Below are 72,089 nucleotides of genomic sequence, written 5' to 3'. Positions count from 1 at the left end.
GTTTCTTCATGAGTCCTTATTGAAAAGGCGGTCCTAAAATCTATAAGTCCTATATTATAAAAATTTTCAACCTTTTCTTTGGGGATACTCCAATCTGAGTAATTAATGGGTGCATGAATCTCATTACTTGAAACAATATTTTTATCATATTTCTTTTCAGTTTTGGGTCTTAACAGGTTTACCAATTTACTGGCCATGGACAAACAGAGGGATAAGGGTTTTTAAAAGGATCTGTTTTAGTAGAAAGAAGCTGGTCGCAGGGGAACACTATACGTGGAACACCTAAATTCAAGGCTTACCAACCGATTTACATGTTTACCAATCCTGAATTCCAACGCTTCTTTTACTAGGTTCAGATCTAAAATAGTCCTCATCTATTCTGCTTTGAGTTACATGACAAGTAAACATAGAAAACCGGTTAATGTACATTACCGCCATCGAAATGGCTCTGATACCACTTTGAATCATTCCCAGATTAATTATTCCGTTATTTGAATAAGAAATATGAATGAAGAGATATGATGACAAGTAAAGAACGTATGGAAAATCCACCGAGATCATCTTGCAACTGGGCAAGTATATCAAAATGGTTTCCACAGTATTGAAATCCAATGGAAAATCCACCAAGATCATCTTGCAGCTGGGAAAGTATATCAAAATGGTCTTCACTTGGATGGTGTATTGATTAAACATGATAAACTAGGCAATATGAAAGATAGTAAATAAGACAAAGTATGAGTTTTGAAAACTAACTTGGCTTAAAACTTCAAGGGTTACAGAGGGAGGAGGAAGAGAGCAATGGTCTGAAAACTCTAAGACCGGTGTGCCTTTTCCTCTTAGATTTACAAGCTATTTATAGGAAAACTTTCCTAACTATTACAACATTATTATATTGTAGATGATTACACCAAATGCTACGTGCTGATCATATTGAGAAGTGGTGGTCCCCTTGGAGGCAACTTTTGTTCTTTTGTGAATTCTTGGGAATTGTGGCATGACAGCTTTTGATCTTGTGGTAACTTTTGATTTTGAATTTTGAGGCATTGGTTTTGTCCGCTAAGCAGCAAGTATTATATGGATAATTCTAATTCTCCTTTTGCATCCTTCAATAATTTGTTCTCTTTGCCAATCTTCATCATTATCCCAACAACAAAAAGATATGCTTCTGCTCCGTCTAATTTTATGGAAAACTCTGATCCTTCTTCTTTGCTCTCTGATTTCTGCTTCTAATCTTTTTATTTCTATACCATAATCATTATTATATAAGCCGTTTCTTCTCGGCATATCTATGCAGCAAGTATTATGGATAATCTTGATTCTTCTATTTTGCTCTTTGATCGCTGTTTCCCTGAAAATTTAAAATTCATAAGGGTCTTGATTCCTTATAGGGTCTGAGGAGACAGATTCTTCAGATTTTGATCTTGAAGAGACAGACTTTTGCGCCAGATATTCAAAGAATTCTTTCTTGATATTATCTGGAAGATGATCCATATAACTTCCAATTTTCGGTTCTGGACTGCTGGCTGTTCCTGTTTTTTCTTTTCCTTTATCATTTTTTTGATAAACCACTTTTTCACCAGTGTTTAAAAAATGCCTAACGGCCAGTTCAGTTCCAATATGATTTTGGAACCTCGACCACCATTTGACTTTATAGACCCTTGTCAAAGAATAAGGGGTAGGGTCTGGATAAATTTTTTCAAAATTGAAATCCCATGCAAAAATCCAAGGAATCTTGAATTCAGCGTGGAAGATGATGAACTTTTGATAATTTTTTAGAGTTGAAAACTCTGCAAAGACCTTAAAACCTTCTTGAATTTGAAGAGGAAGAATTTGGATAGAAGACCCCATTTTTCTCCACCAATCAACAAACCAGACAGGAGGTTGTTTATCACAGTTGTGGTGGAAAGTTATGAACCAAGAGTGGTTGAAGGGTCTAACTAGAAAAGCTCTAAACCAAGCATTCTTATAATCAATGTAATTATACCCCTGAGCTGGGTGGTTGACTGGGAATATTTTGAATTCATTTTGACCACCAAAAGTGGTGAGAGTATGTACTCTTTTGATAACACATTTTGAGTATTCAATTTCTTTAGATCTATCGTAATTATGAGTTATTTCTACTGAATCAGAATCCACTAGAATAAACTCATAATACTTTTGATCTTTCAAACGATCGTCGGATTCCCAAAATTGGGAAGGATTTGGAAAATGATTTCTGATAAAATCTTTTTGAGAAAGAGTCGCTGGATATTCAGAAAAAGAAGTCATCCCACAATCATCATGCCAATCTTTGGCAATATATTTGTATACCTCAGGAGTGTTTGGGATTTGGATATTAGTGGGTTTTGGCAGGTTTGAAGCAAGAACCGTTTTATAGGGAATTTCTGGTATATTTTGGATTGGAGAGAATCTGTTTGGGATAATTTGATTGGATTTTTGAGGAGTGACAGGAGTTGTGGGTGAAACAAGGGCTTTTGAGGTATGTTTTGCAGCGAAGACTTCATAGTCTTTAGCACTTTGTATTTTCTTCCTTGTAGAGTCCATTACTGTTCCCTTGTAAAAATTCTCTAGTTAGAAAATCAGGTAGAGAATTGTTTTCTCCTTTTATAAATTCAATTTCAAAATCAAAAACAGAAAGAATAGCTTGCCATCTGGCAAATATTTGTTTTGAAACAATATTTTGAACATCTTTCGTAAGAACTTCTTTTGCTGATTTGCAATCTATTCTGAGTAAGAACTTTTTATTGTAAAGGTCATCTTGAAATTTTGCAATGCATAAAACTATGGATAAAATTTCTTTTTTGATAACGGAATAATTTATCTGTGTATTATTCCAGATTCCCGAGTGGTATCTAACTAATTGTTCTTTTGAATTAAATTTTTGTTTTAAAATTCCTCCATAACCTAGATTTGAGGCATCTGTTTCTATGATCATAAAGGCTTTTGGATTGTGGATGCCTAAGCACGGAAGAGTTTTTACTTCTTGTTTTATGGTTTTGATAATATTAGTGTGTTCTTCTGTCCAATTAGGGGGGTCTTTCCTAAGCCTTTGGTAAAGAGGTTTACAGGTCTCCCTAAGATTAGGAAAAAAGTCTGAAATGTAATTCATGCATCCTAAGAATCTCTGTAATTGATTTTTATCTTTGATTTCATCAGGGAATTTATCTGTAAAGGAAATCGACCTACTAATAGGTTTGAAAGTTCCTTTACTAATTTCATGTCCTAAAAATCTAATATTGGTTTGGAATAATTTTAATTTGGGGGTGGATATAGCTAATCCATTTTTTTCTATGGTTTTTAAGAGAGTGTCCAAATGTTTGATATGTTGATCAATATCTTGGGAGAAGATTAAAATATCATCGATATAGACAATACTAAAATGACTAAGATTATTCATGATATCATTCATGATTTTTTGAAATTCTGAAGGGGCATTTTTTAGGCCAAAAGGCATGACATTCCATTCATAATGTCCGAAAGGAACTGTGAAGGCTGTTTTATATCTATCTTTTTCAGAGATTTGGATTTGCCAAAATCCAGACTTAAGGTCAAATTTGGAAAAAATCTTAGCATTAAAGAGTCTTCCTATTAAATCCCTTTTGTTGGGGATAGGGTACCTAATCCACTGTAGAACTTTATTAAGAGGTTTGTAATTTATGACTAGCCTAGGTGTTCCTCTTTCAAGCTCTGCTTGTTTAATTACATAGAAGGCAAAACAACTCCAAGGAGATTTTGAAGGTCTTATAAGTTTTTTATCTAATAATTCTTTAATTTCCTTTTTACAAATTTCTAAGAGTTCTTGGTTCATTTGGATAGGTCTTGATTTTGTCGGGATATTATCTTCATTGAAACCCTTTTCATAAGGTAGTTCAATGACATGGTGCTTTCTATCCCAGAAGGCATTAGGTATTTCATTACAAACTCGTTTGACAAAGTTATTTTCGATTTCTTTAATCTTTGATATGATCTTAGGAGTTCTAAGTTGGTCTTCAATTCTTTGAAAAGGTAATTCTTCTTTTAGAAAATTAATTTGTTTTCGTTTTTGGGTAATATTATTAATTTGTCTAAATATAGAGTTATTCTGAAGATTAAGAATTTCTTGCTTTTTAATGGGAGAGATGAATTTAAAATTTATTTCTCTTCCCTGAACTTTGGTGGTAATACCACTATCACTGACATAGAAAGGATAAATTTGAGTTAGGAAAGGCGTTCCAAGAATCATATTATATGTGATATCTTCAACAATAGTAAAGATATTCTTGAAACAGTAGCCATTATTACAAATATGAGCTTTAGAGAGTTTGTATTTAATTTTTAGTAGGTTATTGTTAGTAGTATAAAGTTTTTCTTTGGATTTGTCACAATACTTAGTAGGGACTATTCCTTCTCTGATAATATTATGGTCAGCTCCTGAATCAACTAGGGCCATAATACTGGTTTTGAAGTCATTAACAGCAAGGGTGATATTAATATGCCATTTTTGATATTCAATTTCTCGCATGACTTTTATAGAATTATTTTCTGGATCAAGATCCTTCCAGTTACCAATTTCTTTATTATTTTCAATAATAGAGAGTCTTGTTTCTATTTCAAAGTCCTTTTCTTTTAATTCATAAAATTCTTTATTGATTTGTTTTTTAAGGCTATTAATTTACTCTGGAGGTCTTTTGTTGTTATTTGTTTAGATATGCTTTGATAGGGATATTTGTCCCAAAGTTTATTCAGACTAAATTGTTCACTGATATTTATCTTTTTGGAAGTAGAAGGTTCTTCAAGAACTAAATCTTTTAATTTATTAAGGTAATTATCTCTTATATCGGTATCTGGGATTTCTTGGATAAGGTCAAAGATGACTTCTTTCTTTTCTTTAGAGATGACTTGGATACAATTTTTGCAAATATCTTTTTCATGTTCAAAACTACTATGATAATCACTTTCGTCAGAGGTATTTAGCATTTTTTCTATTTCTTGATCGGATTCACTTTCTGAGTTAGAAGAGTTATCCCTTTCTCTTAAAAGATTATTGATTTGTTTGCTTATTAGTCTAATGTTCTTCTTCTTTTTCTTCCAACATTGTTCTTCAGTGTGTCCTAATTTTTTACAATACCAACATTTTATATCATTTTTCCCCTTATCATTGGTCGGTTTATAAGTTCTTTTAGGTTTTGTTCTTCTAAATTTATTTTTGTAAGGTTTATATTCAGACTTTTGTGATTCTTTTTTAAACTTTCTATTCTTCCTTTTAATTCTAGAAGAAGGGGCTTCAATCTTTTCAATCCCAAACATTTCACAGAAGCATCCTAATTCACTCTTCTCTTTTTGTTTATCTTTTCTATATTTGTTTTGTATCTTTATTTCCATACATAGGGCTAAGCCTTCTTTCTTGATGAAAGCAAATAATTGCCCGAACGTAATATTTTCAAAAGGAATATTCTCAGAATCTATATCATCTTTGATTTTCTGTATTATTCTTTCACTAAAAAGTTTGGGTAATCCTGCAATGAACCTTTCTTTCCAGAAAGCTTGATTGCAATCATTCCTTTTGAGAACTTGTGTTATGAAGGCATCTTTATACCACCTATAATCAGATAAGGAGGGGCATCTAAGATTGGTCAGGACAATAGAAGAACTATTATATTCCTCTCTTGGGTTTCCTATAAAATACATTGAAATAGTGACTACCAGGAAGTCACAAGCATCGCTTGTTTCTTTTATTTCTCCATCTTGGTCTTCAATACTCACAACATGGTTTAAAATTTGTTCCTTGCTTCCAAGATCTAAGGCATTATCCCACCAATTTTTTAATTGGCCGGTAAAACCATTAACAAGAAGGATACAAGCTTCTTTTTCAGAAATTCCATTGTACCTATAAGCAATTTTTGCCATTCCCATTTCTTGTAAAGTATTAAGGATTTCATATTCAGATTTTCCATCTATGTTCCATTCTGTTATTGCATTTCCATCATAACTAGATTTATGAAATTGTCCTCTTTCTTCATAAAGCATATCTGCAGGTGAAGGTCTATTGTAATAATTTTTATTGCTGTTAAACCTTTTCCCTTTAAATATTCTGTTTATCTTAAAGGGGGAGTTATCAGATTTTTTGAAAACTTCTTCTAAATTTTTAACAGAATCATTCTCCGTGTCAGAAGAAGAAAAACTTGTTTGTTCAGAACTTGATTCATGATTTTCTCTGATGACATTAGTATTAGAGGTACTTGGCTCACTAAGTTTTTCAGAAATTTTTGTTAATAATTTCTCTGTCTTTGGGTTAAAAGTTACACTCTTATTTTTAAAAATATCATTACTCTTAAAAAAAGGTTTAGAAGTATCGTTCAGGATACTCTGTTTGACTGGTAAAGGACTCTTGGTGGAAATAGTATCTAATTGGTTAGCAATAGTGTTAAGAATTTGGTTTGAATAATTATTTTGCTGGATAATCCTCTGTAATTCTTTGTTTTCAGCAGGATCCTTTTCATTAGGCTTTTTAGTTTGTTTAAAAGGGTCTGCAATAATTTCTCTTATAATATGATACTTCCTCTCTATGTGTTTGCTCGCTTTATGAGCCCGTGGTTCTTTCGAGTTTTGCCACAACACCAAATGGTGATGGTCTTGGGAAGATTCGGAACCACACCTAAGTCGAAAAGGAAGTTTTTCAGCCATACAACTTCCTTTGTAGCCTCCGAAGCGGCCACATATTCGGCTTCCATGGTAGAGTCCTCAATGCATTTCTACTTTACACTCTTCCATATTATGACACCACCTCATAAGGTGAACACATATCCAGAAGTAGATTTTCTCGAGTCTTGATCAGCTTGAAAATCTGAATCAGTATATCCCAAAGGACAAAGCTCGGCTGCATTGTAAACTAGAGTATAGTCATTAGTCTTTTCCAGGTACTTGAGTATGTTCTTTACGGCAGTCCAATGTCCTTGGCCAGGATTCGACTGATATCTTGTCACCACGCCAACAACAAAGCAAATATCAGGTCTTATGCAAAGCACCACCTCATAAGGTGAACACATATCCAGAAGTATATTTTCTCGAGTCTTGATCAGCTTGAAAATCAAAATCAGTATATCCCAAAGGACAAAGCTCGGCTGCATTGTAAACTAGAGTATAGTCCTTAGTCTTTTTCAGGTACTTGAGTATGTTCTTTGCGGCAGTCCAATGTCCTTGGCCAGGATTCGACTGATATCTTGCCACCATGCCAACAACAAAGCAAATAGCAGGTCTTATGCAAAGCATAGCATACAAGAAACTACTAACTGCCGAAGCATATGGTATCATTCTCATATCTTCTATCTTAGACGGTGTCTTTGAACACATCTCTTGAGATAGATAAATGCCATGTCTAAAAGGTAAGAACCCTTTCTTGGCATCTCGCACGCTAAAGCGACTAAGTACAGTATCGATGTAAGGTTCTTGAGATAAGCACACCATTCTCTTTTTATGATTACGAAGAACCTTGATACCGAGAATGTGTCCAGTGACTCCCATATCTTTCATCTTTTATTGTTTCCAATTAGAAGAATGCCATCTACATATAAAACTAAGAACACCACATTTCCCTTTTCAACCTTCTTATACACGCAGTTTTCATATGGGCATTTTTCGAATCCAAACTTATGAACAGTTTGACCAAAACACTGGTTCTATGACCTACATGCTTGCTTGAGACCATAAATGGCCTTCTTAAGCTTCCAAACCATGTGTTCATTGCCCTTCACGGCATATCCTTCGGGTTGTTCCATGTAGATGGTCTCCTCAAGACTACCGTTCAAGAACGCAGTCTTAACGTCCATTTATGATTACTCCATTTTCGTATGCTTGATGCTCTGTTTTGCTTCTGTTAAGTTAGATTGTTGGAGAAGATGAAGGTAGAATTAGTTAGGAGTCAGATCTCTACTGGTATTGTTATATTTTTTGCAGCTTTTCTGTCGTCATAACCAATTCGGGAAAATGGTCCCCACTGCATGTTGCGTATTGTCCAGTTGTTTTTGGAAATCTGCTTACCTGGTCTAGTAGTTTGGTTGTTTAATATTTTCTAGTTAAACATCATTTCTGTTACCCATGCATGCGTACATTCTCTTTCTGTTCCCTAGGTCTAATAGATAGGATAGTCACCTTTAATTCCCCCAAGTCTAGTAGTTAAACAAGTCTTAACCCATGAGTTGCGTGGCAGCAGCTTACCCCTCCCAAGTCCTCTGAACACTTGCCCCCGTCCATCTCTGTGGGATCGATCCTTACTACCTTGTACTAGTCAATAGTAAATGGGTTAAGGTTTTGATAGTGATTGAGAGTATCCCAACGACACAGTCAGACAATTTAGAGAGTTCCTAGGCCTAGCGGTTGAGTGAATCCTCTGGACTTGTTTGGTCTGCAATTTGCACACACACACACACACTCAAGATCAGTACTTATCAAATGGCGCCGTTGCCGGGGATGGATGGCGTATTTTATGTTTGTGTTTAGAGTGATTTGGTGTATATAGTTTTTGATCTGTTTTTATTTTCTTCTTTTTCTTTTTCAGTTTATGATCAGAGGCTTGAGGTACGGGTACTGGAACGATACATCAAATTAGAGGGATAACCAAACTAGTTGGCAGGCCAAGGAAACAACAGCCCCTGTTATCACTAGGTCTGGGTTGACCACCGCAAACCCAACACCTTCGAGTTCAGGAAGTGAGGCAGACCCAGTCTTACCTGAGAAGAGAGAGCTAGAATTACCTCCGGAGTTTGAGGAAGAGCAACCAGAAATCATGGCAGAGATAATTGACACTCAACGCCGATCTGAATGGCGAACCATCCCAAGCCATAGTCATTACCCCAGCCCAGCAGGCCATCGATATCAAGACGAACGTGTTGGCCGTGATGCCACACTTCTACGGGCGGAAGATTGAGTGCCCATATGAATTCCTCCACGAGTTCCGCAAACTTTGCAGTATGCAGAAGAGGCCCCCTAATGCGACTGAATAGGATTACAGGTTGCGTGCACTCCCATTTGTGCTGAAGGGTGAGGCAAACACGTTGTTTTTCTTGGACTACTTCTTCCTAGCGAACAAGACGAATGCTCTCAAGAAGGAAATTCTGGCATGCAGACAGGATTATGATGAGTCCTTAAGTCAGTATTGGTCACACTTCAAGGGTCTGCTTGATTCTTTCCCCAACAACCGAATGACCGAAGCAGGAGGCTACACTCCTAAAGAAGAAGCAAAGGCAAGCCTCCTCAACCCTGGAGATTAAAGAAGCCTCCCCGGTTAGTTCTTTTTATGTCTAGGTCTAGGAGTTTGCGTTAGTTCTTTTCATTAAGTCAGTTAAATAATAACCATGCACAAAATTTTCCTTATTTCTTTATTTTGTCTTTCATACTTGAGGGCAAGTATAGTTTAAGTGTGAGTAGTTTGATAAGGCCAATTTCATGCATCGATTATGGGGTTAAATTCTATGATTTCTATGAACTAATACACGTTTTAAGTTTAGGTGCGTAGAGAATCTACCAGGTCAAGGAAACGGAAGGAAAAATCTACCAGGCAGAGGAAACCAAAGAAAATGGAGTGAAGAAGCCAGCTGCAACCTAACCCAGGAGATTGCAGAAGTAGCTGCGAGCGAAATAGTATATTTTTGAAGGACTTTCTAGGAGGGAAAAATTGACAAATTAGTAGAGGAATTACTCTAGAAGTTCGAGCCTCAACCTTAAATAGAGAGACAACATGGAGAGAGGAATCATCGATTATCACTCATCACATTCACTTTTCACTCTTAGCTCATCACTTCACACACACATTTCTCTACGCACTTAAGCAACTATAGGGTAAATTCTGGGAGTTTGTGGTAGCATAGTCCGATGACTGTGGTGTAACACCGTCCCCGTGAAGGGTGAAGAATTTATTGTTTTCTGTCGATTTTTAAGCCGAGACTTCATCGTTTTAGAAGCTCGTCGATTCTATGTTTTCTGTATCTATGTAAGTCTATGTTTTCTGTTTAGCCGATTCTAATGTTTGATGGTTGGTATTTCGCAATTGATGTTTGATTTGGAGTTGAGATCAGGTTGATCGGAGTTGATTTGTCGTTGAATCGGAGCTGAGAAGTATGGGTTTGACGTATTGGAGTTGGTTTTTGGTTGATCTGAATTGAATTGTCAAATGGAGTTGTGGATCTGAGTCGTGATGTTCTGAATTTTGCATGGTTATGGATGTTTGTTTTCTGCTTGTTTTGCTCGGCCTAGTAGTTTAGATCTAGTCATTTCATGTTTGATCGTAATGTTTAAAGTTGGATTTGTGATTAATCTGTTTTCGTATGCTTGATGCTCTGTTTTGCTTCTATTAAGTTAGATTGTTGGAGAATATGAAGGTAGAAGTTAGTTAGATGTCAGATCTCTGCTGGTGTTGTTACCTTTTTTGCAGCTTTTCTGTCGTCATAACCAATTCAGGAAAATGGTCCCCACTGCATGTTGCGTATTGTCCAGCTGTTTTTGAAAATCTGCTTACCTGGTCTAGTAGTTTGGTTGTGGAATATTTTCTAGTTAAACTTCATTTCTCTTACCCATGCATACGTACATTCTCTTTCTATTCCCTAGGTCTAGTAGATAGGATAGTCACCTTTAATTCCCCCAAGTCTAGTAGTTAAACAAGTCTTAACCCATGAGTTGCGTGATAGCAGCCAACCCCTCCCAAGTCCTCTGAACACTTGCTTACCCCGTCCATCTCTGTGGGATCGATCCTTACTACCCTGTACTAGCCAATAGTAAATGGGTTAAGGTTTTGATAGTGGCTGAGAGTTTCCCAACAACACAGTCAGACAGTTTAGAGAGTTCCTAGGCCTAACGGTTGAGTGAATCCTCTGGACCTGTTTGATCTGCAATTTGCACACACACACACTCAACATCAGTACTTATCACAACCTTTCACTTTTTTCAGAACTGACCATGTTACCTTAAAGTGGGCGACGCCCTCAATGGTCTACTAAAACAAAGACTTAAACTTTGTTAAGTTTCTTATACATTTAAATATGCAATAAACATCCATTAAATGTAAAACATAACAACTTTATGGCAAAATAATCTGTTTTATTCCTTGGAAAATAAAATAAGAGTTTTTACAGTATTCAATCACTCGAAAGGTGATTTCTAGTATATAAATTCTAACAAAAAGGATATAGTGGTGCTTTTCCTCAACAAATACTATCCATCGGGTACAATCTTGAAGCTAAAAAGTGAAATCTTCCAATTCGTGCAAGGACATGATGAACCCCTCTATGAAGCCATCGCAAGTACTCCGACCATGGTTTCTCAATAGACCACCAAGAAGGAATTCTTTACAATGGTTCGACTGAATAATTGTTGCTATGTTAGATTCAGGAGCAAATGGAGAATTCCTAAGGAAGAGTGGGCCTGAAGCCATGAAAGTCATTGAAGAGTTTTCCACAACCAGCAGAGGATGGTCGTAAGAGAGACACAACTTAAGGAGAGTGGTTGTCGTCGATGAACAAAAAGAAAGCTCATTTTGTAAGGAGTTGGCTGGAAGGACTTGGAAAGAGGTCAAAAACACGAATAGAATGCGGATCAAGTTATATGGAATGATAACCGAACCGATTAGATCAGTTAGCAAATGTCGTTGCCACTTAATCAATGCAATCTAGCTCTTGCCCTTTCCGCCTTGCCAAAGTTATTTATAACTCCCAATTTTGCACAACTTTAATAGTAAAGCGGCAAGTTCGGGGTCGATCCCACAAAGAAGTTGGTGTATCGAGTGTGTGAGTAGTGAACAGGGGGGTTGGCTGCTGCCACGCTTTAACTTGGGAGTTTTTAACTACTGGTTTTAATCTAGACAGAATTAAACTAGCTAGCTTGATCAATGGAAATTTAACTACTGGATCAAGTGAATTGCAGGTAATAACAGAAAAGTATATGCGCGGATTAAAAGCGAAAATAACTTTGATTAAACTAAAAGGTGAGTACAACGTGAAATTTAAACTAAGCTAACACTTTGAAATCTAAGAAAGCGGTAAAAATTGAGAAAAATCTCAGCGGGAAACTTAAGATAACGCTAACAAAAATGAGTATTCTGCAGCGCTCCCTATCGGTCGCCCTTTAAACTAAACTATCTAACTAAGCTAGAGAGCTAAACTAAACTAAGCTAGAGAGCTGAACTACGCTAAATAACTAAACTAAGCTAAACTAGACGGAAAGTAAAGTCTCGGATGCCTTCTTGTGGTGGCACACCCTCTATTTATAAGCTCGATTCGGCTGCCAGCTGGATAACGATCTTGACAGGGAATATTCGCTCATTCTGAGAGTGAGCGACTCATTGATTGCTACGTGCTGTTCTTCTAGCATGACGACGCTTTTTGGTAACAGATTCGTGACTCAGCTCCGTCCTTGTGTCTCATATTCCAGCACGTGTCCCCTTCTAGAACGCCGTCCTTGATAACAGAATGGTGCGCTATATCCAGCTCATTTCCTCACGTGTTCTTCTTCTAGAAGCCAGCGGTCCCCACCTAACTGCTTGATCACTCCCCCTTGATCAACTCCCCCGATTCTTGGCCTTTTATACCCTTTTGTACTTGCTTGATCAGCTCGGCCTTGCTGCCTTGGTTAAGTGATATTTCTGCACATTTAACACTTATTTTGCGCGATAACCCGATCAAGTAGCATGTATTTCACCCTTAAACCGATGCATGAAATGAGTCTTATCATTGGCAGCCTTGAGAGTTAGGTTGACAAGATGGGAACATCGAAGAAGGAAGAGCCAATCCAACCTACATCCGTTATTGTTCTTCCCTAAAATGACGTTCCTCCTTCTGTTGAGGACGTCAACTATGTCCAAAATGGGAGTGGTCCCAATAGGCCATACAGTAATAATTATCGCCCTAGTCACGGGGGGGGGGGGGGGGGGGTAATTTCAATAAGTATAATAGTAATCGCACACACTCTAACCCCTCTTACTCTAATAATAATTTTCTCTTTTCTCCAACCTCCTGTAGGATTTAATGTGAGCAAAGGGGGAGTAGTGGAGCCACTCAAGAAAGAAGAGAAATATGAGCAAGGGATCTTGAAGATCTTGGAAGTGTTATGAGAAAATAAAAAAGCCAACGAGACCTAAAGTGGGGTCGTTGAAGCAAGGTTGAACAATCTTGAGGGGTTGAACACCATTACCTCCACTGTCTCGATCATCAAAACTCAAATGGACCAAGTCCAAAAGAAGGCAGATGAGGAAATGGCTAAGGCAGCAGCACGGGTTGCTGAAATCAACAAAAAGTAGGTTGCCAGGAAGCCCAAGGACGAAGCCAGCACCTCAGACACGAAAATTGAGGACTGTGCGTATGAATCGCTGGACTCGACGCAGCAGGCGGCTGAGAAAGAGGCAGAAACTACGCCAAAAAATGAGTTTCTGCAGCACAATGTGAGCGTTCTACCTTTTCAGCCTAAGAAAAAGTTTAATCTTGAAGAGCAATTCAAACACTTCTTAAATATGTTTTGTAAAGTTCATACTAACCTTCCCCTTGTCGATACATTGCAGGAAATTCGTAGGTACGCAAAGCTTTTGAGGGAGACAGTGATCAAGAAGCAAAAGCTCAAGAAGACTAAAGCTATCTCTTCACTGCAGTGAAATCATCAAAAGCAAAGGGCCGTAAAACAAAGGTATCCAAGACAATTCATCATACGTTGCTCCATTAGGAATGACAAAGTAGACAAGGCTCTCTGGGACTTGGGAGCTAGTATCAATATTATGCTTTTGGAGTACTACGGAAAGCTAAACATATGGTCCCACAAATCGACAAATGTTTTCTTGAGGATGGCTACAACACTGCAACAAAGGCCGTAGGTATGATTGAGGATGTTTTGGTAAAGGTAGATGACTTTATATTTCCTGTCGATTTCTTTGTTTTGGATATGAAAGTAGACAAGCAAGTACCTCTAATTTTGGGCAGAAATTTTGTAGCCATTTGCTAAGCTCTTATTGATGTAGGTAGAGGCTGAAGGGGTTGGGAGCGGAAGCTTGCGTGAAATCCGATCACATAAATTTGATCTATTTAGCAGATTATTTAGACAAATTCTATTCGCGTAATTATCACATGTATCATGCTCATAACTTGAATTAAAACATGCTTTAGCATATAAAAAATCCCTAAAACATGCTTACTACAGAATTAGCCAATTTACCTCGTGGATTCAATCAAGAATCGATGATGGCTTGCTCCGTCTCCACGTGAAGATCTTCAATACTCGACCTCAGATCTTCTGAATGGTGTCCCGGACTGTACACTGATATTTGTGTGGGCAAATCTCACCAGCGTACTAGGACAGAACTCAGTTCACGGAGGAGGCAAATTTTCGAACTCTCTCTTCCGATCACATAAATTTGATCTATTTAGCAGATTATTTAGACAAATTCTATTCGCGTAATTATCACATGTATCATGCTCATAACTTGAATTAAAACATGCTTTAGCATATAAAAAATCCCTAAAACATGCTTACTACAGAATTAGCCAATTTACCTCGTGGATTCAATCAAGAATCGATGATGGCTTGCTCCGTCTCCACGTGAAGATCTTCAATACTCGACCTCAGATCTTCTGAATGGTGTCCCGGACTGTACACTGATATTTGTGTGGGCAAATCTCACCAGCGTACTAGGACAGAACTCAGTTCACGGAGGAGGCAAATTTTCGAACTCTCTCTTTCTCTGAGGGGGACAAAAATTCTGAGCAATAATTGTTATGTTTTATGTCTCCTTTATTCTCCTATTTATATTAAGTCACATATTGGGCCCAGTCAGGGATCTAAAGAAGAATTTGGACATGACCTCACCCAATTAGCTTTTTACTAATTAAATTGAACCCACAATTTAATATAAGCTTATATTAGAATATTACAAGCAGCCACTACAGAAGTAATATTGCACTACCTTTCCAAATCCGAAATTACAAGTATTCCGGGTTTCCTTTTATTTGTTTAATTCATTTCCCGCTCTTAAGATAGAAACATCCATTAATTAATTAATGTCTGTTATGGACTTAATTAATTAACATATTATATTCTCCAAGAGTGGACTTAGCAAGAAACTCTTATTTATTATTCATAGAGTAATTAAACTCCAACTAGCTAGGTTCCGAATAATAAAACCTTGTTTTGAGCTCCTCTTGTGGATGTTATCAAACGAGACTCTCCTCGCGCACGATTCAACATAATAGCAATCCTAGCACTACTAGATACTAATCACCACTACCCAATATACCTGGATCGTTGGGTGACGAAAAACCCGCACCTTTGGTAAGTCAAAGTAGTAGATACTCAATATCGTATGCTCAATGCTAACGTACATTGATTAAGAAATTAATTTTCAAGACCTCGTCTTTCAGTAGATAGCATAAAGACTCGTCTTGCTGTTAGATCCATTCAGTGCTATACCACACCAACGTCATCATATTTCAATAAGGCTTAGAAATAATCAGACTAACATTGCAACCTTTCACGATAGGTAGTCTAGGTCTATCTGGGTTGTGAAATTCTTATTTTTCTTTGTTCAGAATTGACCGCGTACCTTAAATTGAGCGCAGCCCACAACCGGTCTACTAGATCAAAGACTTAGACTTATGTTATGTTCGCTTATACATTTAAATATGCAATAAACATCCATTAAATGTAAAACATAACAACATTACGACAAAAATAATCTGTTGCATTCATTGGAAAATAATTATTAGAGTTTTTACAGTATTCAATCACTCGAAAGGTGATTTCTAGTATACAAACCCTAACAGAGGCGAGATCACAATAAGTGACACCTGAAGCAAATCAACTTTCTACAGTGAAAGTACAATGCTAAAAAGTGAAGAGGTAAGAAGAGCAAAGAAAGAAGAGAAATGTAGAATGATCATGATGTGTGACAAGTCAAACCTTTCAACCCATCAAAAGGGGAAGATCTTTCTAAACCCTCTATTTTCATAATTACTCATTACTCCTAATCCTCAAGGCACTAAAAAGAGAAAGCCTAAGCATTTGCATACTCCCTTTCAGGAAAGGACGATTAGGAGGCCGAAGCCATTGCATCTCATTGACTCCGAGGTCTATGCCATCAAGACCGCAAATGGAACTTTCAAATGGTGGAAGAAAATATACAACAAGTTAATTCCATTTGTGGTGGGAAAGATAACGATTATCAGTCCACCGACTTAAAAAAGGCTACTTGATGTCGAGCTGACGACTTAAACCAAAAGCGCTTCTTGGGAGGCAACCCAACGTTTTTTTCTCTATGTCTTTTAATTTTTCTTTTATTTCATCAAATTTCGTGCACTGTGCACATATAAAAAATATATATATTTAATTTCTAGCGACCGCTGCACGCAGGGGTCGCTCTCTTTCAGTCTGCAGGTGCATGGTCGGGACCTAGGGCGGGCTGCAGCGGTCGTTGTGTGGGCCGCAGCGACCCGGTGAAGTTGCGCCGTTTCACAAGTACCGCTCAACGGTCGTTTTCCGAGTCGGCAGACGCGATTTCAGTTATAAAAGGTTAGTTTTGCTTTCCTTTTCTCCACCCACTTTCAATTCCTTCCTTGCACACGACCCCCACTCCATAAAATTACCAATTCTCTTCCAAATTCAAACACCCACACTCTCATTTACTCATTCCTGTCATTATTTCAAGTTTTCAACGTCCACTTCTCTTCAACTCAAGGTATGTTCCTCTTTTTGAGCTCTGATGCCTGATGGCATATTGAAGTCAGATTAAAACATCAAATGATTGTGCTGAGATAGATTCAGTTGAATTTTTGAATAATTTAAAAGTTGATACACATAATGTTATTAAGAAACATATACACTCTAATTGATTGTGTAATGATACCCTATTAATATATTTTTGATTAACATGATTGTGTAATGACACCCTATTAATATATTTTTGATTCAACTATACATGTTGTCGGAGTGTAATTATTATGTTTGTTATTGATTTTCTAAAAATAAATCTAATTAATCATGTTTTCAAAATTCTTGAAATACTATATATCTAATACTTCTTCCATCTCATTGAAGATAACCCACTTTTCTTTTTAATTTGTGTTACTGAAAATGATCCATTACTAAAAATGAAAACATCTTTATCTCTATTTTATTCGATCTCCTTTACTATACTCTTTCCATTTAAAACACAAGATACATAAAATCTCGTACTGCCCAAGGAAAGGGTCATCTTCGTTGGGATAGAGGGAGTATCTAATAGTGTGTCACTCCTCCGTCCCAACTAAATTGAGTCTTATTCCTTTTTAGGATGACCTCAACTAAGTTGAATCATTTTCTTTTTTGAATGTCCCATTTTAATTATCACATTTCTTAAAATGGAAAAGCATTATCTCCACTTCATCTTCTCTTTTACTTTATTCTTCTCAGCTCATCTCACAAATAAATATATGTATAAAATTTTATGCCAAATAAAAAATGCTCTACATAGAATGGAACATAGAGACTATATTTGTTTTATAGTGTATATAATGATATTAATTCTTATTTGTGTTTGAATTATTTAGAATTTGTATTCATTAATTCAAAATTAATGTTAGTTTAATTTTAAAGAACAAGGTAGTAGTATATAATATAAATAAATTTGATTTTGCAACTGAAATTTATGTGTGGCAAATACTGCATTCTATCCGTAGCGCACTGCTTCTCCACTGCAAACAACGAAAACCATCCATGGCTCAACTTCCCATATAAAATCGGCTCAATTTCCCCCTAATTCTGCGGCTGAAAATCGGCGCAGTCTATAGCGTCGTTAAGCATCCACTATAGGAAGAAGGGGACGGACGGCTCAGAGGGGGCGAGGACGGGGCGATGGCGGGGGACGGGGCGATAGGCGCGCCGGCCTATAGTTGGGCGGTGCCCGGCGGGCCTATTCCGGGGCAGACGTCCGAATTTTTTTTTTATTATTCAATTTAATTTACCTATAAATACACCTCATTATGAGATACTATTTGGCAGATGAGATATATCCTCGGTGACCCGTATTCGTCAAGACAATTCGCCAACCGGTAGGACCGAAGAAACAATACTTTGCACGGAAACAAGAAGGTGCTAGGAAGAATGTTGAGCGAGCTTTTGGTGTCCTCCAAGCGCGATGGGCCATTATACGGTGTCCGACACGAGTTTGGCACGAAGATGATGTCGCAAATATTATGTTGGCATGTATCATATTGCATAACATGATAATAGAAGATGAATGATTTTCGGCAGAGCGCTGGGCACCGGAAGAGGGCGCAAGTACAAGTAACGGTTTCGCCTCCGCGCCGATCCAGATGGGCGTACCACGGAGCAATGAATATTTGATCCAACGTTTCAGTGATATGCGCAGGAGCACGACACATACCACACTCCAGGCCGATTTGGTTGAAGAAGTTTGGGGAGCTATTGGGGAAGGCCGCCTATAGTGGATGGTCTTATCGCCGCCGTCTCCCGTTGTATGCCATGGCGGAACTCCACCTGGAGGCAGGAGCAATGAGCTCAGCAGAAACAGTAGGAAGCAAAATGGCGGCGCGCTGGGGAACGTCATTGAAGTCGTGAAGAAGGATGTGAAGTTTATGGGAGATGGCTTGAGCAGAGGATTGGAAGTAGTGCATAAGGATGTGAAGTTTATAGGTGATGGTTTGAGCAAAGGATTGGAGTGGGCGAATAAGGCATTTCGGATTCCAGAGGCTTCGAAGACGGTGGAGGATTTTGTGTGGCTGCGAAATGTGGAGGATCCCCAGGCGGCGGCGCTCCGGTTTCCGTCGTGGATGTTGATTTGGTTTTATAACTATTTAGGAGGTGTTTGGCCTGCTTGTTGGTTTGGTTTTAAAGCAATCGCATGGTGTTTAAGATAGGCAAGCGGTTCTCAAGAATTTATAAACTAAAAGTATTTGGATACAAAGAGAAATGGTAGTTAGATAGTGAGAATTTTGAGTTCGAGAGTGTGGGAATTGAAATTTGACTGGTATGTAAAAATAACTAATTATAATACAATTATTTTTGTAAATTAATTGTTAATTTATAAGATATGAAAAATAAGTTGTTGGTATTGGTACTCTGTATCCAAGAAAAGTAGTTAGATCTTCCTGTTTCCCCTATAATAACGTTGAACGACTAATTTAGCTTCTATTGCAGAAACAAATGAATACTTCCCTCCGTCCACGAAAAATAGACTCATTTTGCCATTTTGAGATGCCCAAAGAAAATAGTCCCATTTCTTAAAATAGAAAGTTTCACTTTCATATTTTATCCACTTTTTCTTCTCTCTCCCATACTTACCTACTTTTTTTCCATATCTCTCTTACTTTACTTACTTTACCAATTTCTCATTAAAGCCCGTGCCGTCCACAAATGGGACTATTTTTTGTAGACGAAGGGAGTACTAGATTTTTTTTCTTAATTTTAGATACACATGAAGGAGAAGTGGCAGGCACTACAAAAGATATGTTAAAATTTATACATAGCTCACATGATAGAGATTAGAACTTACAGTATAATTTCTAGACTTTGCATTTTAACGTATCACAGGGACGGACTGGTCCCATTATTTTTCGTGATTCACCTGCATTCTTGTATCATTTAAAAGCTCTTAGGTACTGCTATCCTACTTTAGGTTAGCAAAGGTGTGGAGGCATGACTTATACAACTTCTTGAGACTGGCCTAATGCTTTGCGTTACACATCATCTGGGAAACTTGGGTACTCACCTGTTCATAAATAGGCACATATACGTTAAATAAAATTTCAATCCTAAAAACAAGTTTGATCATGGATTAGTTATATTATGATGTCTACTACTTGAATGCTTCTCTTTACCGATTTACTGGAATAGGTTCCTTGATTTTGGCTTGCTCTGTCGGATGGAGAAGAAGCACCAGTACGCCATGCTTGGTGCCGTAGTTCACATTGTAAATGGTGATTGGGCATCTCTTGTGTATGATTTGACGGAAATGGATGTGATTAGACCTGGGACTAACATAAGGCGTTTTACCATGGTAGCATCCATAATTTTAAAGCATATGGTTCTTATTACCATCTCATCAGATAATCTGACTTGCATATGGTTCTTATTATCATCCATATGGTACATGTTTTATATGAGTTGCTATACATGGACATCAACTTAATATATACCTAAGTGCCTCACTTTCCTTTTTAGTTTATTCCAATGAAGATGACCGTTGCTAAAAGTAGAAAAAGCTTTTATCTCTACTTTATTCTCTCTACTAAATATACAAAATAAAGTTGCATAAAGCACCCATTCCTTGGGACGGAGGGAGTACTACTTTTCATCTTCAACTTGGTGTGTGCACAGTGATAATGTTTTAAACTATTACTAGATTCCCTTGTTTGTTCTGCAGGATTGAAGCTGCATATCCATATGTTTTTCAGAAGCTTCTTGTTGACAATTCTGCTGCTACAAGGAGAATACCATATGGATGATAAGATTTAATTTTACGGTGTTCTATCGCATACAAGCACTTGCAATTCATGTAAGACGTTTGACCTACTTAACATTTTCCTGTTTTGTTAAGTTATTATTTTCTGGCTAAGATGTTTGTATTGGTTGCACGAATGATTCGGAAAATACATAATTCAAACTTTTGCCGTCTAACAGATACCGAGAATTTGGCTACTGAAAGTCTATATTCGGAATGTATTACCAAACCTCTGAAATCTTTTTTCTAATTTCTCTGTTTAAACCTTTCAGGTTGTGTTCAACAGAAGAAGAGAATTTCAATGGCAAAATGTCACGACCGCCCATACACAATCGCGGTGATCGTGACCAAGGGACAACAAAAACGACAACATTTAAGGATAGCACTTTAATGGAAACTTAATTAGCTTTAAAGAAAGAAGAACATTTTAGTTCATTAAAAGTTTAGACAACAAATGTTTAGTTTAAAGAAACTTAATGTTATAAATTCACTATTAATTAGAAATGACTTAAGATACATACGTTTAAAAGAAGCAGCGGAGAAAATAAACTTTAAAACAAACCCAATTAACTTCTAAAGAAAAACATTTAGTTTAATTTACGGAAACACCATTTTCGGATAACAATGTAAATACTCGTTTAAAACCTAACACAACCAAGCATGCTCAAACACAGTACGAAAAATATTAGAGTCTTGAGACATAGTTCAAAATATAGCAGCGGAAATAAGGTTTAAAGAGAGTCAAGGATAACGCCTATGTATGAAGACATAACGCATCCTAGGTTCTTAGGCCAACTCAACATCCTCCACAACATCCCGCTCAACCTGCACATAAAGAAAAAGAATATGCAGGGCTGAGTACTTGTTGTACTCAATGGGCTCATGCCGAAAACAATTTATATTAGTTATGTCATCCATACCAGTGATCTCGAGTTTTATACGTAGTAAAGAAATATCACGAGAACACAAAAACGTTTCATAGACTGGCCAATCAAATAATCTCCCCATTTTCTCAACAATCCATCAATCACAATCATCATTCCATGTGCGACGAAAGTGTGGCCACACTATTCGCCCACGAGACCGGCCGACTAGCAAGGACGGCTCCCGATCCCACCAGTGTACACAGCCTGATAGGGTTTGCGGCCCTACTCAGACCCGAATTCGTTTCACAACACAGCCATATACCCTAACGGAGTAAACTCAGATGAACTAGGCATCAGGCAACAATCTCATAAACCAAAAACAACATGGCATGACATAACAAGTTAAACCACCCTTATAACGCCACATGGTATTTTCGGAAAAATAAGAGGTTTGAAAAGAAAGCCCACCTCGTTCGCTTAACAATTCACAATCCAACTTATGGCAACTCTCGTTCCTCGAGTTCACGAATACATAATCACCCTTGTCAACGACAACACAAGTCAGCCTTCCACAAAATCATATTACTATGCATGTCCTATCGTTTCTCTCTCATCGTTTTTCTCAAATACCCAACCCAACGTTCATCACATAGATGGAAAAACACACCGTAGTATATTTCAACTTATCGCACGTGATTACACCATTAACCATGTTCCTTGGACATACATGCATCATATAATACTTTTAAACTTGAAAATAAGTGTCATTTTATCAAGGCAGATAACTGGCAGAACTGCGCGACCGTGTTGTAAATATCACTAAAAATTCACCCGACCTCATATGAAGCTAAATTTTGGTTACAACACAGAAGACACATTCAAGTTCATCCATACAAATCTTCACACTGAAAACACGTCGTTTAGTCAGTCAAAACAAATATTAAACCCTCTAGTCGGAACATAAAATTTCTGACAGCACTGCGCAGTTCATTTGAAAATTTCACCATAAATTCATCCAATGCCCAAAAAGGCTGAAAATTTTACACAACTCAGAAGACACTTCAAATTATTATATAGTTCAAGAATCACATCAAACGGAGGTCATTTTGTTGGTCAAGCAGAATACGAAACATTCTTGGCGAGAACACAAGTTTCAGGCAGAATTGCGCAATCAACTTCAAAAATTTATTAAAATTTCATTCTTCTACAAAATGGGCTGAAATTTACACGAGACACAGAAAATACCTTGATGTTTACTCAGTAAAAATTTCATATCAAAATTCGATTGTTTGATGGGTCAATTACACATCAGAATCCACTGATCAAACGTCACAGATTTCAGGCTCATGATTTCGAATTTAGGGTTTCTTCTTCAATCAAACAAATACAAATTTTGCATGCTTATAACACACAATCATGCCTAAAAGTTTCTCATAAACATGTTTGCACATAAATTCACGTCATTCACCAAAGATTTAAATCAAATTTCACATGAACTCAATCAACAACACATAATTATCAAAGTTCTTATGAAATAACACCTTCCCATCGATAATTTTTGCGATCTATCAATTCTACACCCTCTATATGCATGTAGGATTCAAGAATAAAGTTTCAATGAAGGAGATGAGAAGAAAATCTTAGTTATACCTTCTTGAATCAAGAAAATGAACGGTAGAAACAAGCGTTGGCACGATTCGTCGGAAACTCTTGAAAAATCCACTCCAATTGATGCAAGAAACAATGGTGGAAGAAGTTTTTGGAGAGAATGTGGAGAGGGAGGAGGGAGGCACGAAAATTGAGGGAGAATGGGGGCTAGGGTTTAGTTTAGGTGTTTTTATAGGATTAGGGTTAGGTTTAAAATTAATTAATTAATTAATTGTGGGGAAAAATACAATTAAATAAATCCCACAATTAAAAGAATAAAATAAGCATGTGGGAAGGGGAGGAAATTTTTGAAAATTCCATGTAGGAATAGCAAGGAATTTATTTGGTATTTACTTGGAGAGAATATATTTACAACTTAGGAAATAAAAGTGAATATTTCATAAACAAGGGAACAAAATAAATTAAATCTCCAAGTATGAAAATAATGGTGGGGTCCGAAAATTTCCATAAGGAATTGCACAAGGAAATTATTTAAATCCTCAATTAAATAGAATAGGATTTAAATTTGGTAATTTCTTTATGGGAAAAGACTCTCATATAATAGGTAACAAATAAATAAATTTCCTCAAGAAAAAAAATATAAGAGCATGGACGTGTGATATAGGTGAGAATTAAAAGGAAATATTCACATTCCCAATTAATTAGACATAGACATTAATTTGAATAAAAAAGGTCTCACCAAAAAGGAAACAAAATAATTCTCATCTACAAAAATAATGAGGGCCGAAAATTTCAAAGAATTGGCTAGAAAAATACATGCATGATCCTATTTAATTCATTCCCAACATTGCAAAATATCAAACACTTTACTCCACATCACCCACGACAATTTTATTCATAAAATTCACTTAATCGCATAGAAACAAAAGTTTCATAATCCAAATTTCAAAACACCATATAAAAAGAGTCACAAATTTTTGGGATGTTACATCCTTCCCCTCTAAACAGAAATTTCGTGTCGAAATTTGATCGTCTCACAAAAACAACTCGGGAAACTTTTCTTTCATTTTATCTTCTAACTCCCACGTGGCTTCCTCGGGACCATGGTGCTTCCACAACACCTTCACGGACGCTATCGTTTTGTTTCGTAACTCTTGCACCTTCCGATCTAGGATTGCTTCGGGCCTTTCCTCGTAGCTCATGTCGGGGGCCAGGATCACTTCCTCTTAATGAATCACATGTTTGGGGTCGTACACGTACTTGCGCAGCTGCGACACATGGAACACGTTGTGCACGTTTCCAAAGCTGGGAGGTAACGCCAATCGATACTCTACAGGACCTACTTCATCGATAATCTCGTACGGTCCTACAAAACGCGGTTTCAGCTTGCCTTTCACTCCAAACCTCACAACTCCTCTCGTCGGGGATACTTTCAAGAACACCTTGTCACCAATGTCGAATTTGATTTCTGTTCGACGCACGTCAGCGTACGACTTCTGCCTATCTTGTGCTTCCTTGATCCTTGCGCGGATTTGGTGCACAATTTCGGTCATCTCCTTTATGGCGTCGGGTCCTAACACCTTCCTCTAGCCAACTGCATCCCAATAAAGTGGGGATTGACACCTCCTGCCATACAAGACTTCGTACGGAGCCATATCGATCGTCGCTTGATAGCTACTGTTGTAGGCGAATTCAACCAACGGTAGAACAGTTTCCTAACTTTCCCCTCGATCTAGGACAACGGCTCGCAACATATCCTCAAGCGTCTGAATCGTCCTCTCCGACTGCCTGTCCGATTGCGGGTGATAAGCAGTGCTGGAGTTTAGTTGTGTGCCCAATTCTCATTGCAAACTCATCCAAAACTTTGATGTGAACTTCGTATCGCGGTCGGACACAATGGTCTTTGGCACTCCATGCAAACGTACAATCTCACTCACGTAGAGTTTAGCTAACTTGTCCGCTCCATAAGTAATCTTAATCGGTAAGAAGTGCGTGCTTTTAGTAAGTCGATCGATAATTACCCATATCGCAGTGTTGCCCTTTTGTGACTTTGGCAAACCCGTCACAAAATCCATAGCTAGATGCTCCCATTTCCATTCGGGAATTTCGAGTGGTTGCAACTTCCCATATGGCCGTAGGCGTAAGGCCTTCACTTGTTGACATGCTAGACATCGCTCCATATACGACGCTACGTCTCCTTTCATTCCATTCCACCAAAAACGTTGCTTCAAGTCTCGATACATCTTCGTACTTCCGGGGTGAGCAGTATAAGGCGTGGCGTATGCTTTACTCAAAATCTCATCTTTTAGCGCCTCGTCGCTCGGCACACACAATCGTCCATCATACGTCAAAGCATTATCCGCCTCCTCACTGTAATTCTCGGCTCTCACCTTCACACGTAATTCTTCCAACTTCTCATCACGTCGTTGGGCTTCTATGAGCTTGGTTCTCAAATCTGGCTCAATAACTAGCGTCGCGATTCTTCCTCCTACTGTCTCGGGCGCTTTCACTATCTCCAATCTCATTCTGTCGAATTCGCGAATCAACGCTTCCTCTTGTGTTAGGAAATAAGCCAAATGCGGTTGGTTCTTCCTACTCAAAGCATCGGCTACTACGTTTGCCTTGCCTGGGTGGTAGTGAATACCACAATCATAATCCTTCACGATCTCTAACCAACATCGTTGTCGCATGTTTAGCTCATTCTGTTCGAAGAAATACTTGAGACTCTTGTGGTCCGTAGGGTGTCTCCAAAATTTCAGTGCATGCACCGCTGCTGCTAACTCCAAATCATGAGTCAGAAAATTCAATTCATTCGGTCTCAACTGTCGGGAAGCATATGCTATTACTTTCCCATCTTGCATTAACACGCATCCTAGTCCCACTTTCGACGCATCCATATAGACGGCGTCCTTGTCGGGTTCTGGTGCCGCTAGGACTGGTGCTGTAGTCAATTTCTCTTTCAACAGTTGGAAACTCGCCTCGCACTCTGGCGTCCAAACCACCTTGATTCCTTTCTTTAGCAGTTGCGTCATCGGTCTCGCAATCTTAGAGAATCCCTCGATGAAGCGTCGATAATATCCTGCCAATCCCAAGAAACTGCGGATTTCACTTGGCGTTTTCAGTGATTTCCAATTTTGCATGGCCTCAACCTTGGCTGGCTCTACTTGAATTCCATTTGCCGTCACAATATGACCAAGAAAGTTCACTCGAGTCAACCAAAACTCGCACTTACTGAACTAAGCTTAAAGCTTCTTCTTTCACAACGTTTCCAACACTTTTGTAGATGCCATCTATGTTCTTCCTCGTTCTTCGAGTATACCAACACGTCGTCGATGAAGACTAACACAAACTTGTCAAGATACTCGTGGAAAACTCGGTTTATCAAGTCCATGAAAATGGCTGGGGAGTTGGTCAGCCCAAATGGCATCACGACGAATTCATAATCGCCATAACGAGTGCGAAAAGCAGTCTTAGGCACATCCTCTCGTCGGACCTTTAGTTGATGATACCCTGATCTCAAATCCATTTTCGAGAATACGCCCGCTCCTCGAAGTTGGTCAAACAAATCATCAATCCTTGGCAGTGGGTACATATTCTTCAAGGTCATCTTGTTGGGCTCACGATAGTCGATGCACATCCTCATCGTCCCATCCTTCTTCTTAACGAACAAAACTGGCGCTCCCCACGGTGACACTCTTGCAACTGAATCTTCAACTCGGCCAACTCCTTAGGGGCCATTCGATATGGTGCCTTCGACACTGGCGCAGATCCGGGTTCTAAGTCGATGGTAAACTCCACTTGTCTGTCGGGCGATGGTCCATGTAAGGTTTCAGGGAACACATCGGGAAAGTCTCATACTACTGCCACGTCTTCCACTTTCAACTCTTTCTTCTCCTCTCCGTTCAAATACACAAGATATGTCGGACGCCTTTTTCTTATCATCGTGGTTGCTTGCATAGCAGAGATTATGGAGGTTCGTCGGTTAATGGAGATTCCATACAAGATGGTCGGCTCGTCACCAGGGGTTTGAAAAGAAATCTGTGTCTCTTTACAGTGAATCATTGCGTGGTTCTCGGTAAGCAAATTCATTCCCAAAATTATGTCAACGTTCTCCAAAGGCATGACGTGTAAAAGTCGAGCTACTACTCCTAACTCTCCTAACAAAAACTTTAGTCAAACAGTCTTAACTTGGATATGAACCGATTTTGAAATATAACAATTGGTTATGATCATCCCCACGGAGCTTGGAAGAACATAAGATAGGTCATGAATATGGGATGGAATCAAATAAATGTCAATTCTCATAGTTGGCTTGTCCGACCAAATTTGAAAAGTCCACACGGATAATGACTTAAACGGTTGAGGAAAAGAAATGATCAGTTGCATGAGGATTGAGAAATGCAGACAGTTGTCACAAAGCGGTACTGATCATGGTTCAAGGAAAATCATAATATGGACTAACAGAATCACATCAATGGGTTCATAAGTTTGTGAAAGGCAATCTAAGTCAAAGGGGCTATTGAAAACAAAAATCAAGTGGATTAAGTTTGTTGAGGCAAGGAACAAAATGTAGGCCTTAACTTCATTTTGTAGAAAGAAAGGTTCTATTATGGAAATGATATATGAACTGAACCAAAAAGAATTTCACTCTGTAAGAAAGAACTTGACACAGACATTGTGACAAAATAAAAGGCTGAACAAAAGTTCGAAGAAAAATATCCCATAGGAAAACATGTCTGTGAAACATGAATATATTGAAGGACGAAACTGCTAGCGGCCTTAGGAATGAAGCTCAATAGCAAAGGCTCACAGAGTCAAAGTATGGTCCGTATAAATAATAGGTCAAAGAAGACTACAATCAATCCAAGTGTCCAAAGTTATGAAGGCAACACCACTTTCCAAGAACTGAGAGTGAGTTATGACTCAATGGGGGAAAAGAAACAATATGCATCACTTGCAAGGGGTGAATGAAACAAGCTGTTAAATAGACAATGGCTCACGGCTATTTGAAAGGTCCTAAAAGGTAACTTCTTATAATCCAAGTAAGAACTGTTGATTAGAATAGTTTGTTCCAGCTATTAAAGTCGCACCTCCTTGTTCATCTTTCGCACGCCGAAACTGGTAACATCGCTCTAAGAACTGTGGATCCCACGCTGAGATTTTCGTGTCATTGCCACTAATAACGATAGTTGAAATCCAAATCTTCATAAAATTCTTTGCCTGTCATAATGACTATCCTCGTAGGACATGGTTATCATCCTCGTGCTCCTTAGCAGGGTATGGAGATCATCTCCATCGTGCTTCCACTTACACAAGATTAAACTATACTAATTTAAATCGCGAGTATGATCGCTTGTCGTTGCATGAAAATATCTCTTAGCATCGGTTCTTCGTGTCTCGCACCTTGACTTATGCGTTTGCCTCAACTCTCATATTCTCGTACGTTCCATTGCTCGGAAAAGCAATAGTTAAGTTTTCAACTTAGAACTACGATTCACACGGTCAACTAGGCTTATATTTTAGGTACTCTAAGTTCACCATACGATTCATCATCTCCTAGATCATCATCTAACGTAATTCATACCTCAAGATAAACACACCACATTTTCACATCCCATAACAAAACACTTTCGAACTTCACAATTATATTCAAAACTTTTGAAACAAGATTTCCTTACACTTTCGCACCTCATAACATACATAACGTCACACTTTCATAGCTCAATTTTCCAAACGAAAAGTTATTATTTTTTTTGTGTCGAAACTCAAATTTTTTTTTAACCATTCGTGAACACAACATTTTCCATTGATCAATAATTTTCCCAAAAGAAAGAACTTACATGTTTTCATTTAAAGTTCAAAGATATATATATATATATTTTCAAAAATTCCAATAACTTTCCACAACATAAACATTTTTCCTCAATCAAACTCCACTAGAACAACTAGTCATTAAATATTGTAAAACATCAACCGCAAAACCCTTTTTCCATTTTTTTTACATGTCAAAACACCATGCAAATCTTTCAAAGCTCACAACATATTTAAATGCATTCCAAACAAAACACTCATGTGAATCTTTCAAAGCTCACAACATATTTAAATGCATTCCAAACAAAACACTCATGCACTTCACATATGTGTTTGAAACAACATTTTTAGATTACTCATTTTTTTTTCTCGAAAATTTCAACATTCTCACAAAAACTCATCAATTTCCATCTTTCATGTAAAACACTCCATCTTCCTATGTTCACATGCTTACGTCATATCATTTCCACACATATAACACATACTTAGGTCATCATATCAATCTCTCTCATGTCTCACATAATCGTACCATGACAATATCTTATTCACACATACAAGACGTGCTTAAATCATCTTGTCAATTCATGCTCATATTCCACATGTTCACACTATCACAATATTGTATTCACATATATAACATGCGCTTAGATTATCATGTCGATTATACTCATATTCCACATAGTCATATCGTCACAATTCATCTTTACGCATAACATTCATTCACATCCGTACACTTGCCCAAAACATCATCATCATGTCATCATCAATTTCATGCATTGATCTCACATGCTTTCAACAACTTAAAACATACCTCACTTTCCTTGGTTGAGCGTGATGCTTTGGATGAGCCTCGTGACACTTCTAGTCAATAGGGTTCACTAATCTAGACTTAAGGTAAAAGAAGACTCTCGGACAAGTGCGAAAGAACGAAGCTCTGATACCACTCTGTCACGACCGCCCATACTAGGGGTACCACAATCGCGACGATCGTGACCAAGGGACAACAAAAACGACAACATTTAAGGATAGCACTTTAATGGAAACTTAATTAGCTTTAAAGAAAGAATAACATTTTAGTTCATTAAAAGTTTAGACAACAAATGTTTAGTTTAAAGAAACTTAATGTTATAAATTCACTATTAATTAGAAATGACTTAAGATACATACGTTTAAAAGAAGCAGCGGAGAAAATAAACTTTAAAACAAACTCAATTAACTTCTAAAGAAAAACATTTAGTTTAATTTACGGAAACACCATTTTCGGATAACAATGTAAATACTCGTTTAAAACCTAACACAACCAAGCATGCTCAAACACAGTACGAAAAATATTAGAGTCTTGAGACATAGTTCAAAATATAGCAACGGAAATAAGGTTTAAAGAGAGTCAAGGATAACGCCTATGTATGAAGACATAACGCATCCTAGGTTCTTAGGCCAACTCAACATCCTCCACAACATCCCGCTCAACCTGCACATAAAGAAAAAGAATATGCAGGGCTGAGTACTTGTTGTACTCAATGGGCTCATGCCGAAAACAGTTTATATTAGTTATGTCATCCATACCAGTGATCTCGAGTTTTATACGTAGTAATGAAATATCACGAGAACACAAAAAAGTTTCATAGACTGGCCAGTCAAATAATCTCCCCATTTTCTCAACAATCCATCAATCACAATCATCATTCCATGTGCGACGAAAGTGTGGCCACACTATTCGCCCACGAGACCGGACGACTAGTAAGGACGACTCCCGATCCCACCAGTGTACACATCCAGATAGGGTTTGCGGCCCTACTCAGACCCGAATTCGTTTCACAACACAGCCATATAGCCTAACGGAGTAAACTCAGACGAACTAGGCATCAGGCAACAATCTCATAAACCAAAAACAACATGGCATGACAAAACAAGTTAAACCACCCTTATAACGCCACATGGTATTTTCGGAAAAATAAGAGGTTTGAAAAGAAAGCCCACCTCGTTCGCTTAACAATTCACAATCTAACTTATGGCAACTCTCGTTCCTCGAGTTCACGAATACACAATCACCCTTGTCAACGACAACACAAGTCAGCCTTCCACACTTCTAGTCAATAGGGTTCGCTTAAAAGTTTAGACAACAAATGTTTAGTTTAAAGAAACTTAATGTTATAAATTCACTATTAATTAGAAATGACTTAAGATACATACGTTTAAAAGAAGCAGCGGAGAAAATAAACTTTAAAACAAACCCAATTAACTTCTAAAGAAAAACATTTAGTTTAATTTACGGAAACACCATTTTCGGATAACAATGTAAATACTCGTTTAAAACCTAACACAACCAAGCATGCTCAAACACAGTACGAAAAATATTAGAGTCTTGAGACATAGTTCAAAATATAGCAGCGGAAATAAGGTTTAAAGAGAGTCAAGGATAACGCCTATGTATGAAGACATAACGCATCCTAGGTTCTTAGGCCAACTCAACATCCTCCACAACATCCCGCTCAACCTGCACATAAAGAAAAAGAATATGCAGGGCTGAGTACTTGTTGTACTCAATGGGCTCATGCCGAAAACAGTTTATATCAGTTATGTCATCCATACCAGTGATCTCGAGTTTTATACGTAGTAAAGAAATATCACGAGAACACAAAAACGTTTCATAGACTGGTCAGTCAAATAATCTCCCCATTTTCTCAACAATCCATCAATCACAATCATCATTCCATGTGCGACGAGAGTGTGGCCACACTATTCGCCCACGAGACCGGACGACTAGCAAGGACGGCTCCCGATCCCACCAGTGTACACAGCCTGATAGGGTTTGCGGCCCTACTCAGACCCTAATTCGTTTCACAACACAACCATATAGCCTAACGGAGTAAACTCAGATGAACTAGGCATCAGGCAACAATCTCATAAACCAAAAACAACATGGCATGACATAACAAGTTAAACCACCCTTATAACGCCACATGGTATTTTCGGAAAAATAAGAGGTTTGAAAAGAAAGCCCACCTCGTTCGCTTAACAATTCACAATCTAACTTATGGCAACTCTCGTTCCTCGAGTTCACGAATACACAATCACCCTTGTCAACGACAACACAAGTCAGCCTTCCACACTTCTAGTCAATAGGGTTTGCTTAAAAGTTTAGACAACAAATGTTTAGTTTAAAGAAACTTAATGTTATAAATTCACTATTAATTAGAAATGACTTAAGATACATACGTTTAAAAGAAGCAGCGGAGAAAATAAACTTTAAAACAAACTCAATTAACTTCTAAAGAAAAACATTTAGTTTAATTTACGGAAACACCATTTTTGGATAACAATGTAAATACTCGTTTAAAACCTAAAACAACCAAGCATGCTCAAACACAGTACGAAAAATATTAGAGTCTTGAGACATAGTTCAAAATATAGCAGCGGAAATAAGGTTTAAAGAGAGTCAAGGATAACGCCTATGTATGAAGACATAACGCATCCTAGGTTCTTAGGCCAACTCAACGTCCTCCACAACATCCCGCTCAACCTGCACATAAAGAAAAAGAATATGCAGGGCTGAGTACTTGTTGTACTCAATGGGCTCATGCCGAAAACAATTTATATTAGTTATGCCATCCATACCAGTGATCTCGAGTTTTATACGTAGTAAAGAAATATCACGAGAACACAAAAACGTTTCATAGACTGGCCAGTCAAATAATCTTCCCATTTTCTCAACAATCCATCAATCACAATCATCATTCCATGTGCGACGAAAGTGTGGCCACACTATTCGCCCACGAGACCGGCCGACTAGCAAGGACGTCTCCCGATCCCACCAGTGTACACAGCCTGATAGGGTTTGCGGCCCTACTCAGACCCGAATTCGTTTCACAATACAGCCATATACCCTAACGGAGTAAACTCAGATGAACTAGGCATCGGGAAACAATCTCATAAACCAAAAACAACATGGCATGACATAACAAGTTAAACCACCCTTATAACGCCACATGGTATTTTCGGAAAAATAAGAGGTTTGAAAAGAAAGCCCACCTCGTTCGCTTAACAATTCACAATCCAACTTATGGCAACTCTCGTTCCTCGAGTTCACGAATACACAATCACCCTTGTCAACGACAACACAAGTCAGCCTTCCACAAAATCATATTACTATGCATGTCCTATCGTTTCTCTCAAATCGTTTTTCTCAAATACCCAACCCAACGTTCATCACATAGATGGAAAAACACACCGTAGTATATTTCAACTTATCGCACGTGATCAAACCATTAACCACGTTCCTTGGACATACATGCATCATATAATACTTTAAAACTTGAAAATAAGTGTAATTTTATCAAGGCAGAAAACTGGCAGAACTGCGCGACCGTGTTGTAAAAATCACTAAATATTCACCCGACCTCATATGAAGCTAAATTTTGGATACAACACAGAAGACACATTCAAGTTCATTCATAAAAATCTTCACACTGAAATCACGTCGTTTAGTCAGTCAAAACAAATATTAAACCCTCTGGTCGGAACATAAAATTTCTGACAGCACTGCGCAGTTCATTTGAAAATTTCACCATAAATTCATCCAATGCCCAAAAAGGCTGAAAATTTTACACAACTCAGAAGACACTTCAAATTATTATATAGTTCAAGAATCACATCAAACGGAGGTCATTTTGTTGGTCAAGCAGAATACGAAACATTCTTGGCGAGAACACAAGTTTCAGGCAGAATTGCGCAGTCAACTTCAAAAATTTATTAAAATTTCATTCTTTGACAAAATGGGCTGAAATTTACACGAGACACAGAAAATACCTTGAAGTTTACTCAGTAAAAATTTCATATCAAAATTCGATCGTTTGATGGGGTCAATTACACATCAGAATCCACTGATCGAACGTCACAGATTTCAGGCTCATGATTTCGAATTTAGGGTTTCTTCTTCAATCAAACAAATACAAATTTTTCATGCTTATAACACACAATCATGCCTAAAAGTTTCTCATAAACATGTTTGCACATAAATTCACGTCATTCACCAAAGATTTAAATCAAATTTCACATGAACTCAATCAACAACACATAATTATCAAAGTTCTTATGAAATCACACCTTCCCATCGATAATTTTTGCGATCTATCAATCCTACACCCTCTATATGCATGTAGGATTCAAGAATAAAGTTTCAATGAAGGAGATGAGAAGAAAATCTTAGTTATACCTTCTTGAATCAAGAAAACGAACGGTAGAAACAAGCGTTGGCACGATTCGTCGGAAACTCTTGAAAAATCCACTCCAATTGATGCAAGAAACAATGGTGGAAGAAGTTTTTGGAGAGAATGTGGAGAGGGAGGAGGGAGGCACGAAAATTGAGGGAGAATGGGGGCTAGGGTTTAGTTTAGGTGTTTTTATAGGATTAGGGTTAGGTTTAAAATTAATTAATTAATTAATTGTGGGGAAAAATACAATTAAATAAATCCCACAATTAAAAGAATAAAATAAGCATGTGGGAAGGGGAGGAAATTTTCAAAAATTCCATGTAGGAATAGCAAGGAATTTATTTGGTATTTACTTGGAGAGAATATATTCACAACTTAGGAAATAAAAGTGAATATTTCATAAACAAGGGAACAAAATAAATTAAATCTCCAAGTATGAAAATAATGGTGGGGGCCGAAAATTTCCATAAGGAATTGCACAAGGAAATTATTTAAATCCTCAATTAAATAGAATAGGATTTAAATTTGGTAATTTCTTTATGGGAAAAGACTCTCATATAATAGGTAACAAATAAATAAATTTCCTCAAGGAAAAAAAATATAAGAGCATGGGCGTGTGATATAGGTGAGAATTAAAAGGAAATATTCACATTCCCAATTAATTAGACATAGACATTAATTTGAATAAAAAAGGGTCTCACCAAAAAGGAAACAAAATAATTTTCCTCTACAAAAATAATGAGGGCCGAAAATTTCAAAGAATTGGCTAGAAAAATACATGCATGATCCTATTTAATTCATTCCCAACATTGCAAAATATCAAACACTTTACTCCACGTCACCCACGACAATTTTATTCACAAAATTCACTTAATCGCATAGAAACAAAAGTTTCATAATCCAAATTTCAAAAAACCATATAAAAAGAGTCACAAATTTTTGGGATGTTACACAAAAGCTTGCTGTTTTCTTGAGAGTTGGAGCAACCAGGTAAATTAATACTGAATTTTCCTGCACGCTAGTATTGGCAAGTGGTCAGAACAAATGTAGGCTGTTTCTCCTTCAGAAGCATTTGTGTTTCCTTAGTTTATTTTCTTTTCAATTTTCTGTTGTTTTTTGGGGTGGACAGATGCTATCTCCGTAGCATTTGATCTATGACTACCATTTCCATTTTGTTTCCAGGAAAGGGCTGAAATCATTGGTGAAACAAAACACGCATACTTCTCTCGTGCAATCTGCAAATGGAATCGCTCCAGAAGCACTGAAAATTCTACCATCCAAAAACGGCCTCGTTTTAAGAAGACTCTTGATGACTGCAGTAAGCGCCTTTACTTCAACCTATTTATGCTGTTGCATATCAACTTTTCACTTTCTATTCATGTAAAGAATGGTGGCTAAGCAACATCTATACGTATGCATGAGAATGCATGGGACCGAAGCATGTGTATGTGGAAGTCCATATGAACTTAAGGTGTGATTCACACCATCAGATCGAGGCTTGGGAGTTCAAATAGCGGTTGAGCTTATAGCCGTTAGATAGTTAGTATGCAACCGATTCTTGTGAAGGTCTTGCTTCACTTATGCTTGTATAAATAGTCGGTTAGCTAGTTTGTTTGTAGTTAGTTCATTCACAAAAGTGTAGAAACGTTTTCTTGATTCATTTTGAATAAGATTTTGCTATTAAAGGCTCATAGTGCGGTCGTCTTGTGTCTGGGAGACAAGGTTTTGAGAGAGGTTCAAAGTGAAACAACAGCGGCTGGAATCTTGGCTAAATTGGATGAGGTATACATGGATAAATCTCTGGCTAACAGGCTCTATATGAAAAGGAGGCTCTACTCCTATAGCTTCTCTGATGATAGATCTATAATGGAGCGGCTAGAGGATTTCTCCAAGGCAGTTGATGATCTTGAATCCATAGATGTCAAGATCAGTGATGAAGACAAAGCTATCCTCGTCCTGAATGCCCTACCTAACTCTTATGATCAGATGCGAGATGCCATCTTGTATGGAAGAGATAAGGTGATCTTTCTGGCAGAAGTGCAGGCTGCACTTATGGCTAAAGAGCTGCAAAAGGGGGCACCGAGAAAGCAGGATTTGCAGCCTGAATCTTTGAACATTAAGAAGTTTGGGAAGAAGAATTTTAAGAAGAAGATGAATGAATCGAAACCAGGGTTTTCTGGGATGAAGGAGACCCGTAGCTGTCACTGGTATAAGAAACCTGGACATCTCAAGCGAGATTGCTTTGCATGGAAGAAGAAGCAAGCGACAGAGGGCATGGCTCACACCAATGTAGTAAGCGAAGAGGCTGATGATGAGCATGTGGTGATGAATGTGATGGAGAAGGATGAAAAGGGGTCTTGGATCATGGACTCAGGCTGCTCGTTTCACATGTGCCCTCATAGAGAATGGTTTCAAGAATTGAGTGAGGCTAATGGATCTGTTCTTTTAGGGAACAATCATACATGTTCAATCATGGGGATAGGTAGCATATTCTTGAAGGTCCACGATGGTTCTGTGAGGAAGCTCACTGATGTGAGATTCATACCTCAAGTCAAGAGAAACCTCATATCTCTGGGAATCCTTGAAAAGAAAGGGTTCTCATTCACCTCAGAGAATGGTGAGATGAAAGTCTGCAAGAACTCAAGAATTATGATGATAGCTCAGAGAGTGGAAAGCCTATATTATCTTCAAGCTACTGTGGTAATGGAGAAACTAATACCATCATCAGAACTGACTTGAGAAGTTGGTATCTCAGGTTAGGCCATCCAGCAGAAGGTAGCATCAAAGCACTGATCAAGAAGGGACTCATTGAAGGGGATGGATCAGAGGATCTTGGTGTATGTGAGGATTGCTTGCTGGGGAAGGCCAAGAAGCTCTCATATCCAACAGGTAAACACACATCATCCTCTCCACTTGACTATATACATTCAGATTTGGGGGGCCTGCCCCAGTTAAAAGTCAAGGTGGAGGTAGGTACTATATGTCTATTATTGATGATTGGTCCAGAAAGGTGTGGGTTTATGTGCTTAAGGATAAGTCTGAGGCATTCAAATTCTTCAAGATCTGGTGTAAAGAGGTGGAAGTTGAGAAATGAACTCTACCTAAGGTATTGAGGACAGATAATGGGTTAGAGTACCTCTCCAAAGAATTTGATGAGTTCTGTCGTGAGAGGGGTATAAAGAGGCACAAAACGGTACCTGCTAATCCTCAACAGAATGGAATGGCCGAGAGGATGAATAGGACTCTAGTTGAAAGAGTCAGATGCATGCTTTCATCATCTGGAGCAAGCAAGAGCTTCTGGGCAGAAGCTGTATGTACTGCAGCCTATCTGATAAACAAGTGCCCAGCTTCTGGGATTCAAGGGGATATTCCAGATGAAAGATGGTATGGAAATAAGATGGACTATTCTTGGCTGAAACCTTTTGGTTGCAAGGCCTTTGCACACCAAAAACACGGGAAGCTTAATCCTAGAGCTATGCAGTGCATTATGCTAGGATATCAAAAAGGTGTCAAGGGGTATAGGTTATGGAGTATTGAGCCAGGAAATCAAAAGGTAATAGTGAGCCGAGATGTTATTTTCATAGAAGATTTGATGCCTTTCTTGAAGCCAACTGCAGACACAGAATCTGAGAAAACCAATGCAATGAGAGGTGATCAGTTTGAGGTGGAGTTAGATTGGACTCAGGCTACTCCTGGTGGTGAGGAGTGTGAGGATATGAGCACTGAGGTCTCAAAGGAGGATCTTGGAGGTGAAGATCTAGTAATTAGTCAGTCTCAAAATGATCAACATAATCTGGATGGCTACCAGCTTGCCAGAGACAGGCAGAGAATAAGTAACATTAGAGTTCCTGCAAGGTTCAGAAATGATTCAGAAATGCTGAATTTTGCTTTGCATATTGCTGAGCAATTGGAGTTGAATGAACCTACTTCTTATACAGAAGCTATAAGGGGGGTAGAGAGCAAGCAGTGGGTGCAAGCTATGAAAGAGGAAATTGATTCTTTGATCAGCAATAAGACATGGATCCTAGTGGATAAGAAGGAATTCAGAAAGGTCATTGGATGCAAGTGGGTTTTCAAGAAGAAATTTGAGAATGTAGGCTCTGATAAGGTAAGATACAAAGCAAGGCTGTGGCTAAGGGCTACAATCAAGAGGAGGGAGTGGATTTCAATGAAGTTTTCTCTCCAGTCGTAAAACATAATTCTATAAGAGTGTTGTTGTCAGTAGCTGCAAAGAAGGATTGGGAGATAGAGCAATTAGATGTAAAGACTGCATTCTTGAATGGGGACTTGGAGGAGACCATATACATGTCACAGCCACAAGGGTTGGAAATCCCAGGGTCAGAAGAAAAGGTGTACATGTTGAAAAAGAGTCTTTATGGCCTGAAGCAGAGTAGCAGGCAGTGGTATCTGAAATTTGGTGAGAGTCTCTCAAGTCTGGGGTTCATTAGATCCTTGTATGACAACTGTGTATTTGTGAAAAGACAGCAAGGGAAGGAACCTGTGTATCTTCTACTTTATGTAGATGATATGTTGATATCTGGTGCTAATCTGCATGAAATCAATAAGGTGAAGGCTAAGCTCAAGAAGAACTTTGAGATGAAGGATCTGGGAGTTGCTAAAAGAATTCTTGGGATGGGTATAACCAGAGATAGAAAGAGCAAGAAAGTGTGGCTGTTTCAGACTGACTATATCAGGAAAGTCTTGGGCAAGTTCATATCAGAAAACATGAAGTATGTTGCTACACCATTGGCTTCACATTTCAAGTTATCAAAGGAGCAGAAGGCCAAAAGTGATGTAGAAAGAGGGGAAATGGAGCTGATCCCTTACTCTAGCATAATTGGGAGTTTGATGTACATGATGATATGTACAAGACCAGACATTGCTCATGCAATAAGCACCATTAGCAGATATATGGTTGGCTATGGAAAACAACACTGGAATGCTTTGAAGTGGACCATGAGGTATCTCAACTCGGCTGATAATCTGGGAATTTTGTTCATGGGAGGAAGTGAGGATGGAAAGGATCCCTTGATGGGGTATTGTGACTCAGATTATGCAGCAAATGTAGATACCAGAAGGTCTCAAACAGGGTACATCTTCACTTTATATGGTTCAGCAATCTGTTGGAGTTCAACCTTGCAAAATGTGGTTGCTCTGTCAACCACAGAGGCCGAGTATATGGCTCTTACCTCAGCCGTGAAAGAGAGTAAATGGTTGATGGGGTTGATATCAGATTTTGGTATAAGGCAAGATGGAGTGCTGATTCATTGTGACAATAATGGTGCAATATGTTTTTCAAGACATCAGATGTTTCATGATAGAAGCAAACATATAGATGTAAGACTTCACTTTATTAGAGATGAAGTTGAAAGTGGAAGAGTGAAGGTTGTGAAGATTGGGACTGATCATAATCCAGCTGATATGCTGACAAAGGCATTGAGTAAAGAGAAGTTTGATTACTGCTGCAGGCTTGTGAACTTAGTGGCAGTAAAGTCTTGAGTCTAGATGTGCTAGCCAAGGTGGAGATTGTAAAGAATGGTGGCTAAGCAACATCTATACGTGTGCATAAGAATGCATGGGACTGAAGCATGTGTATGTGGAAGTCCATATGAGCTTAAGGTGTGATTCACACCATCAGATCGAGGCTTGGGAGTTCAAATAGCGGTTGAGCTTATAGCCGTTAGATAGTTAGTATGCAACCGATTCTTGTGAAGGTCTTGCTTCACTTATGCTTGTATAAATAGTCGGTTAGCTAGTTTGTTTGTAGTTAGTTCATTCACAAAAGTGTAGAAACGTTTTCTTAATTCACTTTGAATAAGATTTTGCTATTTTCTACCGAGATCAGTTCTTCCATTATTCTTCACTTCTTGTCTTCGTCTTCATTCTCGTTCTCCATCTTCAACAATCCCAACAATTCAAAAGTATGCGTACAAGTGTCCCATACATTCGAGAATGACATGTTAGTACACATAATGACATAATCAATATATTGACTTTGTTTTCAAGTCTAGGACAGGTCCACTTTGTGATACTAAAAGTACCATCTTAAAGTCAATTGTCATTTTGCAGATTTTCAGTTGCCAACACAGCTTCCCAAGACCGGAATAGTGGGCCCTTCCTATTTTTGAAAACTGAATCAACTTATCGGATAATGATGTGCGTGCGAGTCATTTATTAAAATCATGAATACTTTGCGGTAGAAAGTGAAATGTGAGTTTTATCTTCCTTAGTTGGAGACCAAAACCATCCGTTGTCCAACAGGATGGAGCCTCACTGATTCGAGCGCTCGTTTCGAAAGAGGCCATTTCGTTCCTCCAAGAGCTTTGTCAGGTCGTTGCAGATGTTATATACAAATGGATATCTGGAGCAATGGAGAAAGGTCTCAATATCCCCAAAGGTAGCTCTCCATTCACGCTGGCTGACAGCAATTCACATGCATCCTCTACAAACGACGAATACAAATCTCTCTTTACAGATCGTCGTCTCAGAGTGATCTTCTCCAAGTCTTATAATTCTGCAAGGAAAGATCCTCTATTGCTGTTAAGATTCTACTATGCTTCATTATCGTTGCTCTTCGTGCCATCGGCTATGGCTTGTCGAAGAGTGTTGGCAGCCCTCATCAGAGCTTACTTGAGTCGCACATCCTATAACTGGAAGCAAATCTCTATGGCCAACTAAGGGTACTGCTCGAAGCTTTTTCTTCAAGATAATCTATGAGGAGCAAAACATCCGTTGAAGGTTACTCTGTAGAGAAAAAAGCTTATAAATAAATAGTACTGTAAAATTTTTGTAAATGGTAATATCGTATACATTGAACACTTTTTTTTAAAGAAATTTTTACCTACAAATGGTATGTAAAAGACCGTGATTATACTTTTTTTGTCCGATTAAAAATGGGACGATTTTCTTTTTAGCTGTCCATTATAAATGAAACATTTCCTAAAATTGAAATATCATAATCTCTATTTTTCATATCTTTTACTTTATTCTCTCTTCATTAACTCACAAATAACACTATATAAAATCTCGAGCCTAAAAGCAAACGTTTCATAATTAATGGGACGAAGGGAGTTTCGAGTTTGCTCGAAAGTTTTGGATCATGAAGGGATCAAGTTTGAGTTTAGTTGAGCGTCAACTTGTTTGACTCAAAAGAACAACCTATATATGTTAGGTAGTTTGATTTTACTCCTTCCGTTGTCACATATTTCTATTTCTATCTGTCACACAAAATTTGTTACATACCATTTTTACTATTTTAGGTAGTGAACCTCAAATTCTATTAATTTATTCTCATTCATATTTTATTATAAAATTAATATTTGAAAGTAGGATACACATTTCACTAAGAGCATCCCCATCCGTGCTCTTGTCAAAGAGCACGGTTGTGGTCCCGGACCCACTTTTATTACTTTTTTACTCCCAGCTCTTAGGCAAGAGCACAACACACACATCCATGCTCTTCCACATGCACATGCTCAATGGTCCGACCATTCTATTATTCAATTTAAATAAAAACATTTCCACAATATTAGAATGCATTAAAAATACCTGGAATACTATTACAAAATACTAAAAAATTAAAAATTACATAATTAAATTCATAAAATTAAAAAACCCACTACTCGTGGGCGAATTTCACCCAAATGTGTTTGATTAGGTCTTCTTGTAGCTCAGTGTGGGTTCGGGTATCGCGCATTGTGTGTCTTGTTTCGATCCTCTCGCCCACCGTCGTATGCACACCTCGGCGTAGGGGAGACCTCGAGGTTGAGCTTCTAGCATCATCCTCGTCGTAAAAGTTGGCCGCCCTCGGTCCTTCATAGCTATAATCATGTTGTGCAAGATAATACACGTGTACATGATGTCGGCGATATTTTTAACGTACCATAGCTGAGACGGGGCCTTCACAATGTTGAATTGGCCTTGAAGGACCCCAAAAGCTCTTTCGACGTATTTCTGAGCAGACTCTTGACGCTGTGCAAAAAGAACCCGTCTCGGGTCTTGCAGATTGCTGAACGTCTTCACGAAAGTCGACCACCTTGGGTAGATACCCTCGGCGAGATAGTAACCCATGTGGTATGCATTTCCGTTTACGGTGAAGTCGATCGCCGGTTGATAAGGCTCGTTTCATGCATCTATTTTGGGTCTAAATTCTGTGTTTTCCATGGTGCTAACGTGTAATTATAATCCAGATGCATGAATATTCTGCCGGACCCAGGAACGTGTTCTATTTACCAGGGCAGATGAAATAGGAGCAAAAAGTGAAGAAAATGAGCAGAATACTCGAGGGCATAAACGTCAAACCACAAAGACCGATTGCCCTAGGGATTGGAGCCGTGCCTATAAATACGAGGAAAAATATCAAAGAAGGAGGTTTTTTTTTGGGGGAGATAGGAAAATCCTTAGTTAGTTTCGGCTCACTCTACATCTTCACTCACTTAGCTCATGCGTTTGGTTTCATATGGGGAATTCTGGGTAGTGGTGTAGTTTCGGTGTCTTTGGAAGTGTAACACCGTCCTGATAAGGGTGAAAAAACAATTTTAATTTTCTGCACGTACTTACTTTCGCCGACTTCCTTGCCGGAAGTTCGGTTACTGTTTCGAGGCTACAATTGCAGTTTGATGCTTAATCTAGTTTCTATTTTTTGTTTCCGCTCTGATTCTGATGCTTTACTGTTTATTTACTGATCTGGATGCTTTTTGCAACTCTTGGATATTTGAAGTTGAGATCAGAGAGATCTGAGTGGATTTGTTGGTTGTTGGTTTGAATCGAAGTTGGAGGTTATGGATATGAGATTTGTTGGTTTGAATCGGAGTTGGAGGTTGTGGATCTGAGTTTTGTCTGTGTGAATCTGATGGATCTAGTGTAGATTTCCTTTTTAATATTTAAATCTAAGTACATACTTTTGGATCTGCATGGAATTTTCTGTTACTATGGATTTACTTGACCTAATAGATTAGATTTGTTAATTTTCTGCTTAATCATCATGTTTAACGTCCGATCTGAAGTTTGCTCTGTTTCTATGCTCTGCTCTGTTCCAGTTCATGTTTGTTTATTGAAGAAGATGAAGATAATCTGTAGTTAGAATCAAATCCGCTTTAGTTTGATAGTTGCAGCTTTCCTGTCAGTAGCTATTTAAGGAAATTTGTTCTGTTACTTTTTCTCATGTTCTGTTGTCTCACTGTTTTAGGAAACTTTACTTTACCTGACCCAGTAGTTTGATAACTGTTCCAAAGTTAATTTCCAGTTTCGAATCATGCATGTGACTATGTTTGAAGCACTTTCAGTTCTCTGGATCCAATAGATAGAATAGATTAGTTTTAATTTCCCAGGTCTAGTAGTAAAACTCAACCCTCCAGAATTCTCTTAATGCATTCCAAACCCTTCCGTCCTCGTGGATTCGATCCCGACTTCCCTATACTAGCCAATAGTATAGAGGGTTGAGGTTTTGAAGCGGGATTGTTGTGACAACGACTGAATTCTGAGAGTTCATGATCTCCTAGACCCTATGCTCTAGTGAATCCTCTGAACCTAAGAGTTTATTTTTACATAGCAGCAGCAATCATCTTCCGCTCTTCACCGGTGCTACACCATTCAAAACATCATTGAAGAGTGGTGTAGAATAGAGCACGTTCAAGTCGTTGTTGGATCCGGCAACACCGAAATATGCATGCCAAATCCATAGGAAGTAGTCGGCGACCGCTTCAAGGATAATCGTTGGGCCGCCGCCTTTGTGGCCGCTTAAGTATTGCCCCCTCCAAGCAGTCGGGCAATTCTTCCACTTCCAATGCAAGCAGTCAATGCTGCCAAACATACAAAAAACCGTCGACTGTTTCATGAAGATTAAGCAACCGTTGACAATCATCGATGGTGGGTGTCCGAAGGAATTCCTCACCGAAAGCAGAACGAACGGCGTCACAAAAATTTTTAAGGCATAGGATTCCAGTTGACTCATCCACATGCAAATACTCGTCGAAGAGGTCAGCCATTTGCCCAGTAGCAAGTTGTAGGATGGCACAAGTGTTAGGGTTTAGTATACTGAAAAGCATGTTTCGAGCAAATTCGCACGAATAGGAATCTTGCTTGTATACGGAAAAACTCTACAATCCACTTTTAACCCGATTCAGTATTATTCGAGCAGTTTGCACGAATAGAATCAGTATATTATTACATTGTGTTTACTTTTGCATTTATAAGATGTTTTATAAATATTTAAATGCATAAGAAGTAAACAAAGCCTAAGTCTTTTGCTTAGTAGACTGGTTGTGGCCGTCGTCCAGTTTAAGGTAACTACAGTAGGTTCTATGCAATGCTTTCCAAAAGAAAAAGAAGAATTTCACAACCTAGATAGGCTTTGGCTACCTAACGTGAAAGGTTGAAATGTCAGTCCGATTATTTCCAAGCCTTATTGAAATAAGATGACGTTGGTGTGGTATAGCACTGAATGGATCTAACAACAAGACGTGTCTTTATGCTATCTACTGAAAGGCGAGGTCTTGATAAATATTTAGTTCTTAATCAATGTACGTTAGCATTAAGCATACGATATTGAGTATCTACTACTTTGACTTACCAAAGGTGCAGGTTTTTCGTCACCCAACGATCCAGGTATATTGGGTAGTGGTGATCATTATCTAGCGGTGCTAGGATTGCTATTATGTTGAATCGCGCACGAGGTGAGTCTCGTTTGATAATGTCCTCAAGAGGAGCTTGAACAAGGTTTTATTATTCGCAAACTGGCCAGTTGGAGTTTTATTACTCTATGAATAATAAATAAGTGTTTCTTGCTAAGTCTACTCTTGGAGTTAATAAGATGTTAATTAATTAAGTCCATAGCATACTTAAATTAATTAATGGGCATTTATTTCTTAAGCGCGGGAAATGAATAATAAACAAAATGGAAACCCGAAAAACTTATAATTTTGGATTTGGATGGGGAGTTCAATATTACGTCTGTAGTGGTTGCTCGTAATATTCCAATATAAGCTTGTATTAAATTGTGGGTTCAATTTAATTAGTAAAAAGCTAATTGGGGGAGCCCATATCCAAAACCTTCCATAGATCCCTGATTGGGCCCAATATGAACTATTATAAATAGGAGAATAAAAGAGACAGAAAAACAATTTTTTAGTGTGAGAATTTTCGTCCCTCTCTCTAATTAGTAGAGGTACGATTTTTTCTACTTCTTTTCTCCTCCGTGAGTTCTTCAGCTCCTCCTCCGTGAGAAAGTTCTGTCTTCTTTATTCGAGTCCTAGTGTTTCGATAAGATCAGCCTACCCTGATGTCGGAATACAGTTCGGGACACCAGTCAGAAGATCTGTGGTCTAGTATTGAAGATCAGCGTGGAGAGGGCGCGAGCAATCGACGATTCTTTGGAGAATCAACGAGGTAAATTGGCTAACTCCGTAGCAAGCATGTTTTAGGGATTTTTTGTGCAAAAGCATGTTTGAAATTCAAGTTATGAGCATGATACATGTGATAATTACGCGAATAGATTTTGTCTGAATAATCTGCTAAATAGATCCGTATTATGTGATCCGTTAGAACGCACGCTTCCGCTACCAACCCCTACAATTCGTATCAGAGCCATTTTTGGCTCTGATTATTTGGATTTAAATTTCACGAAATTCATGTATGCATGCGTTAATTGATTGCGAAGCATGTTCTTGGTGTTTTGTTTAATTTTATGCATGATGAACTCAAGAACTATCGAATCAAGGAACTTGAATTTTTCGATCGTACGAGACGTGCGATCCGTCGGCGTTCGCGCCGAGGCGGATCGCACCACGCGCGATCGAAGTAGGGATGTCGAGACAGTGGGAGCTACGATCACGGGGCGACGCGCAGACGAGTGAGGGCTCGTGCGCGCCGCCGGCCGAGACCGCACCCCCCCAGACTAACTCGCGTCGAGATCGACCCGGAGGCTGGCACGGTGCAGCGGTTCGACCCGAGAACTGGCCGAGACTCCGAGTCGCCGAGAGCCCAAACCCTAGGCGAAAGGACCGAGATGAAGCTCCGAGCCACTGGTCGAGACGTGCGCGCCGACAGGCGCGACGTGTGCCGCATGAGTGGGAGCATCGAGGCTCGGGAGAGCCGAGACTGCGACAAGCTACTGGCCGAGAGGAGCTGCGCCACCGCGCAAGCTCCTGGCCGAGAGCACGCGTCGCCCGACGAGCCAGATAGGCCGAGACGGGTAGCGAGGCGCTGGCCGAGAGCCAGCGCTATCCGTCGAGACGCCTGGCTAGATACGTCGGCACCCGATGGTTGAGACGGCCGAATGCAGGCGCGCCCCTACACGCAGCAGACTGCGACGCCATGTGCGTCGTGATCCAACGACGAACTCGTCGGATTTTCGTCGTTCATCGTTCGTGAGAACCTCGTGCGATGAGATAACGATGAAGGATTATTTTAATGATTATTTAATTATTTTATTAAAAGATATCATTAAAATATTATTATTTAAGGGAAATAAAATCTTTATGGAAGATTTGCTTAGATTTTAGGAATATTTTTGTTATTATCTATATCTATGGAAATAAATAATATTATTTTATTCCTAGATGATATGGATGAGAATAATTTAATAATTTCCTAATATTCATCTAGATTCAAGATAAATATGGAAATAAGATTGGAATATATCTTTTGTGGATTTTATGTATTATATAACATTTGATTTTGTATCAAATCATGGATTAATTAGATTATTTCCTTATTAAATGGATTTATATGAATTTTATTCCTAGATAAATCCTAGTTATATTTGAAAAATAATAATCTAATTTTATCTATATCCTATGGATTTATATGGATTTATTCCGAGACAAATCCCAGTTGGATTTAGATAATGATAATATTATTTTATTCTTATCCTTTGAATTTATATGAATTTATTCATAGATAAATTCTAGAAGGATTTGGATAGTAATAATATAATATTTTATTCTTATCTTACAGATTTATGTGGATTTATTCCTAGATAAATCTTAGATAGATTTGAATAATTATAATATAATGTTATCTTATTCTATGGATTTATATGGATTTACTCCAAGATAAATCCTAGATGAATTATGATAAAGATATATATTAATTTATTTTATCCAATGGATTTTAATAGATTTAATTCTATTAAAGACAAATCCTAGATGGATTAAAATAAACATTAATCCATGTTATCCTTATCTATTGTATTTATATCCTTGATAGATTAGGATAAAGATAATATATATAAGAAAATCCTTATTTAATTGGATTTAGATAAACTTATTTATCTTAGAAATCCTAAGTAATGTATTGAAACGAGGATTTTTTAACACGTGTGCACAGAAATAGATCACTGCAAGCGCTTGGTCAAGACACCACGCTCCTTAAATCCACTAGAGCACAAGGTCTAGGAACTTAAGAGAACATAAAGTGCTTGGTCGTTGGACACACATCGACTCCCCTTCAAAAAAATATAAATCCCTCAACCCGAATACTATGAATTAGTATAGGGAAGTGGGGTCGATCCCACAGAGATGGACTCGCAAAGTAGTGCTCAGAGACTTTGGACAGACAAATGGCTGCTGCCACGCAACAAAAGGGTTGAGAATTTTAAACTAACTCTAGACCTAGGCAGAAAATGTAAATGCTAGACCTAGGACATGTTAAACTTGTAAATTCAGACTTCGACAACAAGAAACATAACCACTTCCTAGACAGTGTAAACAACTACCTAATCTAGCTAAACAGAATATGACTGAAAGTGGGGACCATAATTCCAAAAATGGCAAGTACGGAAAGAACTGCAGATTAACAAACTCTGACGCTAGCTCGCAGCAAAATGCATCCTCTCAACCGAATTAAACTTGCAGATGAACAAAACAGAGCAAAAAGCGAGATTCGACAGAATATAGAGATTTGGTCGTCGTTATCTTGCTGCAACTCGGAAAAACATCAGATCTGCGTACACTAGACGGAATGAAAGTAAAACACGTAAACTAAGCATGAAAATCAGATCGAAACTACTCAGATTCACGTCAGAATACTTGATCCACTCCGGATCCAAGACATCCGAACCCAACAACCAACAAATCCAGCAAATCCAACCAAAATTCTTCCACAATCCAACTCCAATCTCCCGGATCTGACCATTAACCTACAATAACTCAGTAAACAGCTGCGAAACGCATCCAACTCAGACAATTTAAAACTCCAAAATCTCAATAAGCGAAACGATCAAACCAGAAATCAACACAATCGCCATAACGGAAAATCAAACTTGCATTTAAACCAGAAACTATTCGGTGAAAACAGCGAACCGAGCTTCGAACAACGAAGCTCGGCAGAGTAAGTAAAATGCGGAAAGTGGAAAATAAATTGTTTCTTCGCTCCTAACAAGAGCGGTGTTACACCATATCGGAAGCTAAGATGAAACCCGAACGTGCGAACTGAGATCTCCTCAAAACTAGTATCAAGTGTGTGTGTGGGAAAGTGAACTAAGCAACAGGCTGTGGTGAGGTCCCCCCCGAGAAGATCCCTCCAGCTTGCATGCTTCTGCCTTTTATAGATGCGGACATAGCCCTTGAGTCTTCGTAGAAATCCCTATTCTACCCTTCAACTCTGGAGCTTCCTCCGTCGAGCAATTCTCTTCATAATTGTTCACTAAATCGCCAGTTCCTCGACCTTGTGATTTTTTGGTCTTCTTTCCTGGACCTGGCGAATTCCTTCACACACCTGGCTTAAAACGTGCGTTAGTCCTAGTAAAATCACGAATTAAATCCCTAGACCCATGCATGAAATTAGCCTTATCAAACTGCTCACACTTAAACCATGCTTGTCCTCAAGTATGAAAGACAAGAAAAAGAAATAAGGCGAATTTCAATGCACGACCCCCCCCAAGTACTATTCTACAAACAAAACAGACTCCTAGACCTAGACAACTACAACACGAAACACATAAAAATCACAAAAGAAAAGAAAACACATAAGCGCATAAACTGGTATTTTCCTAGCAGCCATCCCCACAAGTTTAAGGTCAATCCAAGCGTTTACAGCCTCAGATTCCTCCCCCTCCCTTCTTCTGTCTAGTCAAGTTGTCAGTTCGTCAAGATAGCCTTCTGACTTCCCAATTGTTAGATTCACTCGATCACTCATTCCTCACCAGGGATGTTAGGATCGGATCGCTCTTAAGTTAAAGTTACTCCACTGATGCATCGGGTTATGAGAGTTTCTCCTTCCTACCGTCTCCTTTTTATTCCTGGGTCTGGTTACTACTGCTTCCTGCCCTTAAATTTTTTTTTTTTTTTTTTTTTTTTTTTTTTTTCTTTCCTGGTCTTCGTCCAGCTTATACCTCCGGTTTTATTATTTTAACTCCTCCCCTGGACTTCGTCCAGCTTATACCTCCGGTTCCTGGACTTCGTCCAGCTTATACCTCCTTTTCCTGGACTTCGTCCAGCTTATACCTCCTTTTCCTGGACTTCGTCCAGCTTATACCTCCTTTATTCTCTACTCCCTAAGCATCAAGTGGTAGCCCATTCTTTTTACAAGTTAGCTCAAAGTGTATAGGCTTATAACTCGCTCTTATAGTAGGGCTGCACAACTGGGTTATCTAAGGCATCCTCTATCGTTCTTACTTCATCCAACTGACTTTGATTTATTAAGAGAAAAGGATTCACAATTTAGCATGTATTTTCTCTTCAATTACTCTCCCTAAGGGGCTTTTTGCTATTTATTTTACCAGTTATGCAAACACGAAACCTAAAAAAAACTTCTACAAACTCCTAGACCTAACAGAATATGTACAAGACACTAACTGCACTAACTGCGTCCCCCCTCCCACTTCATTTATGCTTGTCCCCAAGCAATCCGTATGAAGTGGAAAGCAGGCCAGTTAGTGGCGACATGAAACGAACTCAACAAAACACAAACTTCTCACACTTAGACCAAGCATTGGGCTAAGTGGGAGAAGGAACAACATACAACACAAAACATGTTATGACATATAACCCCTTCTCACACTTAGACCAATGCTTGGTCTAAGTGGAAGGGTTCAACACATATGTACAGAACCTAGCATGCTGGCAGGTAAAACAGAAATAAAACGAAAGAACTGTTAAATAAAAGAAAGAAAAAGTTACTTGGGTTTGAGGGGAAATTCAATTCGGTGTCTGGCCCCCGTGGGAGCCAAACTTTGGTGGCACCGTCGGCTGGGTCACCTTTGCTTTCTTCCTGGCCGGCATCTCCGGCTTCTCTGGTCTGTCATCAGTAGGTCGGGGTATGGCTGTCCTCAGGATCACGGGTCTAGCGGAAGAGGGGGTGATGTGAGGCCTCGGGCCTTGTGATGGCTTCTGCGCGGATACACTTCCTGGACTTAGCGTTGTAATGTTGCCGCTAGACCCAGGAATAGTTTCTGATGCATCCGGGAACTTTTTGTGCAGCCATTTCAGCATGGTCGTCATCAAAGCAACACCCTCCGCCATCCTGTTGGTTTACTCACTTGACGAATCCACCCAATCGGTGATACGTCCCCTCAGGACTGCGGCCTCTTCCCTGCTTTTTCCGAATTCCCTTCGGATCTCAGTCATTTCCTTGCGTACCCCGTCGATTCCTTTCCTTACCTCCTCAACTTCTTTCTGAACTCCCTGAACCATCAGCCTGACTTCGTCCTCAGTGGCTTGATCCTTTACCTCCACACCATCGGGTTCCTGCTTGACTTGTGCCTCTGACTTACCGACCTCATAAAAACACACCTCCTTCCCTCGGGCGATCAGCAACCCCTTGTTGAAAAAAAAGTCGAAATTGAAGACTTCCGGGGCTGAGCACATCTTTACTACACGGCAGGCCTTGCTGATTTTAATTACAATGTTGCGCTGCAAATAGGCCCCGAGAAGATGGCACGTGTACAGATGCCTGGACGGGTTGGAGGTGACTTGATGGCAGGCTTGGGCTAACCAATAACCCAAATGAACTCGTACTCCTGTGGCCATGCACCACGTAAAGTATAGGTCGGCGGTCGTCAGGGCGTTGTTGGCAGTGCCCATCAAGTTGTAGCTAACAAAAGTTTGGGCGAATCGCAGGACCCGATTTTCTATATGGTGTGCCTTCGAAAAACTTGTTTTAAATTGACCCACTCTTGAGTGAGTCAAGAACTCCCACGCACCTTGTGCCTGAAATCCTGGCGTCAACTTCGGCGGACCAACCATTCTGTCGTTCCACAGGCCCTCATCATCTTCTGTTCTCGTTAGCAAGCCCATCCGCAGCGTCCACTCCCGGATACTCATCCTATGTTCTTCATTAAAAAGCCTGAAAGCTATGGAATCCGTATCCAAATCGGCGGTGGATTTGAACCGGAAGGTGGAAAAGAATTCACGGGCCGCGTCGACTGGAACTTCGAAAGTGCTGTGCTTTAGTAACCAATCAAAACCGATTGCATCTATATACCCCCTGAACTCATCGTTAGAGCTAATATGTTTGAGTTCCGCCGGGTGGTACATTTTTCCGGACTTCGCCACCTTTCCCTCAGCACTCTTTTCCTTGTATATGGCCACACGTTTTGGATCGTCAAATCTTCTCATATCGTCTAGCAGCTCTTTTGTAATCCAAATCTCCGTCGGCTCAAAGTTCAGTACATCCTCGTCTTGCTCCTCCTCTGAATCACTGGACCTGGCAGGATTCTCGGGCTCTGTGGCGTATGGTACCTTGGCGGGTGGAGGAAGTGGGGATTCAGTAGATTTCCCCCTCTCCTTCTCGGTCGAGGAGGAAGCAATTTGTTTCCCTTTCCTCTTCTTAGCCCTCGCGCGGCGCCCCTCTTCGTCACTCTCCCTTCCACTCGGCCTGGGGGAGTCTTCCTGCGCAGACACGGCTGTCGCTAGGTCCAGCGTATCCTTTTCCTTTTGTTGGGCAGATACGTCAATGTCATCAAGAATACTCCGACGTGTCCGTCTCCTTGTTTCCCTTAGATTAAGCTGCGAATCGGCCTCCTCAGAGACCTCAGTTAAATCCACTATCATGTTGAGTCCTGCATCGACAGTTTCTTGAGCACCCTCAGAATCGAGTGCTCCACTTTCCTCTGCTAACAATGGGGTTGCCCCCGTGATATAAACAGGGGTTTCTAACCCCGTAAGATTTCCTTCAGGTTGGGCTTCAGTGCCCACAGATTTTTCGGGAGTCCTTCCCGCATCAACATCTTCCTCAGTAAATTGGGCTTCATCGCCCCCAACTACGTCTAGGGTTTCCTTTTCTACATCCTTCTCAGAATTTAGGGCTTCTCCGCCCACTTGAACATCATCATCATCAACAACGGCATCCCTCTCAACAGACGCCTCCAGAACAGGGGTTTCCCCCTCAACCCTACTAACAGTAATAGCGGTGTCCTCAACTACCGCAACAAGAGCATCTACCCCCCCAACAACACTCTCCACCAAATTCACAGCAGAAATATCAAGGTTTACTCCCTCTGAAACACCATCACCTCCAAACTTTAAAACAGGGGTTTCCTTCTGAGAATCAGAACCTAACCTGGGTTCACTTACGGCCAATAACGTCAGTCCCGCGGCCAGATCTGTCTCTACTTCGCGAATCTCCGCAATGGGTGATCCTGGAACGGCGGGCACTGCATCGTCCTCCGGCCTGGTGGCGGTTTCTGGGACTGTGTCCTGGGCAGAGGTGGTTTCTTCTGGAATAATGGTAGCAGCCTCCGGTGCGGTTTCTTGTACAGCAGTGGGTGGTTGTCTCGACAACCTCCGGTTGTGTCACGGTGGTTGTTGGAACGGCTGGCATGGGTTGTCCCATTGCAAACATCGCGAACGCTTGCATCGCTTTATCGGCCCCTCTGAACTTCTGAAATAGTTCATTCATGAACTCCGCCGCACTCTTCTCGGCGGATCCAGAAGCGCTGCTGGTTCCTTGTTGGTTATCCATGGTATTCTGCAGAAAATTTTGAAAAGAACTTGGGCGAAATTTTCAGATTAGGGTTAGAGAGAGATTGAAATTTGGGGTTTTTGATTTGGGAGAGAGAATATTTGGAGAGAGAATGAGTAATGAGAAAATAAGAAGGCCAAAACCGATCATAGTGTAGGCATTGGAGAGGACAGTTTCCTTTTGCAGGCGGGTGCAGGTGGTGACGCTAGCGACCGTACGCCTCCCCATAAAGTGCTCTTTGAAATCCGGACCGGTGCCAACTCCCTCCAAAACTCTTTTACCCCACAATTCCTTGCTCAAGTAAATTCCTTCTGCCAAAACACACTAAAAGAAAACATCAAACTAAAAAAACAAATATGAAACGCCAAACTCCCCGGGTCTAGGATATGACAGCATCAAAAACATTCCCGATGGGTCTGGTGTTTCGAAAATATTTTTGGAAGAATAAAAAAATTTTATTTGTTTGGATTTTTCTTGATTTAAAGAAAGCAATTAAATATTTACAAAATTGTTGTCAAGTGTTCTCAAAATTTCCTGGATCAGGGTATGGTCAAACTTTTAATTACTAGACCCAGGAGATATTTTAAAAACACTTCCTTCCTAGACTGGTTAGGTGATATCAAAGAGTGCGCGTAGTGGCACTTCGTCCACTACACACAACTCTGAGCTATCCCTAAAGACCTTTATCCTATGTCCATTGACAAGAAAAGGTATGGAATTTGGTGCACTTCCCTGGATTTCAACTGCTCCGTTTGCTCGAAGTCCCATGATGATGTAAGGCCCAATCCATTTAGACTTTAACTTTCCAGGCATCAACTTGAGCTTGGATTGAAACAAAAGGACTTTCTGTCCTACCCTGAGTTCCTTGACCCGGAGATTTTTATCATGCCAAAGCTTAGTTTTTTCCTTATACCACATGGCAGATTCATAAGACTCAAGCCGTAACTCTTCCAGTTCCTGGAGCTGCATCTTCCTCTCTTCTTCACAAGCCTGCGGATTCATGTTGATCTCTTTGACCGCCCAGTATGCTCTGTGTTCGATTCCCACGGGTAAGTGGCACATTTTTCCGAATACCAACCTATATGGTGACATACCAATAGGTGTCTTATAAGCTGTCCTATAAGCCCATAATGCATCATCCAGTCTCTTACTCCAATCCTTCCTAGACGGGTTCACCGTTTTTTCGAGAATGGCCTTTATCTCCCTATTTGATATTTCTGCCTGGCCGTTGGACTGAGGATGATAAGGTGTAGACAACCTATGGTGGACTCCGTATTTCTTCATGAGAGCCTCTATTGTACGGTTCTTAAAATGGGTTCCTTGGTCTGAGATGACAGCCCTAGGGATCCCGTACCTGTTGAAAATGTTAGACCGCAGAAATTTGGCTACTTCCACAGCTTCGCAGGAGGTCGTAGCTTTTGCCTCTATCCATTTCGAAACGTAATCCACCGCCACAAGTATGTATGTATTCCCATATGAAGATGGAAATGGACCCATAAAGTCCATACCCCAAACATCGAAAATCTCACAAACAATCACCGGAACTTGTGGCATTTCGTCCTTTCTAGAAATTCCTCCAATCTGCTGACACCTTTCGCAATTCTGGCAGAATTCGAATGCATCCTTATGTAATGTAGGCCAGTAGAAACCACTGTCTAGAACCTTCCTTGCAGTCTTCCTAGGTCCAAAGTGACCCCCACAAGCTAAAGCATGGCAATGATTCAGCACATCCCTTTGCTCCCACTCCGGAATGCATCTCCTAATTACCTGGTCAGCTCCCATTTTCCACAAATACGGATCGTCCCAAAAGTAGTATTTGGCTTCACTTTTTAATTTCATCTTCTGGGCCCGGGAAATTTCGTCGGAACTGGGCACTTCTCTAGTGACCAAGTAATTTGCTAGATCAGCGAACCATGGCTCTGCATTCGCCTGGCATTTCCTTTTTTCAGCATCTCCTGGACCTGTTGCTGCCATTACTTCTTCCCAATTGATAGGTCTAGGAGAATCGTTAAAATAATAAAGATGTTCTTCCGGGAACGCATCAGGTATTGCTTCATCCGTCTCGCCTTGGTAAATGCGACTCAGGTGATCAGCCACCTTGTTCTCCGTCCCCTTCTTGTCTCTGACTTCCCAGTTAAACTCCTGTAACAGTAACACCCATCGGATCAACCTTGGCTTAGACTCCTTCTTTGCCAGTAAGTACTTTATCGCAGCGTGATCTGTGAAGACTATCACCCTCGACCCGAGCAGATATGGTCGGAATTTTTCAAAAGAGTACACGACTGGCAACATTTCCTTCTCCGTGGTGTCGTAATTTTTCTGGGCTTGATTTAGCATTTTTGACGCATAGAAAATCACGTAACTTTTTCCGTCAACTCTTTGACCTAGCACCGCCCCTACTGCATAGTCACTCGCATCGCACATGATTTCAAACGGCAAACCCCAATCAGGTGCTCTGATGATGGGGGCAGATACTAATCTGTCCTTCAGCAGCTGAAAAGCCTTAATGCACCCCTCATTAAAAACAAACTCAACATCGTTATGCAACAGATGAGTGAGTGGCTGAGCAATTTTGGCAAAATCCTTTATAAATCTCCTGTAGAATCCTGCGTGACCTAGGAATCCCCTCACTTCCTTTTGATTTGTCGGGTGGGGCAGTTTTGATATCACGTCCACTTTTGCTTGGTCCACCTGTATGCCCCTTTCCGATACTACATGCCCCAGGACAATTCCTTCAGGGACCATGAAGTGGCATTTCTCGAAATTCAAAACCAAGTGCTTCTCTTGACATCTTCTCAGCACTACATCCAAGCTCGCCAGACATGAATCAAATGAATCCCCGTATACAGTGAAGTCGTCCATAAAGATCTCGATGCAATCTTCCAGCAGGTCTGAGAAAATACTCATCATACATCATTGAAAAGTGCCTGGTGCATTGCAAAGGCCAAACGGCATTCTCCGATATGCATACGTTCCGAACGGACACGTGAAAGTTGTCTTCTCCTGGTCCTCGGGGTCCACGTAAATTTGGAAATACCCACTATATCCGTCCAAGAAACAGAAATATTGCTTGCCTGCTAATCTCTCCAGCATCTGGTCAATGAACGGAAGGGGAAAATGGTCTTTCTTGGTTGCCTCATTCAATTTTCTGTAGTCAATGCACATCCTCCAACCGGTGACTAGCCTGGTCGGTACCAACTCATTCTTGTCGTTCTTGACAACCTGGATTCCCGACTTTTTGGGTACCATGTGTACTGGGCTAACCCATTCACTGTCTGGTATGGAATAAATGATTCCTAGGGATAACAACTTCAATACCTCCTTCAATACCTCTTCCCTCATATTGGGATTCAATTTGCGTTGAGGGTCTCTGCAGGGTTTCGCTCCTTCATTTAATCGAATGTGATGCATGCACAGATCAGGGCTAATCCCTACCAAGTCAGAAAGTGTCCAACCAATAGCGTTCTTGTTCCTTCGGATGACTTTCAGCAGCTCCTCTTCCTGTTCCTTGATCAAGTTGCTGTTGATAATCACCGGAAAAGTCTCATTCGCCTCAAGGTAAGCATACTTTAGGCCTGGCGGAAGTGTTTTCAACTCCTTCTTGGGAACATCTTTTTCCTGGGGCAGGGGGTTCTTTTCTGCTGCTCCAGTCGTCATCCCCTTAGTCGATCCAGGAAGATCTTCCTTGCTTGCCCTATAAAGTGTCTCCCTCGATCTGGCTAGCTCGGGCTTGGTGCAAAATTCCAGAATTGCTTCTGCTAGCTCTTCATCTGACAACTTGCTCGTATTCATTGCTTGGCACCAACTGGCCACCTCCCTATCAACAGCATGACTCATCTCTGAGTTCTCAATCTGTCCCTGCATTAATTCAGTCTCGAGGTATTCCTGGACCAAGGGGTTAATGATATCTACAGAATGCAAATTTTCAACATCAAGTGGCTTCTTCATTGCCTCATCTATGCTGAATGTATATTTATCCCCATTGTAATCGAGACAGATAGTACCATCAAAGACATAAATGATAGTCTTAGCAGTTCGCAGGAAAGGTCTCCCCAATAATACTCCGCCAGACTCTACAGACTCATTATCGCTCATCTTAATCACATGGAAGTCAGCCGGGTATAGGAAGTCGTGTACCTTGACTATTACGTTCTCGAGCACTCCTTCAGGGCAGATGCATGACATGTCCGCCAATTGGATCACAACCTTCGTATCCACCATACCTACTCCCACTAACCTCTTGTATATGGACAGGGGTAACACATTTATGGATGCTCCCAAGTCACACATAGCATGCTCAATTTTTACATCGCCGATGGAAATAGGCAAGGTGAACATACCTGGGTCATTGCATTTCGAAGGCATCCTCCGCTTCTGAATTACCGCGGACACATTCTCGCCTATCAAGATTTTTCCACTAGGTCTAGCCTTCCCAGCTATAAACTCTTTGATGAACTTGCTGAAAACTGGCATTTTCAAAGCCTGTAAGAAGGGTAGATTTATCTCCAGTTTCCCGAAAATATCCATAAGATCCACTGGCTCATCCTTCTTTTTCTTTGCCTCTCCTCGGTTTGGGAAAGGTTTTGGTCGTTTTCCGGTTCCGGAACATTCACCTGCTGAAGATTCATCGACTCCTTTTTTCTCTACCAATTCTGGTTCTGGATCTAGGAAAAATGGTTCGATTGTCCTGGGCAGCCGTTTCTCTAAATCTCCTGCCTGAAGTTCATCTCTAACTGCAGGGTTGCTTTCAACCGAGTTTCTTGATTCAGTGGTTTTTTCCTCTGTTTCCTTATCCTTAATGGGGGTCGTGACCTCTCTGTACCTCATGACCGGCCCTTCGTACTCCTTCCCAGATCTCAGCGTGATCTGGCTAATATTGGCTTTGTCAGGTGGTCTTACCGATGCAGGAATCTTGCCCTCGTTTCCCCGCATATCACTCAAGGAAGTAGCTATTTGAGACAACTGTTTGGCCAACATATCCATTGCCGCCTTCTGTTCTTGCTGCGCATCCTGAAGCTTGTGGACCACATCATTGTTCGACTGTAAATTGTTCTGAATGTGCTGCTGGGAACTAACGAGGTCGTGAACCATCTCATCAAGGTTCCTTGGTCTAGAGCTTGGCTGACTAGGGCCTGGCCCTATATTTTGGTTTGTTCCACTTCCTTGGCCTGGGCGAATGTGCCCTTGACCTCCTGGATTGTTGTTGAAATTACTTCCTTGACCTGGGTAAGGTGCTTGGAAATTCCTTTGATGTGGTGGTACATAAGAATTCCCTTGATAATTTTGATTCTTGTTTCCCCAGGTCGAGTGATCTCCTTGATTACGGTTGTTCCAATTTCCTTGCCCCTCATGATTTCTCCAGTTACCCTGCCTCTCGGGCTGCGGTGCGGACTGTATACTCAGTTGGGGTGCTGGCTGGCTTTGCTCGTTTTCAGACCATCTAAAGTTCGGGTGATTCCTCCAGGGTGCATCTCTTTGTCTTCCTTGGTTCCAACTTCCATCAGGATTCCAACTTCCCATCGCGTTCGCCTGGGCCTGGTAATCACCTTCCTGAGGTCCGTAATATTGCTGGAGTTGATTATCTACTGGACCTAACAACTTAGCCGTTTCCTTTGGTGCGGCTGTATTAGTTTTTTCGATAGCATTCAGCAAGGCTTTCTCCAGCCTATCAATCCTTGCTTCAACTTTGTCATCCTCCTGCTCCCTCAATGCATTCACAGAGCCTCTTCTCACAGCATTCCTCGTACTGTCATACGCCTTCTTGGCGTCGATTAATCTTCCCAAAATCTCTCTTGCCTCACTTCCTCTCTTTCTTGTAAAATTCCCCCCGCTCGAGGAGTTCATCAAATCCTTAGACTCGGGAGTTGCCCCTTCATAAAACAGAGAGTAGGTCTCTGCCTCTATCATCCGATGATTCGGGCATGCGTCCAGCAATCCCTTGAACCTTGACCAGTATTGGCTCAATGACTCATCGTAATCCTGCTTGCATTCCACTATCTCCTTCTTCAGAGCGTTCGTCTTGTTGGATGGAAAGAAGTAATCTAGGAACTCCAATTTAAAGTCCCTCCAGGTGCGGATAGAATCCGGGGGTAATCTCAACAACCATGTATTTGCCTCCCCCTTTAGAGTGAAAGGAATCGCGCGCAAGCGATAGTCCTCCTCTGTCGCATCATTAGGCCTCTTTTGAATGCCACATAACTTGCTAAACTCGTTCAAAAACTCGTACGGGCATTCACTCCTTCGCCCAGAAAATGTTGGCAAGACACCTAACACATTCGTTTTGATCTCAATAGATCTCTGACGTGGGTTCATCACTATTGCGTGTGCTGGCTCTCCATCGAGATGAGCCGTTAGTGACCCTATTTCTGGATCTGGGTCCGCTACGTGTGCCATCTCAACTTCCTCTTCCTCCCCTATTTCTGACTCTGTTTCCGATTCTGGTGGGGACTCCGGATCTGTTCGTCCTGAAGATTCCCAGGATTCGTCACTCAAAAACTCAGTCGGGAACGGATCTCCCGTCGTGAACCCTGATCTGGTAGTCACGGTGGAGGCTGTATCCTTGATCTTCCAAACGAACTGACCGTATTTCCAACCAGACGAGTTACTCCGGTGGAAGCTCCTGCTCATGTACTACAAAGAAAACGGAAAGAAAAAGTAAATTAAAATTATTCACACCAAAAACTCTAGGCACTAACACAAAGTACGCCATCCATCCCCGGCAACGGCGCCATTTGAAACGAGGATTTTTTTTACACGTGTGCACAGAAATAGATCACTGCAAGCGCTTGGTCAAGACACCACGCTCCTTAAATCCACTAGAGCACAAGGTCTAGGAACTTAAGAGAACATAAAGTGCTTGGTCGTTGGACACACATCGACTCCCCTTCAAAAAAATATAAATCCCTCAACCCGAATACTATGAATTAGTATAGGGAAGTGGGGTCGATCCCACAGAGATGGACTCGCAAAGTAGTGCTCAGAGACTTTGGACAGACAAATGGCTGCTGCCACGCAACAAAAGGGTTGAGAATTTTAAACTAACTTTAGACCTAGGCAGAAAATGTAAATGCTAGACCTAGGACATGTTAAACTTGTAAATTCAGACTTCGACAACAAGAAACATAACCACTTCCTAGACAGTGTAAACAACTACCTAATCTAGCTAAACAGAATATGACTGAAAGTGGGGACCATAATTCCAAAAATGGCAAGTACGGAAAGAACTGCAGATTAACAAACTCTGACGCTAGCTCGCAGCAAAATGCATCCTCTCAACCGAATTAAACTTGCAGATGAACAAAACAGAGCAAAAAGCGAGATTCGACAGAATATAGAGATTTGGTCGTCGTTATCTTGCTGCAACTCGGAAAAACATCAGATCTGCGTACACTAGACGGAATGAAAGTAAAACACGTAAACTAAGCATGAAAATCAGATCGAAACTACTCAGATTCACGTCAGAATACTTGATCCACTCCGGATCCAAGACATCCGAACCCAACAACCAACAAATCCAGCAAATCCAACCAAAATTCTTCCACAATCCAACTCCAATCTCCCGGATCTGACCATTAACCTACAATAACTCAGTAAACAGCTGCGAAACGCATCCAACTCAGACAATTTAAAACTCCAAAATCTCAATAAGCGAAACGATCAAACCAGAAATCAACACAATCGCCATAACGGAAAATCAAACTTGCATTTAAACCAGAAACTATTCGGTGAAAACAGCGAACCGAGCTTCGAACAACGAAGCTCGGCAGAGTAAGTAAAATGCGGAAAGTGGAAAATAAATTGTTTCTTCGCTCCTAACAAGAGCGGTGTTACACCATATCGGAAGCTAAGATGAAACCCGAACGTGCGAACTGAGATCTCCTCAAAACTAGTATCAAGTGTGTGTGTGGGAAAGTGAACTAAGCAACAGGCTGTGGTGAGGTCCCCCCCGAGAAGATCCCTCCAGCTTGCATGCTTCTGCTTTTTATAGATGCGGACATAGCCCTTGAGTCTTCGTAGAAATCCCTATTCTACCCTTCAACTCTGGAGCTTCCTCCGTCGAGCAATTCTCTTCATAATTGTTCACTAAATCGCCAGTTCCTCGACCTTGTGATTTTTTGGTCTTCTTTCCTGGACCTGGCGAATTCCTTCACACACCTGGCTTAAAACGTGCGTTAGTCCTAGTAAAATCACGAATTAAATCCCTAGACCCATGCATGAAATTAGCCTTATCATGTATGATATATTCTAGATATCTATTCTAAATAGAATTAAGATTTGTATAAATCTTGGTTGGTTGGATTTTATTTATCGTATGGATTATGATGGAATCGTTTCTGTCTAGCAATATCCTAGAACGATTTAAATAATGATAATCCTAGATCAACGTTATCTTGAATTGAAGGATTTGATTTTATCGAAATAAAATCTAGATGATCCTAAATGGATTTAGATAGTTAACACTATCTTGATAAATCCTAAATGATTAAGGATAATAATTATCCAAGATAAAACATAATTATTTAATTGATTCTCCCTTGACTAGATTAAATAATTGTCGTTAATTATCCAGCGTGTTTAAATGCCATGCAATAAATGGAATTATTTGTTTAATTGGTGTTTATCTATTTTAAGTGGATTATCTGCCTTATCTGCTTATGTGATAATTATGCAAAAACCATATAAAATATCTAAGCGATAATTACAACAAGTGCGTTGTATATGGTCTCCATCAATTGGTCTGCAATTTATGAAGCTTTTTTCTAATATTATCGCCACCTGCTCCGTGGGGACAATAATCCTAAGAAATAGCGAGTTCATGAGGGCGGATTTCTCGAAGATAAATAGTATGAACTAGAATGTGGTTTCCAATATTATCGCCACCTGCTCTGTGGGGACAATAATCCTAAGAAACTGTGAGATTCAGAAACACAGAATTTATGAGATAGTTTGATCTTGTTAGCAAGACATGAGCATTGTTATGGGAGTGTGTTGTAGAAATGAGACTCTGTAATGCTAAATTCGGTGGTCGTGCTTAGGCAATAGGCGGCCATGCCACTCTGTGGTCTCTGGACTATTCGTCGGTGTTGTGACCAGTAAAATTGTAAGATATTAATGCGTATTGACTTCCTCTGGAGGGTACAAAATTTTAATTTTACAGTTGCAAGATACATAATTGTTTTGTGGTTATTTGCGATTATGTATTAAGCATGAGTATGTAATAATAAGTTTATTTGCCAAATCTTCATTATGTCATTTATATTTTGTCTGCGATCTTAAAGGTATAAACTCGAATGCCAAAATTATGTAGACTGGAAATGTAAATGGATAAGATTCTCATCGCTAAAACTGGGAGTTTATACTCAATGATTCATGTCCTCCATTTCCTCGGCATAATTCCATGAAGATTGTTCGAGAATGCTTATTGCATGTACTTGACGAGTTCTTTAAGGAATACGGTCAAGCTATTTTCTTTTAAGTAGCATGACAAGTCTTGGTTATTGACGATGAAAGATGGATATCAGTAGAATCTGTCAAGATGCGATTGGGATATCCTAATGGGACAGAATATTTTGAGGAATCGTTTGATCACTCAAATAGTTTCTGACTCAAGTCATCGCCTGGAGTAATAAGAAATGACTAAAAAAGGTTTAACCAAAAAGTAGAAAACCTTCAGAATATTAGTCGTTATATTACTGTTAGAGGAAAGTAACATGATAGATGACGAATTCATATAGGCTGCATTTTTCCTAAGTCCTAGTTCATATGAACAAAAGACTAGATATGGAAATAGGAGAGCCTGAATTGTCATCAAAATTTGTTTAAAGCGAGTGAAGATGCTTTGCAAGTTGGATTGACCTCTTTTAAAGAAGGACAATGACTTACATGACAATGCAACTTCTAGGTAAGAGATCTTGATCCAGTTAGGTTTTGTTGCAGTGGGAGCTATTAATGCTCAATTATTGTTTTATGGTTGATGATTAAGACATCATAGTATTGAAACAATATAGATGCAACAAGATTGAGTATTAAACAACACATCAACTTCTTAAACAATGAATGATAAAGTATTTAGGTTCTTAGTCTTAAGGCCAAGAAAATACTTAGTTATTGCTCAAACTGATCTAGACTATCAAGATTTTAACAACTTGTTAAATAGCTTGAAAGTCGAGAATGTCTTTTCGATGCACTATGAGTTAGAATCATTTGATTCATAATACTTATAGAAGTGCAACGTAGAAAGACTAGCAAGTCTCAATGGTTTACACCAATTAGGAGACGAGCAAAGAGTTGTGATCAGTAGTGGGAGTATAATCTCCATTAACGAATCCAAGCATTCTTTCATAGAATGGGATAGTTATATAAGAAGGAATCAAAGTCTTTCTAAGACAAGTTTGATCAAGTGATGAGTTGTACTCATGAAAATCTTATCATTTATGGGATAAACGTTAGATACAACGAGAAACACCTTAAAGAAACTACCATCATCAGTACCTTCTACAAAACACTAGTTGCGGACTAGAGCGACTCTAGTCTAGCACATCTCAAGGTGTAATGTTGTTCCAACGCATGTTGGAAAGGTATCCAAGTAATTGGAGTTGAGTACTGAGGTATGTTTTAAGGTTGTCCCAAATGATGTAAGATTATTAGTTCTGTAATCTTCAAAGATAGAATTCTTGTATGAAGATCATGAGAAGAACTAAAAGCCTAACATCGTGATAACTCTCAGGACAGAGAGAGATATCGAATTTTTCACATTACCAAGGACTCATACCATTAGAAATTTTGCACTAATAAAATCAACTTCAACACCCAAGATTGTAAGAACCATGTCGTAGTGGGAGCGTTCCTAGGAACATAACAGGTTCATGGGTCTAAGAGTGTCGCAAGACTCGGTCTTAGATTAACTTGAACATATTCCCTTTAACTGCAATGTAGAATTGGTTCATTTGGATATTCATCCTAGGAAAGGTGATAGATTCCAAACTACAATCTTAAATAGACAACATGTTTTACAAGACTTGCAATACTACCTACAGGTTGTGTCAGTCAGTGGGAGCTAGTACATTTGCAAGTGTAAATGTGGATCTTAAATGTCTAGACAATGACAATGGGCTATGCCTAAAGAAAAATATCATCTTCTCGCTGTTTTTGTGCCAAGATTTGTTCGATCCTATTGTCTATCAGCACTCACATAATTAGAATATATGTATCATGATTGTCAAGACAGCTTTCTATTAATAGAAGTCTTGAAGAAATCATCTACATGGAACATCCTAATAGGTATGTAATAGAGGGCAAGAAACACATGATTGGAAGCTTATGAAGACCTTTGTGGTCTTAGGCAAGCATCTAAATCAGAGATAAGTGTTTTGTCGAGATTGTCAAATGTTTGGAATTTGACATGTGCTCTTTAAGTGTGTAGTATGCACAAGGAAGTTGAAAGTGCATTAAATATGGTATTATTGGTACTCTACGATGATGAAATCTATAAAAGTTGCAAACAACTAAGATTGGCATCTAGCGTAGGAAACTGGTTGTCTACCCAATTTAAGATAAAGGATTTAAGAGAAACTAATTACATTCTAAGCATCTAAGTCTTTAAGATTGCTAGAAAGAATGTTGAGATTCTCTTCGGAATCCTATATCTATACATAGCTTGGAACATTTTAGTATTGGAAATTCCATGAAAAGGTTGTTACCTTTCAAGATGAAATTGTCTTGTCTCTAGACAAGTGTCGTTTGACGCTTAGTGAGAACAAGAATTATGAGACTAGTTCTGCAGATAGATGTCTCATGTATGCTATGATGTGTACTAAGTTTGATATTAGTTGTGCTTTAGCATAGCAAGTATATATCATATTAACCATGGCAAAGGACTTTGATTGAGGTAATGAATATACCATAGTACTTGAGAAAGACTAATCGCTATATTCTAGTTTACCAGTCATTCATGTAATGTCCTTAGGGTTACATTGACTAAGTCTTATGACTAATCAGTGATCGAGTAAGTCATCCTCAGTTTATGTGTTTACATTAGGAGTATACTCCTAGTAGCTTTGATCGTAAGTTTGAGTATGCCTATGAGTATTTTTTACGCTAGCACAGGCTAACTCAAGAGGAACACGAGATCATAAGCTAAGCAATCACATAGAGAGATGAAATTAATTAAAGATCAAGAACGCAGCAAAGACGTAGTGACGCAAAAGATATTATCAGAGAACAACCAAGCAGATTTTTCACAGAAAAATGCCTTTGTGGCAACATGTTTCAAACATGATGTGAAATGAATGGTAGTTCGATATATCTAGCTCCAATACCTGCTTTGTGTATAAGTGGGAGAGTTTTTGGCAGTGGGTATACTCGAAAGCATGTTTTGAGTATAAGTGGGAGATTGTTAGGGTTTAGTATACTGAAAAGCATGTTTCGAGCAAATTCGCACGAATAGGAATCATGCTTGTATACGGAAAAACTCTACAATCCACTTTTAACCCGATTCAGTATTATTCGAGCATTTTGCACGAATAAAATTAGTATATTATTACATTGTGTTTACTCTTCGGTTTATAAGATGTTTTATAGACATTTAAATGCATAAGAAGTAAACAAAGCCTAAGTCTTTTGCTTAGTAGACTGGTTGTGGGCGTCGTCCACTTTAAGGTTACTACAGTCGGTTCTATGCAATGCTTTGCAAAAGAAAAAGAAGAATTTCACAACCTAGATAGGCTTTGGCTACCTATCGTGAAAGGTTGCAATGTCAGTCCGATTATTTCCAAGCCTTATTGAAATAAGGTGACGTTGGTGTGGTATAGCACTGAATGGATCTAACAGCAAGACGTGTCTTGATAAATATTTAGTTCTTAATCAATGTACGTTAGCCTTGAGCATACGATATTGAGTATCTACTACTTTGACTCACCAAAGGTGTGGATTTTTCGTCACCCAACGATCCAGGTATATTGGGTAGTGGTGATCATTATCTAGCGGTGCTAGGATTACTATTATGTTGAATCGCGCACGAGGTGGGTCTCGTTTGATAATGTCCTCAAGAGGAGCTTGAACAAGGTTTTATTATTCGCAAACTGGTCAGTTGGAGTTTTATTACTCTATGAATAATAAATAAGTGTTTCTTGCTAAGTCTACTCTTGGAGTTAATAAGATGTTAATTAATTAAGTCCATAGCATACTTAAATTAATTAATGGGCATTTATTTCTTAAGCGCGGGAAATGAATAATAAACAAAATGGAAACCCGAAATACTTATAATTTTGGATTTGGATGGGGAGTTCAATATTACGTCTGTAGTGGCTGCTCGTAATATTCCAATATAAGCTTGTATTAAATTGTGGGTTCAATTTAATTAGTAAAAAGCTAATTGGGGGAGCCCATATCCAAAACCTTCCATAGATCCCTGATTGGGCCCAATATGAACTATTATAAATAGGAGAATAAAAGAGACAAAAAAACAATTTTTTAGTGTGAGAATTTTCGTCCCTCTCTCTAATTAGAAGAGGAACAATTTTTTCTACTTCTTTTCTCCTCCGTGAGTTCTTCAGCTCCTCCTCCGTGAGAAAGTTCTGTCTTCTTTATTCGAGTCCTAGTGTTTCGATAAGATCAGCCTACCCTGATGTCGGAATACAGTTCGGGACACCAGTCAGAAGATCTGTGGTCTAGTATTGAAGATCATCGTGGAGAAGACGTGAGCAATCGACGATTCTTTGGAGAACCAACGAGGTAAATTGGCTAACTCCGTAGCAAGCATGTTTTAGGGATATTTTGTGCTAAAGCATGTTTGAAATTCAAGTTATGAACATGATACATGTGATAATTACGCGAATAGATTTTGTCTGAATAATCTGCTAAATAGATCAGTATTATGTGATCCGTTAGAACGCACGCTTCCGCTACCAACCCCTACAACAAGTACACTTCTGGAATGCCCAGAGACTTTTCCGAGCGGTTGCGTCTCTAGTTGATTTAAAGTATTCAACACGGGCGGACAATGTGTTGACAATACGCATAAACAACCGTTTTGACATGCGAAAACGGCACCGGAAGTAATCCTCCGGAAACAGCGGCTGGTCGGAAAAATAGTCGGCAACGAGCCTTTCGTTGGCTCCCTCCCGGTCACGAGGGATGTAGTGGCGAATTGATCTAGCTGGTCGAGGAGGAGGGGCGGGGGTAGTGGCGGCGACATAGGCTTCATAGGCGGCACAATATTGTTCATAGTATTCTTGTTCTTCGCGCTCCGCTTCAGCCATGATATCGATGAAATCCAATTAAGTTTGAGTGAGAGAGGAAGATTTAGATGAGTTGTATGAAAATATATGAATGAGAGATGAATGGGAGATGATTAGATGTGAAAAATGGATGATGAATGTGTGTATTTATAGATGATTTTGGGAATAAAAAAATTATTAAAAAATCAAAAAAAATTCAAAAAAACGTTAATAAAACGGCCATATTTTTGGAAATTTGAGAATATATTTTTTTTTAATTTTTGATATTATTTTCGATTTAAAAAAAAAAAGAAAAAACGAAATTGCCAACGCATTGCCGTTGGCCAATCAGGAAACACCACGTCAGCTACTCGCTGACACGGACGTGCTCGATGCATCGACCAGCGCTGTGCCAGGGGCAAGAGCGCAGCAGCGAGCAGGGCGGTGCCGCGCCAACGGCACGGACGCCGTCCGTCGGCGCGAGCACCGCTGCAGATGCTCTAACTTTTTCTATCCATTTTCCATTACATTTCCTAAAAACTGTATAGGGGCGGAGGGTGTAGCCATTTACTTCTCGAAGGTATTGGAATATATGTTAGGAATTCAGTGCGTAAAGAAGTGGTTATAACCTCCATGCACCAGCTCGCAATTGAACAACAATGTGAAGAATAAATAGAATATTTCAACTTTGTATTGATATATTTTGTAATTGAGAGTTGAAAGGCCATTGCAGACTCCACAATGTTCTTGTTATGTTAGGTTGTTCTTGTTATGTTACATACTAAAAGAACACTTCGAGCTACTTATTTGTATATGTAACCTTTTCTCCAATATTATGAGGATAAATAATTTTCACTATTTTGCTTTTGTTCTCTCTTTTAATTCGAACAATAAAGGTGCATGTAATACGCATTGTACGTAAAAGGTTACCTATCACTCAAGTTCTATTATCTGACCTCCTTGCATAATTAAATAAGTATTTCACCCTAGATACGAAGGAGACTACCTATCGTGAACAGTATCAATCCTATAGAATTCTTGTCACGCCCTCATTTTCTAGGATAGAAAACACGATTGATCGCGACTAGGAGAGGGTTAAAGAAGCGAGAAAGAAAGTGGGAAATCAACAAAATCGACCATAACTCAAAACAAATGGGAATAGGTTGAATAAAAATCAGAATATCATCTCAACAATTGACAGCTCAAAGGGATTATATATTAACACTACATAAACTCAAAAGAAACAACATTCAGCGGAAGCATTCGAGAGAAGAATAATATTATGTATGAAGACACAATATATTCCGAACATTTAAAAGCAAATACAAATCTTCACCAGCTCTGCTCAACACCCACCGCGCTCGTCACAGCTCAACCTGCACATTTTTTTAAAAGGAAATGCAGGGCTGAGTACTTGATACACTCAGTGGACTCATGCCGAAAACATTTTCAATAAAAATATTTATCATGCCATTAACGAGTGACCTCGGGGTTTTAACTTTGAAAGAGCCCGAGTCACTAAAACATTTCACTAACATCATCATCTCCATCAACCTCAACATCATCAACATCACCATACCATATCTGAACATACATGACAAGGAATGTGGCCACATTCCAAGCCACTAGACCGGCCAACTCAAAGAGATAGCGCACGATCTACGGGGTGTACACTAGCCTGAGTAGGGACTCACTCCCTAGTCAGACCCGAATTCGATTAACCATACATGGCAAAAGCCACTTCAGATAGGTCCCATAGCAACAAAAAAATATGGCATGACAAACATATTTCGTAAAAACAAATATACTTAGGACATAGTCCTTATTTAAAAAGAAAGCCCACCTCAAGTTCTTAATCTGAAATTACTTTCTTTCCCTTGCGATCACGATTCCCTTGCGAGGTCTCACCTTTAGATTTTACATAACACATAAATCAACACACTTTCCAAATAAAGAAATAAAATGCATGCATCCTATGTCTCCAAATTATTTCCTCGTTCTATGAAAAGTTTCGAAATTAATTAAATAACTTCCCAAAATTAAATTATTGGCCCAAGAATATTTATTTTTCTTAGCCACCTTATTTCTCCAATTTTATTGGATAAGGCCCAAAAAATGAAAAGAGCCCAATTATACTCCCATCATCCACGTCGTCTCTCTCTCTCACAAAAGAGGAAATCCCAAATTTTCATCTCCTCTTCCGATTCGCTCCATGCCGCCGGTCACTGCTCGCCGGGAAGGAACGGTGCTGCCGTCACCGTGCATGTTCGCCCCTCCGTCGCACGCCGCTGTACCCGACGCCGCTACAGCCGTCGCCAGCCGCTGCCCGTCGGTCAGCCTTCGCTGATTCTGCCGTCTCCGCCGGGAAGGTGCTGCTGCTGGCCCCGTCCACCGCCGTCGCTCGGCGCCGCTGCTGTGCAGTCTCCTCGCCGGAGGTCACCGTCTCAGGGTGAGGCCGCAGCAGGAGACGCAGTGCGGTTCGCCGTGCTGCACACCGCCGTCACCTCTTTATTGCCGTACTACCCCGAACGTGTTCTGGAAGCCTTCATTCGTCACCGAACCAACCCCGAACAGCCCCGCACAACACCGACATAAGTTGTTAATTTGATTTCATGAATTAAAGTCTGATTCTTTAACTAAGTTTGCTTCAATTTATGCGATTATAAGATTGATTTCAGACCGTGGTTATTGTTTTGATTGTGCGATTTGATTGAGTGAAAAACATGCTATGTAGTTCATGGATTGAGGAATTAGAGTGGGGAAGGAGATTATACCTTCAATTGACATATTGTGAATGAAACAAGGACGAAACGAGGCAGGACCTTCTCTCTTAAATTTGGTTTTCTCAGTTTCTGCCGGAAAGAAAATCAAGTGAGTTGGTTTCAAATCATGTAAAATAGAGAGAAACTCAGCAGGATTACCTTGAGTCGATGTTGAAAGAATGAGTCTTGTGTTCTTGTTGCAGAGACCGGAATAGGAGAAAACTAATTGTGAGGGAAATATTATAGAGGGGAGGTGGTTGATAGATATGGGAGAGATTTATGGAGTGGGGAGGAACGGTTTTAACGTGGAATAAGGAGTGGGAAGCGATTTTTTTTTCTTTTTTTTTTTGGGTGTTACAATCTACCCATCTTAACAAAAATTTCGTCCTGAAATTTGCTTACGTCCTTCGATTATAGAATTTCTCCATCATCTTGTAATCCAATTTCCAAGCAGTTTCCTCGTATCGCTTAAAAATTAATAATTATAGCTGAAAAAGTATCATCCCCTAAATTCCTTTTGTCATCCAATTCTCAAACGACTTCCAAGTATTCACGATGTTTCCACATACATCACTTTCGCGGTTTCAACGAATTTATTTCTCAGCTCTTGCACAATCCAATCTATGATAGCCTCGATTATTTTTCATAATTCAAAGTATGAGTACGGGCTCTATTGCTCTCGATCGTAGGGCTCCATTTCCTTTCTCTTACGGTAGTTATCAAAATTTTCTCTATAATGTTATTGTATACCACAGTTCGTAAATACTCCGTCTCTCATTCGTTAATCTCGTATCAATCAACCACTTTCATAGATATCCCGTATAGCACTAAAAGGTTATTGGTCGTAAAAGCATTTTCACCATATTTTTTCCCCTCAAGATCTAATATCTAGATGTATAACATAATGTTCGATCTCCTAGTAGCTCACTATATGTCACGACCGTCCATACTAGGGGTACTACAAACGCGGCGATCGTGATACAACATGCAAGGATAGCCTTTTATGAAAACTTAATTAACTTAAAGGATGAAAAACTTTTTTTTTTGTTTTAAAGAAGCTTAAAGTTATAATTTTACTATTAAATAAAAATGACTTATGATAAACACTTTTAAAAGAAGCAGCGGAGAAACAATAAATATTAAAACTCAATCAACTCCTAAGAAAATATTTAGTTTAAAGAGCGGGAGACATCATTTTCAAGTAACATTGTAAATACTCGTTTCAAGCCTGACACAACCAAAACATACTCAAACATAGTACGGAAAAGATTAAAGTAGTGAAACATAGTTAAAAAAAACATAGCAGCGGAAATAAGGTTTAAAGAGATTCAAGGATAACGCCTATGTATGAAGACACAACGCATCCCAAGGCCAACTCAACATCCTCCGCAACATCCCGCTCAACCTGCACATAATGCAGGGCTGAGTACTTGTTGTACTCAATTGGCTCATGCCGAAAACATTTTATATTAGTTATGTCATCCATACCAGTGAACTCGAGTTTTATATGTAGTAAGAAATATCACGAGAACACAAAAACATTTCAAGCCTGGCCACACAATTTATCTCCCCACTTTTCACATCATTCCATCAATCACAATCATCATATCACAGTGCGACGAAAGTGTGGCCACACTATTCGCCCACGAGACCGGCCGACTAGCAAGGACGGCTCACGATCCCACCAGTGTACACAGCCTGATAGGGTTTGTGGTCATACTCAGACTCGAATTCGTTTCACAACACAGCCCTATAGCCTAACGGAGCAAGCTCAGACGAACTAGGCATCAGGCAACAATCTCACAAACAAAAACATGGCATGACATAACAGTTAAACCACCCTTATAACACCACGTAATATTTTATGAAAATAAAGAGGTTTGAAAAGAAAGCCCACCTCGATTGCTTAACAACACAATTCCAACTTATGCAACTCTCGTTCCTCGAGCTCACGTATACTCAATCACCCTTGCCAACGACAACACAATCAGCTTTCCATAAACTTATGTTATCATGCATGTCCTATTGTTCCTTTTTATCGTTTCCCTTAATTACCCATCCCATCATTCATCGACATAAGGAAAAACATGCCATAATATTTCTCAACGTGTCACACATAATCACGTCATAGGATACTTTCCCAAATCATACATGCATCATATAGTTCATCAAACTTAGCAACAAGTGATATTTTCACATAACAACAAAACTGGCAGAACTGCGCGGTTGGTTGGTAAAAATCACCAAAATTTCATCTGACCTCATATGAAGCT

The 72,089-nt window shown here is 39.5% G+C and overlaps 2 protein-coding genes across 2 annotated transcripts; both read left to right on the top strand.

Moving 5' to 3' along the window:
* Positions 1 to 18,288: 18,288 nt before the first annotated feature.
* Positions 18,289 to 19,057, top strand: LOC121741058. Its single transcript, XM_042133753.1, has one exon. The coding sequence runs from the start codon at positions 18,429 to 18,431 to the stop codon at positions 18,855 to 18,857; it is 429 nt and encodes a 142-aa protein (XP_041989687.1). The 5' UTR covers positions 18,289 to 18,428; the 3' UTR covers positions 18,858 to 19,057.
* Positions 19,058 to 19,861: 804 nt separating this feature from the next.
* Positions 19,862 to 40,616, top strand: LOC121810567. Its single transcript, XM_042211329.1, has 6 exons — positions 19,862 to 20,085; positions 20,363 to 20,434; positions 20,706 to 20,751; positions 34,897 to 34,928; positions 35,121 to 35,256; positions 40,200 to 40,616. The coding sequence occupies exons 1-6, from the start codon at positions 19,862 to 19,864 to the stop codon at positions 40,614 to 40,616; spliced, it is 927 nt and encodes a 308-aa protein (XP_042067263.1).
* The last annotated feature ends 31,473 nt before the right edge of the window (positions 40,617 to 72,089 follow it).

This window comes from Salvia splendens, chromosome 7 (assembly GCF_004379255.2).
Source record: "Salvia splendens isolate huo1 chromosome 7, SspV2, whole genome shotgun sequence".
NCBI classification, from domain to species: domain Eukaryota; kingdom Viridiplantae; phylum Streptophyta; class Magnoliopsida; order Lamiales; family Lamiaceae; genus Salvia; species Salvia splendens.
Note: the sequence above shows the minus strand (reverse complement) of the source record. Positions and strands in the feature narration are given on the sequence as shown.

Coding starts and splice junctions, on each gene's coding strand:
- LOC121741058 (XM_042133753.1), top strand. CDS start 18,429: ATGGTCTTATCGCCGCCGTCTCCCGTTGTATGCCATGGCGGAACTCCA.
- LOC121810567 (XM_042211329.1), top strand. CDS start 19,862: ATGGAGAAGAAGCACCAGTACGCCATGCTTGGTGCCGTAGTTCACATT. Junction 20,435..20,705: donor GCTGCTACAAGGAGAATACC/ATATGGATGATA, acceptor CTCTGTTTAAAC/CTTTCAGGTTGTGTTCAACA. Junction 35,257..40,199: donor GAAGACTCTTGATGACTGCA/GTAAGCGCCTTT, acceptor GTTGTCCAACAG/GATGGAGCCTCACTGATTCG.